We start from the raw sequence: 72,089 nt of genomic DNA on the forward strand, positions 1-72,089 counted from the left end.
ACTCGACTACGTGTTTAGCGAGGGCGTTGGTTAATTTCTGTTTCTTAATGGCGTACTGATGCTCATAAATACGCTCCCTCAATTTACGTTCAGTCTTCCCCACGTAGTAGGCTGGGCAATTCTGACATACAGCTAAATATACTACCATTTTAGAGTTACAGTTGTTTCTGTATTTCAATTTAAACTCAAAGTTGTTCACATTAAATTTGCTAGATTCCATGATCAAATTACAAAATTTACAGGCATGACATTTGAACATACCTGGAGATCTAGTGGTAGGCGGTTTCATCTCGAACCATGACTTTAGGTTCCTATCCTTCCTATAAGTAACCTTGGGGCAAAAACCAAGTTTAGAAAACACTCCAGGGTCCGCCCTAAATAATTGCCAGTTCTTCCTAACAATATTCCACAAGATGTCACTATCAATTGCAAAAGTGGTAATGAATCTAGGTAAATCCACCTCGAATGTTCCGTCAGCAGTACTTGGACTAGCTGGACTAACCACGGTTAATGGTAAAGTAGAAAATACACTAACCTTGCTAGATAGCAGTGGGACGTAAACTTTGGACCTCCTTTTACGAGTAACTTCCTCAATTAGATCCTTAACAAGTTTGAAGGGGTAACCCCGACTCAGAAACATCTCCTGAAGAGTGGTACATTCAACTTCAAACATATCGTCCCTACTAATGATCCTTGCTGCCCTAACAAGCTGCCCCTTAACAACAGCACGCTTCTGTGTAAAAGGATGACAACTGGAGAAATGTAGCATGGTGTTGGAATACGTAGGCTTCCTATGAATTCTAGAAGTATAACACAAGGAAATGTTGTCTTTCTCTAACCAAATGTCCAAATACGCTATCTGTTTGACATCGAAGGTGGAAGTGAATTCCAAAAATTCCGTAGTGACGTTAAAATAGTCAACAAATTCTACAGCTTGTACCTCGTTACCTTTGAACAAGATAAAAATTTCATCAAGGTAACGTGTGTAAAAAGCGGAATGTTTACTGTACAAAGGGTGATTGAAAAGGAATTGATGTTCCCATTGCGCCATTACCAAGTTCGCAACACTAGCCCCATAGGGCGAGCCCATACCCACTCCCACTTTCTGAAGGTAATAATTGTTTCCAAACATGAAGTAATTCCTTGGTAAAGTTAAATCCAACAATTCACAAACTAAAGAGATGTCATAACTGCTAGCCGCCCTAGCTTTCAGTCTGTCACCCACCCACTCAATCGCTATTTCGTGGGGAATACAGGTGTATAAGTCTTTAACGTCCACTGTAAGGAAGTTGTGACAGTCTTCATATTCAATCTCGTTCATGCTGGACAAGAAAGTCCATGAATCCTTACACACCTGCGTTTCCATGACCACATACTTACTAAGTAGGTGGTCAACAACTTTAGCGCAGGCGTAGGAAGGTGACCCTCGGCTGTCAATAAGAGGACGCATAGGTGGGTCGGTTAGGTTTTTGTGAATCTTGGGTATACCGAAGAAGTAGTGAGTCCTAGGATGGGAAGTAGTCATGTAATGGTATAAATCCAAATTGGTAACAGCTTTAAAACTCGAAGAGGGTTTACTCCTACCAACTTCGAAACTGACCTTATACAGGTGTTGCGTTCGAATTTACGCATATGTAAACCTGATAAAGGTGGAGGGGTGGTGATTTTCGATAATAACGATTACTTTGATCGTATGTCAGTTTTATTGGACACCCCTTCTTATGCGTTGAGTTCCCTGAATGAAATTAATGGCGCTTACCGGATTATTAAAGAACAAATTGAGGAAATGTTTTTGGAATCAAGGATTAACTTGGATTTATACCATTACATGACTACTTCCCATCCCAGGACTCCCTGGGAGTGGGTATGGGCTCGCCCTATGGGGCTAGTGTTGCGAACTTGGTAATGGCGCAATGGGAACATCAATTCCTTTTCAATCACCCTTTGTACAGTAAACATTCCGCTTTTTACACACGTTACCTTGATGACATTTTTATCTTGTTCAAAGGTAACGAGGTACAAGCTGTAGAATTTGTTGACTATTTTAACGTCACTACGGAATTTTTGGAATTCACTTCCACCTTCGATGTCAAACAGATAGCGTATTTGGACATTTGGTTAGAGAAAGACAACATTTCCTTGTGTTATACTTCTAGAATTCATAGGAAGCCTACGTATTCCAACACCATGCTACATTTCTCCAGTTGTCATCCTTTTACACAGAAGCGTGCTGTTGTTAAGGGGCAGATTGTTAGGGCAGCAAGGATCATTAGTAGGGACGATATGTTTGAAGTTGAATGTACCACTCTTCAGGAGATGTTTCTGAGTCGGGGTTACCCCTTCAAACTTGTTAAGGATCTAATTGAGGAAGTTACTCGTAAAAGGAGGTCCAAAGTTTACGCCCCACTGCTATCTAGCAAGGTTAGTGTATTTTCTACTTTACCATTAACCGTGGTTAGTCCAGCTAGTCCAAGTACTGCTGACGGAACATTCGAGGTGGATTTACCTAGATTCATTACCACTTTTGCAATTGATAGTGACATCTTGTGGAATATTGTTAGGAAGAACTGGCAATTTAGGGCGGACCCTGGAGTGTTTTCTAAACTTGGTTTTTGCCCCAAGGTTACTTATAGGAAGGATAGGAACCTAAAGTCATGGTTCGAGATGAAACCGCCTACCACTAGATCTCCAGGTATGTTCAAATGTCATGCCTGTAAATTTTGTAATTTGATCATGGAATCTAGCAGATTTAATGTGAACAACTTTGAGTTTAAATTGAAATACAGAAACAACTGTAACTCTAAAATGGTAGTATATTTAGCTGTATGTCAGAATTGCCCAGCCTACTACGTGGGGAAGACTGAACGTAAATTGAGGGAGCGTATTTATGAGCATCAGTACGCCATTAAGAAACAGAAATTAACCAACGCCCTCGCTAAACACGTAGTCGAGTTTCCATCCCACCAATTTAAATTCATTGCCATTGACCAGTTAGCTGTGGACAGTAGAGGTGGCCCTGCTTCTCTGAAGTTGTTGGCAATTGAACTACATTGGCAGATAAGGTTGGAAGCTTATCATTCTCCTGGTCTCAACGAAGCATGTTCTATTTCTTGCTTGTTGAGCCTTAACAGTCTTAAAAGGTAGACGTGGGCAGCTGTCTCTCTTTTTTAGATATTACAACTGGAGTATGTTATGAATGTCAACCTTTTAGGTTCCATAGCTACACTTGTCATAATTGTGTTATTTTCCATTATGTTTTGGGATGTTACATCTGTGGTATGCCCAGTGTGAACTGGTGTTATGCCTAGTGTGAACAGGTTGTATTTAACATACTAGTTGGGATCTGTGTATGCTTTCCCACAGGGTCTGTTTTTATGTTTGCCATACGTTTCGTTTGGCTAATATGCATTTCAGTACAGAACACAGTTTTGTATTTTTATTAAATATATTTTTTATTTTTAACCCTATTTCATGATCATATGCAATGCAAGTTAGTCAACTTGTGATTAATTATATGTTAATTTTCAATTTTTGGTTCAGTATATGTGCATTTAATGCCTTAAGACTGATTTTTTTGAATTCAAAGGTCTTTGCCTTTAAGATTTTTTTCAATTTAACAATTAACTATACAGCTGTGGACTATTTGTCTGTTTTAAAAGAAGGAGGTTGGTTTACTAATTGTATTCTGAAGAAGTCTGCTTAAGAAGCAGACGAAAAGCGCTTCAAGGAATATTTAATAAACCTGTGGTTCTATTTTAGTTACTTGTTTCAGCCTGGTGTTTTTTGAATGGTCACCGACCTGTCTGTACAGTGATTTTATCCTTTGCTGGATTCTCACAACCGTTTCAGTGGTTTGTTTTTAATTATAATAAGGTGTCTAAGAGTGGTCTAAAAAGTGACAATGTGAAATGTGAAAAGAAGACACTAGTAAAGTGCTTGTTAAATAGATAGTTTATTTATGAATATAACTATCCATTATTTCATTATAAATATTAAAATTGCTAGGTTATTGAATTAACCTTTCCATGTATAAATACAACTGTGAATGTATAAATTAAAAATTAAAAAATGTAAATTTAAGAATAATATATAATATATGTTATGAATGTGTAAATGTTTAAATATATATAAATATGTATCAATTAAATAAATGATTAATTATTATATATATATATAATTAAATATTGATATGTTGTTATTAAAATATTGTTAAAAGTTGTAAAAATGTAAAAGATGTTTATGAATTTGAACTAAGCGTCTAGTAAAAGAAAAGGTTTAATACTAATGAAATCATTCAGCCCGGGACAAGTTGTGGCATCACATATTTGCCACTTACTTTCCAACAAGGCAAGATGCGTTTTCCAGTTACCCCCTAGTGCTGTGTTACTTATGTGATCGATAATACTGAAAAGGAAACTGTGCTCAGGACCTCTATCTAAAACATGCTTACTTAAAGCATTTTTAGGGTCTTGTTTTTTGATTTTGTATAAATGTTCATATATTCTTGTTTTAAGTTTCCTTTCAGTCTTACCAATGTAGTATGCATCACATAAAATACATTTCGCAACATAAACCACTCTCGGGGTATTACAATTCCCTGCCATACTATGCAAACATGTGTGAACTATATTATTTAGCCTAATAACCTTGGCATTATTGATTTCTCTACATTGTTTGCAAGCACCACACTTTGTTGTTGATGTAAATCTTTTCCCCCCATTTTCCTTGTCCTTGGTACTTTCTAACATATTTATAATGTTAGCAGAAGTCTTAAACACAAACATAGGTAGTGGTCCTGCTATTTCACTAACTTCATCAGATGTAGTAATAAGGTTCCAATGTTTCATAAGTATATCTTTAATAAAATCCGTGTAGGGACTAAACATGAGTACACAAATATTCCTATTGTGTTCATCTTTTTTGATTTGCAAAAGTGGTTTCCCTAATAAGGGCGAGAATTTGTGACCCCATTCTTTTTTAACACAAGTAATTATAGGGGTAAGCATGGCCTCTGGGTATCCTCTATTTATAAACATGTTGTATATGACGTTCAATTCATGTTCCATGATTTCTTTTTTGGATGACATGCGTGCCGCTCGGATACATTGACCCTTGAATACACTTTTGAAAATATGTGGGGGATGACAACTACCATAGAATAAATAGTAGTTAGAAAAAGTCTCTTTTCTGTAAATTCTAGACTCAAATTCCTTGTCATTAGTACTAATAAAAGTGTCTAAATAAGACATACCTTTTGTTTCAAACTTGTAAGTGTATTTCAAAAAACTTGTAGTGTTATTCAAGTAGTCTATAAAGACCCTAATCAGTTTGACAGGTCCATTCCGAAGTATAAATAAATCGTCAAGGTATCTTGTATAGTATACAATGTGTTTGTAGTACTCACTGGAAAAAACAAACTGGGATTCCCATTCTAGCATGACGAGATTGGCAAACACTGGGGCGCAAGAGGCCCCCATGGCAACCCCACTGCTCTGTCTGAACAGTTCCCCTTGGAACTCTAGGAAGTTGTAGTCCAAAACCAATCCCATCATGTCCATTATGAGATTTTGTCCCAACTCAGACCAGAGTACTTCCTTAAACTATTGCAGAAATATTCTAGACCAGTCTCTTTAGGGATACTAGAAAAGAGGTCGACCACATCTACTGTTAAAAAAATCAAGTCCTTTTGCCATAATAAAGGGGTCAAATTCCCCAAGAAATTCCAAGAGTCCTTGGTCAGATGGTTCACATTATTGTAAATGTGCTTTGTCCAGGTGTCAATAGTGAGCCCTATATTAAAGGTTTTAGACTTTGAACCGGAGATAATCGGCCTGAAAGGGGGCTTCTCAAGGTTCTTCTGTAACTTGGGGATCCCAAACATAGTGGCCATCCTGGGAAATTCTTCCCTAATAAATTCATATGTATCGTTGGTGATCCTGTTGTCCAGTAAATATTCTTCAATTACTAACTCTATACGTTTGTAACCTATATTTACTTCATTAAGGGATACTTCCTCATAATTACCAGTGTTGTGAAGGATGTTGTGGATCTCTTGATTGTAATCAATGGTGTTAAAAATTACAATCCCACCTCCTTTATCTGGCTTCATAATCCTAATGTCACGGTTATTTATTATATTGTTCAAACATTCCCTCTCTTTAAAAGAGAGGTTGTCTTGGTGTGAATATACATAGTCTTTTTTCACCTTGATGTGATGGTTTAACCAATATAAATCTTGAATTACAATTTTTATAAACTGAGCAACCGTGGGGTGGTAACTAGGAATAAATGCACTTTTTTCTTTAGTTTGTAATTTCCAATGTGCTCATCTTGGTCCCTATTCTTGTCTTTAAACTGAAGAGCCAAGTTTAATCTACGACAAAAAAATTTGATTTCTTTTATGGTGTCTACAATATTGAATCGGGCCGTTGGAATAAATTTCATCCCCTTGCTAAATAACAAACAAAAATCTTCATTGATGTTCAACTCAGTATAATTATAAACATTTACCTTGAAAGGTGTGTATCTTCGGAAGTGTTTGCTCTCCTGTAGCCAATTCAAAACGTTCTTGTGGGTTGTCATTAGTAACTTTGTTACCTCCTGAACATAAAAAAATCACACTTAGAGTCACCTAAATCTACTGCCACATTTTTGTCTAGTGTTAAATTCTCCTTTTGTAAGATTTGGGGGCGGGGTGAAAATGTCCCCCTTGAAAATTCTCACCATCTTCTATTCCCCAGGAGCCTGTACGGCCTCTATCTATTCTATCAAATTCCATATGTGGGTGGGTACGAGTCTTCCTGTTGTGTGGCCATACATAAGCTCTCAGAGTTTTATAAGAACCCAAATCTCTGTCAATTTTCCTATTCTTTCTACTGAATGTAGCAGTTGCCTTATGTTCAGCCATTTGAAATTGTTTGTGGTATAATTCATACCATTTGTCAAAATTAATGTCTTGAACTATCTCCTCATTTAAAATCTCTATTTCGTTAGTAATAAACCCCATTTTTTCTTCATTGTACTTCATTAATCTTTTCATAAATAAAAAACCAAATTCATCAAACATACTGTTAAAATCATTAATGACATTGTCACTGTATTCTAACCCTAAGGGTAACTTGAAAAACCGTAACCCTTTAGGTACAATTTCTAAGTTGATACATTGTTGTAAATATACATTACCAATCTTGATACATTTTGCATGTAATGTTTTCTTTCCCAATGCGTATATTTTTTGTTTAATTGAAACATCACCTGAAGTATAATTAGTCTTTTTATAAACATAATGAGTGTCATTTTGTTTAAAAACAACATCACAGTTGATGAAATTATCAATGTCACCAGATTTATAGCACTTTTCTGTAACAAGCCCTGCTTGGCTTTTGTTACACTGCCAATTGAATTTATTAAATGGGCTAGAGATAACTTTCTTATTGACAGTACCTTTGTGGGAGTCCTGACGTTTAGTCATGGTGGAATATGTTTTCACCACCTCACGATGTTTTGGTCTGGCTCCCTGTCTGTGTATCTTGTCGTCCAAGTGAAATAGACTAAAGTCAAAGGTACAGTCCGCATCCAGAGAAATGTTTAAATTGTGGTCTGAAGTTGTTTATTTATGTTCCGTTTGTCTTGACGCTGCAAAACCCCTCCTGAAACTAGTATCTGAACATTAGGAGGTTGTGCATTTGGAATCTCGTCTAAACTGTTAAGAGAACCGGCATCATCAGTAGCAGCTGGGTTAACATTCATGACCGTTGGGTTGACGTTGATGCCCGTTAAGTTAACCGGTTTTGTAGAATCCGAAGGACATGGCTCTGTCCGCTGTATGATGTTCAAAGAAAGTTTACTCACTAAATCCAATAGCTTGCTGACGTCAGCTTGAAGGGAGTTGACATCAGCCCTTAAAGAGACAAGCTCCTCATTCTCCAATGAAGCGGGTGGTAGTCCGGAAATATCAGCCATCGGGCAGAAGAAAAACCAAATACAAAAATGAAACACTAATCACGACTGCGAACCAAGTAATTCCCAATGCTGTTAGTCCAAAGAAACCTCCGCTTGGGTAATGAGGATAGCACCAAAGTTTTATTAACAGTTCACAGTAAAACACAAAATTCAAGTCTGGTTAATCCGGTTAAGCGCTTTCATCCGCAGTACAAGCAGATTTCATCAGAACCAGTAACAATAACTACATATTCATAAACAACTCTTACATTTTTACAACTTTTAACAATATTTTAATAACATATCAATATTTAATTATATATATATATATAATAATTAATTATTTATTTAATTGATACATATTTATATATATATTTAAACATTTACACATTCATAACATATATTATATATTATTCTTAAATTTACATTTTTTAATTTTTAATTTATACATTCACAGTTGTATTTATACATGGAAAGGTTAATTCAATAACCTAGCAATTTTAATATTTATAATGAAATAATGGATAGTTATATTCATAAATAAACTATTTAACAAGCACTTTACTAGTGTCTTCTTTTCACATTTCACATTGTCACTTTTTAGACCACTCTTAGACACCTTATTATAGTTGGTCAAACATTTAGGCATGCCCTTATGCATTACACGAGTTTTGTTTAACTTCAGGGAAAGTACTTAAATATTCTAAACATTTTAAACATGTCAAGCATGTTAAATCTGCTACACTAGATCTTTACATTTGTTAAAAAACTGAACTTTAACATCAATTGTGTTAAATGTTTTTGCTTTATTTTAACAATCATTCAATTATCTAACTTTTTGGCGCCCAAAACGCCTTAAAAGGAATGCATGTAGTTATTGTTACTGGTTCTGATGAAATCTGCTTGTACTGCTGATGAAAGCGCTTAACCGGATTAAGCGGACTTGAATTTTGTGTTTTACTGTGAACTGTTAATAAAACTTTGGTGCTATCCTCATTACCCGAGCGGAGGTTTCTTTTGACCTCAGACGGAGTTTGCCCTGTGAATACCAATATAACAGAATCCTGGGTAAACCAGGACTACTAGCCTTGAAAGGTCAGGGGGATGGAGGGGGGGATGGTTGCATCCAAATGAAGTCACCTACTCAGATGGAACGTTATGGTGAGTACATAACTTCTTAATCTGAAGTAGGAAGACTTAATTTGTCTGCAACCTGTGGGACAGAGTCCCCAGCTACCTGGATCTTGGGCAGCCGTCATGGAAGGATGTTCCGGAGCACCGCAGAGCCAAAGGATGCTCTCCCTCTGGAAACAACGTCCACTTTGTAATGTGAAATGAAAGTATGAGATGAGGTCCAAGTGGCTGCTGCACAAATATCATCTAATGGTACTCTAGATTTAAAGGCAGCAGAAGTAGAAACTGCTCTTGTAGAACGTGCTGTAATTCTCCGAGGAGCTGGCCTTCCTGAGGTGTCATAAGCCTGCAAGATACAATTAGAAGTCCACTTTGACAAGGTGACCTTAGACTGCCTTACCCAGTGCGAATTTTGCAAAGGAGACGAACAGTTGATCGGATTGTCTAGTTCCAGCTGTTCTGTGAATGTAGAAACGCAGTTGTCTATGAACATCTAAGGAATGCAGTTTATATTCTCCTTTGTTTTTATATTTGGGAAAGAAAACTGGCAAATTAATAGACTGGTTAATATTGGATTCTGAAGCAATCTTTGGAAGAAAGGAAGGATTGGTCCTGAGGGAGACCCTATCAGGAAAAAAGAAGAGATAAGGTGGTTTGACGCACAGAGCTTGGAGTTCTGAAACTCTTCTAGCTGACGTAATGGCCACTAAGAAAGCAGTTTTCCAGGAAAGATGCTTCAAGTCCACAGAGGCTGCAGGTTCAAAAGGAGGAGCGGTTAGGGACTGCAGCACTAAAGATAAGTCCCAAGGTGGTACGGCTTCCTTAACAGGAGGTCTTAAGAGGAAAGCACCCTTAAAGGTTTTACAAATTTTTGCAGCCATGAGAGGTGTCGAGTCATGACCCACATGGTAATGAGAAATGGCTGCTATCTGTACCTTTACCGAAGAGCTTGCTCCTTGTTGGAAAAGGTCTGTCAAGAAGTCTAGTACCGCAGAGAGCGGCGCAGAAAAGGGATCAAGATTTTTATGTTCCGCCCAAATAGAGAACCGCTTCGATAAACCTTCCTAGTAGAAAGGTTTATGGGCAGCCACTATGATGGCTTTCACCGGGAGTCCTGATTAGGGATGGAACTGGATTAGCCAAGCTGTCAATTTCAGAGTGTGAAGTTTCGGGATTGGAAGCCCCTGAGGATGGGAAATGAGATCAGGAATTGGATCTAGAATCCAGGGCGGATTCACTCGGTGAGACCATACATAAGGGAACCATGGCTGACGAGGCCAGAATGGGACAATGAGAATCATTCTGCTCCCCAAACTGCTGGCTTTCTGTAATAGTTTTTGCATTAGAGGAAGAGGAGGATAAGCGTATAGGAGACCGGGAGGCCAAGCATGCACCAGGGCGTCTCTCGGGGATTCCCCAAATGGGGGAAGTAGAGCGAAGAAACTGTCGCATTTGGCGTTTGAGGGAGAAGCAAAAAGATCGCAACAGGGTTGCCCCCAGGTGGCAAAAATCTGCTTCGCTACTAGAGAATTGAGAGACCATTTGTGAGGGGAAAGAATGGTGCGACTGAGCTTGTCTGCTAGAATGTTGGACCTTCCCGGAATGTGCGTTGCCACAAGAAAGTGGTTGGTGGAGATTGCCCATTCCCATACCCTCATGGCCTCTCGACAAAGGGGGTAGGACCTGGTTCCCCCCTGTTTGTTGATGTACCAGACTACCGACATGTTGTCTGTCTGGATAGCAATGGTTCCTACAGGAAGAAGGCTGTGTAGTGCTTGCAACGCTAATAGCACTGCCCTCATTTCCAGAACATTTATATGCAGGGAGGTCTCTGAACTGTTCCACGTGCCTTGGACAATCCTGCCCGCTGAATGCCCCCCCCCACCCGAGGCGAGAAGCGTCCGTGGTCACTGTGGCTAGGAGGGAATGCAGTACAGAAGGGTCTCCCTGTCAGGAGGTCCGTCGACTGGAGCCACCAGAACAGGGAGCTCCTGCATGCTCTGCTGATGGCTATCGGGCTGTTGAGAGGAAGGTAAAGCAGGGACCATTGGACCTGGAGGGTCCATTGAAGGATCCTCATGTGTAGTCGAGCGTGGAGGAGGAGTGGGATGGCTACCGCCATTTAACCTAGGGCCCTCAGGACCATAGCTGCAGTCAGAGAAGGTTCTAAGATGGCCGTGATATGACACCTCAGGTTGGACAGTCGATCTAGAGTGAAGAATGCCCACATGTTTCTTGTGTCCAATCTTCCTCCTATAAAATCTATAAGCTGTGTGGGGGCCAGGGAAGATTTTTCTCGGTTTATGGTGATGCCCAGCAGAGGGGCTGTATGAAGGAAATAGTCCCTGGCTGAGCACAGTAGATGCCTTGATGACGCTGTAAGGAGCCAGTCGTCCAGGTATGGAAACACCTGCATTCCCTGGAGTCTCAGGTGGGCCGCTACCACTGCAAGTACTTTGGTAAACACCCTGGGGGCAGAGGTGAGACCAAAGGGAAGGACCCTGAACTGGTAGTGACTGGCTCCCAGCCGGAAGCAAAGGAACCTCCTGGACTGTCTGTCCATTAGAATGTGGTAGTACGCGTCCTTGAGGTCTATAGAGCACATCGAATCATTCTCCCGCAAAAGGGGGAGGACAGATTGTAAGGTGACCATCCGGAATTTTTGTTTGGTTACAGACAGGTTCAGTTGCGACAGGTCTAGGATCGGTCTTAAGTCCCCCGTCTTTTTTGGCACCAAGAAGAACCTGGAGTAAAACCCTGATCCGGTCTGATCTCGGGGGACGTGTTGGATGGCTCTTTGTTAGCAGCTGTGCGATTTCCACAGCTGCTACCTCCCGTTGATCGGGTGGTACATCGGGGAGGTTTTTGGATCTGGGAATACTGTGAAGGGGGATTGAATAGCCTCTGGATATCACTCGAAGCACCCAACGGTCTGACGTGATCGACTCCCATGATGTCAGGTGCCTCGAAAAATGCCCCCCCCCCCCCGACTGCCTCCAGAGAGGAGCAGCCGGGTAACCCCTCAGGGGTGCTGCGTGGGTCTGTCAGAGAAAGGTTCTCTGGACCCAAAGTTCCTAGGAGCCCCTCTGCCCCTAGGACGGCGACCTCCCTGTCCTCCTCTGCCACGGAAGGACTGGTTGTCCGGAGCAGGTTGGGATTGCTGTGATTTCCGGAACCACATCTTCTTCTGTCCCTTTTGGTTCTTCGAGAAGGACCTCTGGGGAGCTGAGAACCGGACTCCGACGGCAGACAGCGTCTTCCCGTCCTTTTCGCTCTGGACAAGTGTTTCGCGAAACGTTTTGCCAAAAAGGGCAGAACCATCGAAGGGTGCATTCGCGAAGGTCGCTTTGAATGGCTCCGCAAAGTCACAGTGCCGGAGCCAGGCCTGGTGTCTCATAACAAGGCCCGATCCGCTAGCTCTAGCGGCTCCCTCTGTTGCGTGAGATAAGAGCCGCATAGAAGTATTAGACACCGCTCTGAGAGTGGCCATACGGGTGGAGTACACTTGGTTGTCCTCCACCAACATGGACTCTGGGGGAGATGCAGCGTATTTCTTAATCAGGTCTCACTGCATCCTGATCACGTGTGCCATATAGTTCAGCGCCCTCAGGGAAAAGGTTGCTGAACTAAAGACTCGCTTCCCAATGCGATCCATCGAGCGGTATTCCTTGCTCGGGGGATGCATAGAAGGACTCTCCTGAGCCAATTCCCTCTTTGTGGCTGCAGCAATCAGCATGGCATCTACTGGGGGTCCCTTACTCCAATGTGTACGGTCCGATGGGGGACTAAGAATCCGGTCCGGACGTTTGGGAATGGGCTCTATGGTGTCCGGGTCCTTCCACGCTAAGGTGGCAATAAGGTTCACCAGAGGGTCGGCAGGAGGGGACACCCAAGAGGTAGACAGGCCCGCCTCAAATGCTTCCAAGAACACAGACTCGCCCGAGGAGGCCTTGGGGGCAGACCACCCCTCCTGATCCTTAACATTTCCATAAGGTCTCCAAAGGAGACATCTTCTGGGGGTGATCTTGGGGAGCCCTCCCCTTCCTCCAAGTCAGTGTCTTCAGTAATAGACTCAGGGGAGTCCACGTGCCTCCTCTTACACTTATGCTTACGAGGCACTTCCTCGGGGGGACTGTCCAAGGAGTCCGCCAGCAACCAGTTGTTCCAAAGGAACCACTTGGGACATTGAGGCAGGCTGTCCCTGAGACCGGCTGATGGGAGCCTGGCCCGGCTGTGAGGGAGTGCGGGATGGAGCAGAGACAGGGACCGGGGGTCCGGATGTCCTCGACAGAACCCTCTCCACAATGTCGAAGGCCGAGGGGGAGCCGACTTCTCTAAGACCCGAGAGCCGACCCCCACTCAGATCCGACGAAGGGATCAGAACCGGAGCACAGACAGTCGGATCCGAGAGACCGGTGCGCTCCGACCTAGATGGAGTCGAAGAGACACCGGCTCCCTCGGATCCGAGGCTAGGCCCACGGCTCCGAGAGGTCGGGTCCGAAGTACCCGAAGCACTCAAGGGAGGGATCGGATCAGAGGTGTGCCGACCAGTCGGATCCGACCCACCCCTGGGTCCAACACTGCCCGGCTCCGAAAGCTCCGAACCTGGGAGTCGGGTCGGAGAAGGAGCTTTGGGGGTGAAAAAAAGGGGTCGAGGCCCCTCCTGGATGGGGGGGGGGGGCAGGAGCACTCCCATCTGCATCTGGGCCTGGATGAATCGCCTCATCATCTGGTCCATATCAGCGTCAGACATAGAAAAATTTGACCTCGACGAGGCCACCGAGGCGGATCTAGAGTGTCGCCTCGATGACCTCGACGAAGGTCTAGTCTCCACCTCCTCAGGTCCGGGAGAGAACAGAGGGGATCGGAGCAGAGGAGGAGGAGATTTAGAAGCCAGAGGGGAAGCACGCTTAGGCGGCGGGGCCGAGACAGAGGCCTCGGCCCGCCGCTTATGGTGCCCCTCTCTGTGCCTCTCCTTTTCCCTCCTGGTCTCCCTATCCTCCGGTTTCTTAGCGGGAGATCGAGTCCCTGCCGTTGGAAGGGAGACCGAAGTTGCCACTGGCGATTTCTGAGTAGGGAGGATAGCGGGGGCTGAGGCCGAAGCCGATTCCAGAGGGAGAAGTCCCGCCAGAACCAACTTCGACCTCCGCTCCCTTAAAACCAGGGGGTTGAACCCTGCACAAATGGTACAACCAGATGACAGGTGTTCAACCCCCAGGCATCTAACGCACAGAGTGTGGCCATCAGCCGGGGAAAGCTTATGGCCACACTTTTTCTCTACATATTACTGCTGTTTGCATTCTTACCAAGTAGGATCTTTGGGCATATTTTCTATTCTATCTTCGCCCTTATGGCCACACTCTGTACATTTAGAAAATATAGCCTTGGGGTCTTCAGACATAGCTACGCCCTAACAGGCCCTAAAAAAAAACACACACACACACAACAAACACACACTAAACGAACACCTGAGAAGGTTAACTAAGGAAGGGAGGAAAGCCTAAACAAACGCACTTTAACTTTTGCCAAATTATAAGAAAAAATATAGGCAAAAAAGATGTCACCAATTTCCTTTCGCTATGGAGCTCGAAATTCCTGTCAGCTATTGAACGCGGCAAACTAAATCTGAGGTCAGTCAGGGCTTAGCAGGGGATTATGGGTAAAGGGAGGAGCTAGGAGCTCGGATCCTAAAGCTTATGAACTGCCGGCTCGGATCCGATGTCGGATCCGAATCCCACAGGTTGCAGACAAATGAAGTCTTCCTACTTCAGATCGTTGGATTTCCCAGGAATGTGCATTGCTATCAGAAAACGCTGAGAAGAGATCGCCCATTGCCAAAGTCTGAGTGCCTCTCGACATAAAGGGTATGATCTGGTTCCGCCTTGTTTGTTGATGTACCACACTACGGACATGTTGTCCGTTTGAATTGCAATAGTCCCAGTTGGAAGAGAGTCGTGAAGGGCTTGCAACGCTAAAAGCACTGCTCTCATCTATAAGACGTTTATGTGCAAGCGGCACTCGAAAGGTTGCCACGTGCCCTGGACTGTCCTGCCCTGATAATGCCCCCCCCACCCGATCAGGGAGGCATCTGTTGTCAACGTGGCGACTGGGGGGGGGGGGGAGTGAAGGGTCTTCCTCGGAGAAGTTGAGGTGATGTGATCCACCAAGACAGCTGATTCTTGCATGATTGAGTTATCAATATGGTATGGGACATTGGGAGCTGTTGAAAGGACCATCGAGTAAACAGCATCCATTGGAGCATCCTCATGTGAAAGCGAGCTAAGGGGAGAAGGGGAATAGCTGCTGCCATGAGTCCTAACACCTTCAAAACTAGTCTGGCTTTGACTTTGTTGCATTGTAAGAGAAGAGAAACTTGGTTCCGAATGTCTGACACACACTGCTCCGTGAGTCTGGCTGAAAGATTGAGTGTGTCTAAGATGGCACCTATAAAGGTAATAGATTGACAAGGCGACAAGGCAGATTTTTCGAAATTTATCAAAATGCCTAGAGCTTGGCAAGATTGGATGGTGAAGTCCCTGGATAGAAGAAGCTGATGTCTGGTAGTGGCGGTAAGGAGCCAGTCGTCTAAATATGGAAACACCTGGAATCCTTGATGTCTCAAGTGAGCCGCGACCACTGCCATGCATTTGGTAAACACACGGGGGGCTGTAGTGAGACCAAAGGGCAGGGCCCTGAACTGGTAGTGACTGGCTCCCAGCCTGAAGCGGAGATATCTCCTGGAGCGTCTGTTCATCTTGATGTGGTAGTACGCGTCCTGAAGATCTATCGAGCACATCAAATTGTCCTGACCCAAGAAGGGTAGAATGGACTGTAGCGTGACCATCCGGAATTTTGTTTTCCTGACATACTTGTTTAAGTAGCTGAGATCCAGTATGGGTCTCCAGTCCCCTGTTTTTTTGGTACCAAAAAGAATTTGGAGTAGATTCCGGATCCTTGCTGGTCTCCTGGGACTGATTGGATAGCTCTTTTTGATAGCAGCTTTGAAATTTCTAATGCTGCTTGTTCCCTTACACCGGGTGGAACGTCTGGAAGGGATCTTTTGGGTTGGGATGGGATGTGAACAAAGGGAATGTTGTAACCCTCGGATATGATAGACTGTACCCATTTGTCTTGAGTAAGGGAAAGCCAGGCTTTTGGGTACAGGGATAATTTTCCCCCCGACTGCCTCCGAAGGTGGACAGCCGGGCAGCCCCTTAGGGATGCTGAAAGGGTTTGTCAGAGAACCAGACCTCCTCTGCCTCTAGGGCGGAATCTATTATTATTCCTCCCTCTGCCTCAAGAGGGGAATCGGCCTTGTGCGTCAGATGAGACTTCCTGGGATTGTTTGCGGAACCACATCTTTCCTCTCCTCTGACCTTTGGGATAGGGTCTAGAAGGGGTAGAAAAACGGACTCCTACGGCAGAGAGAGTCTTATCTTCTACCTCGCACCTGGTCAATGTATCCTTCACCTGTGGACCAGACAAGGATGATCCATCAAAGGGAGAATTGGTGAAGGACATCTTGAAAGGGTCCGCAAAGTTACATAGCCGCATCCAGGCGTGACGTCGTAAGGCAACACCTGTGCGCCTGCGGCTCTACTCGCCCCATCTGCAGCATATACCAGCCGCATTTAGGAGTTAATGATGGAATTCAGGGTTGCCAACTGGGAGTTCATTGTGTCTTTGAACCCCTCAGCTGTAGGATCCTTTATCAGTTCACCCATATCCTTGAGTAAATCTCTCTGGAGACGAGTGAAGTGGCATAAGTAATTCAGCGAACGCATCAAAAAGGTCGCTGATGAGAACATCCGCTTGCCGTACCTGTCCATGGTCCTAGATTCCTTATTAGAAGGATGGACAGGAACCGAAGGATCAGCTAACTCTTTCTTAGTGGCCGCAGCCACCACCATGGCATCAACAGGGACACCTTTGGATAAAAAATCTTTTATCTCTAGGGGCAGTAATAAATTCAGATGGTCTCCTCGGGGTGGGTTCCACTGAATCAGGAGCCATCCAAGCCTTCCTTGCCACCACTTCCATAAGGGGGTCAAAGGGAGGGGACACCCAAGAGGTAGAAGGGCGAGAGCCAAACGTCTCAAGATACACTGACGCATCCTCCAAAGGGTTAAGGGCTGGCCAGTTCCCCCTCTGTTTCAGGATCTCAAGGATGTCAGCAAAGGAGACATCCTCAGAGGGGGATCGAGGGGGATCGAGGGGAACCTTCGGATTCCTCTAAGTCAGTGTCAGAGGCGATAGACTCAGGGGAGTCAATGTGCTTCCTCTTGCACTGCCTCTTCCTTGGGGGATCTCCTGCCGGGTCAGGAGAGGCCTCGGAAGAGGAGGAAATTCCCAATGGGGAAACTTGAGGAGTTGGCTCTCTGCGGTCTAAGACAAGGGGGGGAGTAGAAATCACCGCAGGCACTGTAGATGGGGGGGGAGCTGAAGGAGCCGACTGTGGGGCAGAACCTGGTTCTAGCACGCTCCACATGACCTCGAAGGCACCCCCGTCAGGCAAGGCCAGAGGCCCCCGTTCCGAAGAGACAAGGACCTCCCCTGGCACAGACAGGGACGGCTCCGAAGCCGATGTCTGAGCCAAACTCACCAACGCCGAAGCCTCGAGAGGGAGAGCGGGGTCGGACAAGGGTCCGATGCCACTCGCCCCCTCGGAGCCGACGAGGGAAGCTCGGCGCAGAGATCCCTCCAAGGAGGTGATCGGAGCAGACGGAGCCGAAAGGGAAGGTATCGGATCAGACGCACTGACAGCCATGGCTCCGACAAGCCCTGGCTCCGAACTCAAAGGAGTCGGAGGAGGAATGTACTGGGGAACGGAAATAGCCACTGACTGGTGAGTCTGGCTATGCAGCATTTGGGCCAGTGCCTCGGACTTGAGAAGACTACTCACTACCCTTTGCAAATCATGGTCAGATAACCTGGAAGACCGTGAGGAATGAGTTTTATGGCTCCATTCAGAAAGGAGAGGGGATCCTGGCGCCGAATGCACGGAGCCGATAGAGGGGGATCTGGACCTCTTCCTAGACTGTGGCTCCGATAAAAGTATCGGAGCCAACAGAGTTTTATCAGCCTCGGCTCCAGCCGGAGCCGAGGTAACAGTATGAGGCTTGGAAACATCGGCTCCAGCCGGAGCCGATGTCGAAGCCGACAGTCTTTCCAGCAGTCGACTCTGGAACCGGAGCAGACTGTTTGGAAGTTTTGGAAGGCTTCCCCGACACAGACTGAGTCGGGGGGCCTTCAGGCTTTAATAAGCCCCGCAAGATTAGCTTGTTCTTGCGTTCCTGCAGGACTCTAGGGCTAAAACCATGACAAACAGCACAAGAGTCCTGCAGGTGCACAGGTCCCAGGCAATACACACAAGAAGTGTGACAGTCTGTCAGAGACATTTTCTGACAGCACGAGTCACACTTCTTGAAGCATGAGACCTTGTCTTTTGACATTGTAAAAAGGAGTGCCTGACACAACACAAACACATGACAGATGCACCCTTTACAGAAAAAAAATATTAAATTAAATTATTAAGGCTAAAAAGCCACAAACACACACACACACAAGCCCTTAACAGAAAAAAAGGACAACTAATTTAGTCACTAATGGACTGGGGGGGAAGGGTAGGGGCCGAAGGCCTACAAGAGAAGGGAAAAGAACGACTCGACAAACAGGGGTCGATTTATCTAAAATACTTAAACTAAAAGGTTATGGTATGACAACAAAAAAGGGGGTTTAAGAAGTACCTAATAAGGTAAAAGTCTAACTCACCTGCCTGAGCCGGTAGAAAAGCACCTCGTCAGCTATAGCGGCAAACGAGATCTGAGTAGTTACCGCCTAGCATTGTGGGATATAGGGGAGCCTCGAGCCGGTGGAATTAGCTCTCAAGCTTTAGTATGGCTCCGAACCCATCCAGGAAGAATGACAGCAAGATTGACAACTTAACATTGTATATCAATACAATTTTTTTTTTTTAAATAGTAAAAGTAGCAACAATGGTAACTATAAATACCCTCTAAAAGGTAGAAAGTGAAGAAATAAGGTTAAAAAAAAGTACCAGTGATGGTATTAAAAGAACACCCAACAGTAAACATGTAGGAAAAAAATACAGCCTGATGGACAGAACTCGAAAACTTAACTGGAACAAGTGAGAGAGTAAAAAATATAGATTTACAATTTATTTAGTTTAACAAACTTGCAAATATAAAATATGTAAAAGGCACACACTGGCTCAAGAGAAGATCCATACCAGAGCAATATGACAGCATATGAGCTCCAAGGTACATTAGGCTGGTGGGGCAATTAAGGTTAAGGGAGTAGCTTAAGACTTGGATCAATGAAATCTAGTGAAAGCGGCAGAGCCAGATCAAAGGTCAGATCAGAGACCCATGAGTTGAGAAACTAATGAAAATGCCATCAGATCACAGGATTAGCAAGGTAGAAGGGACACAAACAGAAGCTGAAGTTCTGAACACCTGCAAAGGGAAAGATTTTGTGTAGAAAGTCTTAATGGGTTACATCACAGCATGATGGAACAATGAGTCCCCAAACTAAGGGGAAACAAGTGGAGCAGCAGACATCTGAAGAAATATGGACACGGGAAAGAAAAATAATTTGGTGCAATATTTATGCCAAGGAGAAAGCAAAACTAAGATATTTGGAGAGAAATATAGGCAAAGGCATCCGGATATGGAAAATTCCGCAATACAAAAAAAATAAGAGAATAAAGGGGAAAAGTAGAAGAAAGAATTAGTAATGAAGTTAAAGAAACAAAAACTGAAGTTATGGATTACCTGTGACATGAAGGATTTAGTGCAGAAAATCCAACTCTGGAAACGTCACAGCATGATGGAACAATGAGTCCTCAAATTAAGGAGAAACATATGAAATGGGAAGCATCTGATCACTTGCCACATGATGATACACTGGGGCCTTCAGTAAGGAAACCAGTACAAAAGTTCATTTGGAACTGCACAGCCAGTGAAGGAGCACTGGTAACTCTGATGCAGTCAATGTTGTGGAGTGACAGGCTAGTGAGCTTGTATATGAAAGAGCAACACATGACGCAGGATGCAGCTGAAGAGAATAAGTCAAAGGAAGATGTTCTGGAACTTTCTGTAGAAAGTCCGCAGGAATTCGAGAGCAAAGGATGTGCCATCAGTTTAGAACTGCTTGATTTAATGCAGCTGGACAGACGTATTAAGAATGATGTACGAAATGGATTACATGTTAGAATTTACAAAGCAAATAAACACACAGACCATTAAAACAAATTCATGTGATAATACAAGTAAATAGTCAAATGGCAGTGCTCTAAACTGATGACAGACTCACACATGGAAGCGTGGGTGCCTTCTGGATGGTCTGCCCATCTTTATGTGGTAGTACGCATCCCGAAATCTAGAGAGCACATGGTCATCTTTTTCCAAGAACGGAAGGATGGAATGAAATGTGACCATTGGGAACTTGCTGCATTTAGCAGATTGGTTTAATTTGCCGAGATCCATAATCGGTCTCCTGTTCACTGCCTTTTCTGGTACTAAGAACCTCGAGTAAGTTCTAGATTCTCTCTGATCTGGGAGGACCTCTTAGATGACCTTTTTTCTAGCAGCCTTTGAACTTGAATAGCTGCCTGATGCCTCTGACTGGGTGGAACAGGGGGGATGTTTTTATTTTGGTGAGGAGGAAAGGAAAAGGGTATAAAGTATCCTCTGCAAATGATCCCCTGCACCCAAGTATCAGATGTTATTTCTAGCCAGGCTCTCTCGTGCAGGACAGTTGAACCCTAACTGCCTCCAGAGTAGGGCAAGTGGGCCTCCTTTCAGGAGCGCTGGAAGGGCCTACCAAAGAATGTGGCTCTAGATCCTTGATTTTGCGGGCCTCCTCTGCCACAAGGGCAGTGTCTTCCATTAGAGTTCTCCCCTCTGCCTCTAGGGGAAGTAATTTCCATGCATGTTCTGAAAAAGCCCTTGTGATTTCTTGAGCCACATATTACTTCTCTGGTTCCTGGAGTAAGGTCTAGAGTGGAAAAATGTACACCCATGGCAGATGGGGTCTTTCCATCTTTCTTTCACCTGGACAAGGTATCTTTTACTTTTGGGCTGAACATGGAAGTGTTGCCAAAAGGAGCACTGAAAAGTCACATAAGTGCATCCAGGCATGTCTTTATGGATATACCTGAACCTGCTACTCAACTCGTTCCTTTGGCGACATATTAAATGAGCCTCATGGAAGAGTTAGACACAGATTGTAGGGTGGAAAGCTGAAAAGCAACTGAGTCTTGTACTTCAGACAACTCCTGAAATGGGTATTTGATAAGCTCATTTATCAAATCTCTTTGCAATCTCGAAAAATGTCAAAGATGATTTAGGGATCTTAGAGTGATGATCGGTGAAGTATAAACACGCTTCCCAAATCTATCCATTATCCTGGACTCTGTTAGAGGATGGATAAAGAACTTTAATCAGCAGTTCTTTCTTGGTAGCTGCTGCCACGACCACGGCATCTACTGGTACACTTAGTCCAGAACCGTTTTTCCTCTGGGGCAGTAATTTTATCTGGTCTCTGGGGATAGGTTTGATGGTGTCTGGGGCATTCCATTCCCAAGTGATCAACTCCATGAGCTCATCAACAGGTGGGGTCATGCAGGAGATAGATGGACGGGCAAACGCCACCAGATACACAGACTCCTCAGACGAAGAGTTACTTGACTTCCAGCAACCTCTCTACTTCAGGATTTGCAAGACATCTCTAAAGGAGGAGATGACCTTGGGAATCCTTTGTCCTCAAAGTCAGCGTCTTTGTTGATAGATTCCTCAGTGGAGTCTAGGTGTTTCCTCTTATACTTCCTCTTAGGGACCTCATCCATGGATTGTTGTGGAAAGATGTCAGAAAAGGTGGGGGAACCCTGTTGGGAAGTCTGGGGTTTTGGTGCCCATTGTTTCTGTGGGAAATCCAACTGAAGCTGTGTGCAGAGTTGTCAAAGGTGATGGCTGCAGAACAGAGGGGGGTAGGCAGCGTCTGACCTGCACAGGCAGACATGGCTCTCTCCAGAGCCTCAAAGGCTGACTGTTACCCGAGAAGGAACACACCCCGGATCCAAGAGGGCATGCCTCTCAGTCATAGTCCTTTCCCGTTTTGAAGACAATTTTCCTGAGGTCAAAGCCACAGCTGAGCTGATCTGAGCTGAGAATCAGAGACAGATGGCTCCAAAAATCCCGGGGCAGAATCAGTCACCTCAATGCAGACAAGGCCACTATGGTTCAAATTGGTCTCAGGCTCCAACTGAGCCAAAGAACTCACAGCAAACATCAGATACAAGGAAAAAGAGATCCTCAGATCAGATACAAATGCAGCCGGGTGGTTCAGATATAATAGGTTCATAGGTTCATCCTAGGCTATCTGCCCTAGGGCATTTATAAGCCTAGCCACAGTGTGTTTGGCTTTCGCCACCCATTTTAAATTAATTTTGCTATGCCCTTTTTCGAGGTTAGTATACTGTGCCTCTGTCTAGCAGTGACACAGAAGTGATACCCGGGGTAAACCTACGATCTCCCATCCACTCATCAAGAATTCTCTTGAAGAGAGTCAATGAGGGACACTGCCTAACCTGGACTGGGATTTTATTCCAGAGTGAAGGGAGCCTCTGGGTTATGAATCTGTCCCTCCAGCATGTCCTATTTATTTCAGTGCTGAGGTTCAAGTCTCTCGAGCGCGTAGCTTGATGGGATTTGGATTTTCTGAGGTGCAGCATGTCCATTAATTCCGGGTTGGACATGGCTTTATATGTCAGGCACAGATCGCCTCTGAGCAGGCGGTATGCCACTGAGTAGAGCTGGAGTTTCTTTAACCGGGCAGCATATGGCACCTGTCTGAGCCCTTTGATCCTCTTGGTGAGGTACTTTTGGGGTCTTTCCAGTTGCTGCAGGTGTCTGGTAAGGTACATCCCAAAAGGGGCATTGTACTCAATTATGGGCCTAATGAGGGATGAGTAAAGAGGCACGATGACCTCCCCTGATCTAGATGTGAATCTCTTCATGATTAGGTGGGCTATATAAAATGTTTTTCTAACCACTTTGGCAACGTGGTTATCAAATGAGAGATTGCTATCAACTTGGGTCCCCAGGTCCCTAATTACTTCTTCTGTACTTAATGGATTACCACCTATGTGGTAATTTGTGGGCACTTTGTTTTTGCCAAAGGGGATGACTATACACTTTTTGGCGTTTAGCTTGAGGCCATGGCTCTGGCACCAGTTGTCTGTTTCTATGAGGCCCTTTTGGAGGATGCTTGCGTCGGCTGGAGAGTCGATTATGGCGCCCAGTTTGCAGTCATCTGCGAACTTGGTCAGCCACAGTCCTTCCGTGTTGGCCTGTACCTCCGAGAAACATATACCAAACAAGAGAGGTCCCAGGACTGAGCCTTGTGGGATGCCACTTGTAACTGGTTTGGAGTCCGACATGGCTCCAGCAATTCTAACCATGTGGGTCCTGTCCTTGAGCCAGTTTGCAACCCATCTAGTGACATAGGGGTTTATATTTAAGCTGGTGAGCTTATCTATAATGCCCGAGTGGGGTATTGTATCGAAGGCTTTTGCGAGGTCCAGGTAGGCTGTGTGGACCACCTTCCCCTCGTCAATGGCCTTGGTGACTGTTTCAAAGAAATCAACCAGGTTTAAGAGGCAGGATCTGCCCTTAAAGCCAAACTGGGTAGGATACAGTTGTCTGTCTGTCCCCAATATCTTTATTTATGAGGTCCATGATGATCCTTTCCATAGCTTTGCAGACCAAGCTAGTCAGGCATATGGGGCGATAGTTTCCAGGATCTGTTGAGGCACCACCTTTGTGGAGAGGGACCACTGTTGCTGTACGTCACTCTTTGGGTACATATCCTGTAGTAAGACTGAGATTGAACAGTAGTTTTAGGTTTGGGTTTAGCTCTTCTTGGAATTCATGTAGGACGCAGCCCGGGACACCGTCTGGTCCCATTGATGCTGTGTTTTTTTGCTTTGGAGAGGGCAGCTCTTACCTGAGCATCTGAGATGTCAGGGGGGAAGCACTCTGCTGGGATAGATATTTGCCCTTTTGGTGGGTAAGGGGGGGGTTGCACTGAACCTGTCAGCTAGGATGTTGGCAATGTCTGTGGGTTCGGTGTACTTTTTGTCATTGTGGACTCATTCTGAGCATATCTGGGAATTCCCACCCAGGTTCCTAACATAACTAAAAAAAAGCCTTGTGATTATCCTTAGTGTCCTGTGCAATTTTTCTCTCGAAGCTGGCCTTAGACGATTTTCTGAGTGCCCGTAGTTTTTTGCTAATACTGATCAGAGATGCCTTCCTTTTTTGGGATTTTGCTCTATCATGTAGTAGCTTCCTCCTCCTATTGTATAGTTTGTTTATGGCTGGGGTCCACCAGACAGGACGTCTGCCTTTGGAGGATTGGGTCTTGGTTTTATTTGGGATTGCATGATCCATGCATTCCTGAAGGTGTTCATAGAATGCGTCTGGGCCGTATTTTCCACAGGCCCGGGAGCTTTGAAGGATTCCACCTCGGTTTGAAGAGTGTGAAATTTGCTTTAGAAAAGTTTTTCACTGTGGTTTTCAGGGCAGGGGGTGGAGTCGGGATGTGAATATCCAGTGAGATTAGTTTATGGTCTGATCTTACCAGTGAGGGATACACTTCTGGTCTGGAGCATAGAGTCCCCATGTTGGTGATGATCAGGTCCAGTATGTTTTCCCCTCTTGTGGGAGTGGTAAACAAGTTGTTCCATAGCATTTGAGTTTATAAATTCTAGGAACCTTTGGGCTAGGGTGTTGGAGCTAGAGTAATGCTCCCAGTCTATGTTTGGGTAGTTGAAGTCACCCAATATAATGGTGTTTGGAGAGACCTTCATATTTTCCAATGTTCTCAGGAAAGCCGAGTGGGGTTCCTGGGTTTGGGAGGGTGGTCTATAGCAGGCTATAAACTGGAAGGCAGTTTTACCCACTGTTAGTTGCACATGGATAGTCTCTGATGCTTCGTGTTGTGCCACCAACCTAGAGGTGTGGGTATCTTTGACGAATATTGATACTCCCCCTCCTTTTGTGGTTCATTCCAAGTTTTGGGGCCGAAAAGCATGGTATGAGGTATAACCTGGTAGTGCTGGGGTGCTCTCGGGAGCCTTGAACCAGGTTTCTGTTACTGCACAGATATCTATGTTCTCCATGCTAAGGAGAGTTTCAAGTGTGTGCATCTTGAGGTTTAGACTTCTGGCGTTGAGTAGCATTACTCTTAGTTTCTTATCCCTTGTGATACCTATGGAGGGTTTGTCTTTTGAGCCTTGCCTAAAAAAGGCACTATGGGGGTAGCAAGAGCCTTTGCCAATATCCGAAAGCCCAGGGGTGACAGGTGCAAGCCGTCCCTAGCGAAGCATCGTGGCTTGTCGAGCATGTCATCCCAGGCTAACAGGCATTGGATCCCCTTTGAATGCCACCAACACTTAAACCAATTGTTGAAATTGATCATCTTGTCTTCATATTGTGGCATCATTCTTGGTGAGGGTAAGATGCTACTGAAGGTCAGGGTCATACAGACCTGGGCTACATGCTCAGAGAGCTCCTCTATGTCTTTTTTCATGTAGTCCAGGGAGGAACGTCTCAGGTCATTCACACCAGCATGGACAATGACAGGGTCATATTTGTACTTGCCTTGGGAGCGACCTGAGTGCTTGTGTTATGTGGTGGATCCTAGCGCCTGACAGGCAGCTCACAGTGACCTTCTTGTTCAGCCTGGTGAGCGGGACGTCAGTGTGCCTGATGATAAAGTCACCTATTACAGGTGTATCAGGTGTGTTGTTTAGCCTTAAAGGCTGTGACTGTTCGGCACACTGGCTTTGTGAGCTGTGTGTTGCACGTGTTTTGTTTTGGGGTAGCGGTTGCTTGTGTGTCTGTTTAGGCATATTTAGAGCCTCCGAGTATGTTTTTGTGTGTTTATGTGATTGGTTTGCTGTCATGGTAGGTCTATGTGAGACTGGAATTGTAGTGAGTGTGGTTTCCTTCTCCTCCTGACTGGTTTTGCCAGTACTCAGTTGAGAGAGCTTAGCCTCCTGTATGGCTGCATCTCTCATGTGTTGGAATTTGTTGGGGGGGAGGAGAGGGTTGTCCGTGTACATGAGGCAGTTGTAACATTGCCTCAAGAGTCCCAGATTCACCAGCTGGACCGGAGAGGAGACTGACAACTGACCTTTGGACATGCTAGAATAGTATTGGGAATTCCTTTATAATTGAAAAAAAAGGGCCAATGGGGAACTAGGTACTCAAGGGGAGTTTGTGAGGGTGTAGTGCTTTTAATATTTTGTGCTGACTTGTATAATTGCTTTAGTGAGCAAGTGCCAGGTAACTTAAATGCAATGTGTTACAGATAACTTAAATGCAAAAACGACAAACAGTAACTTTCTTTCAAGTGAAACAAGGAAATAAGTACAGTAAGCAATGCAGATATCACTAGAGATTCACAGAAGCACTGAAAAGCCGCGTTTTAGGTGGAATAATAGCTCTGATACTTTGAAAGTAGTCAGAAGAGGAAAAAGTGGAGGGGTAGCTGATGCATGAACTGAAGGGTTAGGAGCCGAAGGAGCCCCTGACATATACTGCACCCAGAGAATCTTCTTCACTAGTCTCTCTGTGTTGTCTTCAGAGAGACTCCTGGAACAGCGAGTTGACATGACTGATGGAGATTTAGGTCTCTCCAGGAATGGAAACAGGACCCGGGAAGGGACCAGGTCACGAGAAGGTGAACAACAAGTCCTAGGAAGCTATATCTGATCCAAAGAGTCGTCCTTACTGGGTTGGGATGGATCCGTAAGGTACTTTAATATGAAAAATAAAGAAAATGTAGTTAAACTATTAATTTAAACTAGTCACTAAGATAAGGGAAATAAGAGTTAAGAGAGGCTACTTAAAGGAGAAAGTACAGTTTTGTACCCACCATAAATGTAGATGTCCGATAGGTATGCATCTGCAGTCATAACATATGGGTTGTCCTGCCTCAGGCAGCCTTTCGGTCGGCCGGATTCCAAAGTCTGGGTCTGGCCTCGGCTGATGTCGCACTTCACCCGACGTCATAGCTCCTGGGGTATAAAGGCATCAGCCGACGCCATTTTCCTCAGTGTTTCTTGCCCCAGATGCCAGGTGCCCTCTAGGAAGGCTAAATTTGTATAAAAGTAGAAAATTCCAAACAGTAGAAATCAAAAAGTATATATACATATATACATACAAACAAATACACCATAATAGATTCCCCCAGCTAGCTAAGAGAGGGGTAAGTACCCTAGGAATACCACAGAGGGAAGGAGGGTGGGTAATCCTGACTGCAGATGCATACCTATCGGACATCTACATTTATGGTAGGTACAAAACTGTACTATGTCCTTCAAGGATGCATCTGCAGTCATAACATATGGGTAGAATACCATAGCCAAACTGGGGGAGGAGGCACTAAGATAATGATGGTGTAGTTAAGATCCCTTGTAAAACTGCAGTTGCAAAACCTGCTCGGGATCTGGAGTATAAAGGAAGATTGTAATGCTTGGCAAATGTATGCACGGAGCTCCAAGTAGCAGCTTCTAAAATGTCTTTGGTAGCCACTCCTCGTAGGAAAGCTGTAGTGGTGCCTGTAGCTCTTGTGGTGTGAGGCCTGATATTTTCAGGAGTTGTCTTTCCATGAAATGAGTAGCAGAATCAAATGCAATTTCCTACCCATTTTGAGATTGTCTGTTTTGAAATTGCTTTTCCTTGCACTCCTGTTGCATATGCTACCAGAAGCTGGTCAGTTTTTCTGCTGGCTTTAGTTCTGTCCAGATAGTAGCGCAGTTGTCTATGCACATCCAAGGTGTGTAGTAGATTTTCCCCCCTGTTCTGTGGGTTAGGGAAGAATGTAGGTAAATGAATAGCTTGGTTCAAGGATACCCTGGATACCACCTTTGGCATAAAAGTAGGATTGGTTCTCAGAGACACTCTATCATGGTGAAAGATAAGGAAAGGCTGCACTGCCATTAATGCCTGTAACTCTGATACCCTTCTTGCTGAAGTGATTGCTAGCAGGAAGGCAGTTTTCCAAGATAAGAACTGTAAGTCTGCTGTTGCTGCTGGTTCAAAAGGGGGAAGTGTTGATTTTTCTAGCACAAAATTGAGATCCCATGCAGGCAGAGGTGGTTTCCTTGGAGGTTTTACATTTTTGATCCCTCTCAAAAATTGTCTGAGGAGAGGATGAGAGAAGACAGGAGGATCCATGTTGTACTCTGCTGAAATTGCTGATGCATGAATCTTAATGGAAGAATAGGACAGGCCATTGTGGAACAGTTCTGCTAAGTATTCTAGGATGTGTGCTAAGTTTGCCAGTGTGACTTGTTCCCTTTGCTGCACTCCAAATGAGGAATCTCTTCCATTTGGCTGAATATGTTTTCCTTGTGGAGGGTCTGTGAGCCTCCAGGATAATGTCCTTAACCCTCTGAGATAAAACAGGTTGGTTTTGTTTTATGCAATTTTCCAAGCAGTTAGCTGCAGGGTTTTTAAGTTTGGATGCAGGGTCTTGTAGCTGTTCTGCGTTAGAAGTAAAGGACATAGAGATAGAGGCCATGAGTTCGTCCGAGACATGCTTCTCAGTAGTGGGTACCAATGCTGCCTTGGCCAGTCTGGAGCTATCAGAATTACCTTTGGCTGTTCCTCTCTGATCTTCAGTAGAACTTTGTACATCAATGGGAGAGGTGGAAAGGCATATACTGTCAGGGCCTTCCAGCTGAAAGAAAGGGAGTCCACCCTCCAGGCTTGTGGGTGGTATACTCTTGAGCAGAATTTCTTCAGTTGGTGGTTGAGTGGGGAGGCAAACAGGTCTATCTCTGGCATTCCCCATTTCTTTGTTATGGTTTTGAAGATGTCTGGATGCAGCATCCATTCGTGAGCATCCGTGGTAGTTCTGCTTAAGCTGTCTGCTAGTGAATTCTCTTTTCCTGGTACGAATCTGGCCTGCAGTTGGATGTTGAGATTCAGGCCTAAGTTCCACAGGTCCATTGCCATCCGGCATAGAGGGTATGAATGTGTGCCTCCCTGTTTGTTGATGTACCACATGACTGTGGTATTGTCCGTCCTTATCAGCAGGTGTCCTTGCTGGAGGAATGATTTGAATGCCTCGATTGCATGCTTCACTGCCAGCATCTCCTTTAGATTTGTGTGTAGATTCAGCTGGTCTTGGGACCATAGGCCTTGGATACACTTGTCTTCCATGTGTGCCCCCAGCCTAGGTCTGAGGCGTCCGTGGTGATGGTCTGCCTTGGATGTGGTTTGTGGAAAGGCAATCCTCTGTTGATCTGGCAGGCCTGAGCCCACCACAGGAATTCTTTTTCAGGCATGGAATGATTGGTATCAGGGCTTCTAGACTGTGTCTGTGTTGAGACCATACATTCCTTAGGTACCATTGTAATTTTCTCATATGCAGCCTGGCATGTGGGATCAAGATTATGCAGGATGCCATGTAACCCAGGGCCTGCAGGACTTTCCTTGCAGTAAGCTGAGTTTGTCTTGTTAATGCCATGAAGTAGACTGGTAGTTGCTTTTGTTTTTCTTCTGTGAGAAAAGCCATCCGAGTTGTGTCCAGTTCTGCACCCAAAAAAGTTATCCTTTGGGATGGCACTAGTCTTGACTTTTGTGTGTTGACTGTGTATTCCAAGGCTTGCAGCAGTTGTATGACATAGGCCAAATCCTTTATTATTTTTGTCTTGTTGTCCACTTGTATTAGGCAGTTGTCCAGGTATGGGTAGATTTGAATTCCCTGAAGCCTGCAATGTGCAATTACTGATGCCAGGCATTTCGTGAATACTCTGGGCGCAGTAGATAAGCCAAAGGGCAATGCTGAGAATTGATAATGCTCTGATCCTGCAAGAAATCTGAGGTGTCTTCTGCAATCTGGTCATATAGGGACGTGCAGGTATGCCTCCTTGAGATTTAGAGTCACCAGCCAAGACTCCTTGCCCAACATGGGAAGAAGTTGCTGTATGGTCAGCATCTTGAATTTTGGAACAATGAGGTATGTGTTCAGTGCGGACAAGTCGAGAATAGGCCTCCATTGATTTTCTTTTCTTGGTACAAGGAATAGTCTGGAGTAAAATCCTTGGCCTTGTTCCATAGATGGTACCTTTTCTATTGCTCTCATCCTTAGTAAGCTGATGATTTGTTTTAGAGCCTCTGATTTCTGGCTTGGTGGAAGGTTTGGCATTCCTCTCTTTTTTTGGTAGAGTGTGGAAGTGAAAACTGTAGCCTTTGTCTATTGTTTGCAAAGTCCATTTGTCTCCTGTAATGCAATGCCAGTTTTTTGAAAATAAAGCTAGCTTTCCGCCCAAGGGTGCTTCCAGTTGTTCCCTGGTAGGCGGAATCAGAGCCAAGTCATTGTGTCTGTCCTGTGGAAGTGGTTGCAGTCGCAGCTGTGGCGGCACTTCTCTGGTTGGCAGGTTGCCACTGACGACCCCTGTAGGCACCCCTTGATTGACCTCTGCCTCTTGGGCCTATTTCTGCCTCTCTGTGCTCTGGAGGTGTCTGGAAAGGACCAATTCTTTGAAGGCCAATTTCTGCTGAACCTCGGAGGTTGGACCTGCAGAAAATCCTTGACTGTTTGGACAGATTTTGCTTTTTCTTCCACTTTCTTTAGAACATCCTGTGCAGGGGAGCCAAATAAACTTTGTTTCTCCATAGGGGCATCTAGGAGTTTAGACTTAACATGGTCTGGCAAGGATTGTTCTTTTAGCCAGGCATGCCTTCGAATCACTGCTCCAGTCATAGCTGATCTAAATGAAGCCTCCAGTGCATCATAGCCACATTTTAAGAAATTATTACTGACCTGCTGAGAGTTGTGTACCAAATCCTGAAGGGACTTACGGTCTAAAGGTTCAGGGGAGGACAGCTTTTTATTCAGCTGATCTAACAAAAATTCCTGGTACTGTATCATGTGAAATTGACAGTTTAAGGCCCTGGCAGAAAGAGTAGCAGATGTATAAACCTTTTACCCCATCTCTCTAATGCTCTTGATTCTCTTTCAGAGGGTAGGGGGTTTTTGGCAGTGGCAGCTGCAACACCTTTAGGGCCCTGAGAAATGGTTTCTGGGTCTGCAGCATGGGCCTTATACAAGTGGAAGTGAGAATCCGGGACCCTGTAGTATCTGTCAGGTTTGGCAGGGGCCGGGGGAAGAGAATCAGGGGCAGTACTGGCATCATTGTATGCATCAACAACTGATAGTACAGGTGGTATGGCTAAAGGCCTATGCTGTGGTAAGTGTAAAAAAGTCCTTAGCCTTTTCCTAGAATCAGAGAAATCCTGACCCTGCCATTGGAAGTGTTCCCTCTGAGTGTAGGGTTTCCCCAAACGAAAATTCTTCTGGAGGGGAGGCAGAAGGAATGGAGTCTTCTGCATCAGAAGCCTCATAAGGTGTGTATGGTCCTTCCTGATGGTCAGATAAATCTGAACCATCCGAGGAATAGTCAGAGGATAGAGGTTCAGGGGGTTCAGACCTAGGCCTCTTTTTAGGAGGGGGTTGTGAGGCCCTGTCTGGGTGAGGTTGGGATCCCCTGATCAGAGAAATAAGGTCCTCAGCAAGGCTGAGAATCTGAGAACTTGAGGTAGGTCTGTGAGAGGGAGCTTTTGTAGGTAAGGTCTTGGAAAGTTTAGCTGCTTTAGCCCTGGAGAAGGCCTTGATAGACATAGAAGCAGGGGGTCTAGCTGCCCCACGTGCAGGAGTAGAGATGTCCAACGGAATGGTGTCGGACAAATCTTGTGTGCCTGCTTCTTCAGTAGGAATTTCTGTAGCCGACTCAGCCGGGGCCTGTGTGGCCTCGGTTGTTGGAGGCATGCTTTCGGCCGAAGGGAGAATCGAGGTCTCCGTTTCAGCCGAAACAGAGACACTCGCGGTAGGCCTAACCGTGGTTTCAGCCGAAACCGCTGGCCGCGAGTGTCGGTCCTTTTCCTTGCGTTTTTTAGCTAAATGTGTAGTCTGAATCTCCGACGGCATTTTATATGCAAAAGCGGAGCCAAAAAACTCTTCAGCAAACTCCGACCGACGTCTAAGTGTCCGTCGGTTGAAGGAAGCACAGGCTAAACAAGCTGATACGTCGTGGTCTGGGCCTAAGCAAGGAAGGCAGTAAGAGTGGAAATCCTTATGAGGTATTTGTTTCCCACAAGTTAAACAATTATTTACTTTGTCTGACATCGGCTGAGGCAAGAAAGAGTCCCCAACGGGGTACTTAGCTTTTTTAGAAGTCTTCGGTAGCTGAAATCTCTGGATCTGACCGACCGGCACTTGCGAACAGCTTCTGCTTCGGGCACAGCGCGGCAAGAAAGACTGAGGGAAATGGCATCGGCTGATGCCTTTATACCCCAGGAGCTATGACGTCAGGTGAAGTGCGACATCAGCAGAGGCCAGATCCAGACTTTGGAATCCGGCCGACCGAAGGGCTGCCTGAGGCAGGACAACCCATATGTTATGACTGCAGATGCATACTTGAAGGACATCCACATCTTCGCAAAGCGGCTAATGAGATCTGAGGTAACCTGGAAGGGTGCATTATGGTTAAGGGAAGAGCCTGAGAACTTTTTTGGTTGCCACAAGCTATTGCAACAGCTGAGTTGGATATGAGGATCTGATCCAAACCCAGAGGTTTGAGGACAGAATGAAAATTGACATCAGATTTAGAAGTTATGTACTTACCATAACTTGGCATCTGTATTATCCATTTTCATTTTTCCTCACTACTGGGTTACGGATCTAATCTTTGGATCAGACTCTGCTGCATTTTCCAGACTTGGATCCTAGTCTTGAGCTCCTCCCTTTACACATAAATGCTCTACACCATCCCTAGCTTCCTCAGATCAAGTTTGCTGCCTTACTATCTATAGGATATAGACACAGTATTGACAGAAAGGAAACAGAGGCTCAAACAGGAACATAAAGGTTCCTATCAAGACCGAAGACACTCAAGGAACTAGGTTGGGGGATGGCTAGGAGGGAAGATGAGGAAGAATGAAAATGGACAACACAGATGCCAAGTTATGCCAAGTACATAACTTGCAAATTTGATGTCCTTTTCATTCTTCCTCACTGTCACTGGGTCAGAGTCCCCAGTTACGCAACTCTTGGGTGGCCCCACGGAAGGATATGCTGGAGCACTGTTGAGCCAAAAGTTCTACTTTTGAAAATAATGTCCAATTTATGTGTCACAAACGTATGGGCCTTTGACCATGTGGCTGCAGCACATATCTCATTGAAGCCCTTGAGGAGAAGGCAGACAAAGTGGCCACAGACCTAGTAGAATGGGCTTTAGGAGGGTGAGGCTATTCCAAACCATGATTAGAGTACATCAGAGAAATGCAGTTAGTAATCCATTTGGCTAGGGTAACTTTGGAAACTGTTTGGCCTAAACGGCTAGGGGGGAAAATTACAAATAGCTGCTCAGACTTCCTGAAGTGCTTTATTCTATGAAAGTAGAAAAAAAGAAGTTATGTACTAACCATAATGTTCCATGTTTGTAGTCCATCTCGCCTACATTCTTGCTGGATGGGTTTGGATCAGATACTCAGCTCCAACTCTGCTGATACTAAAGCTCAAGAGCTTTTACTGGCTTGAGGCTAGCCCCTATTCCATGGTGCCTCAAGGCAAATCCCCAGATCTAGTTTGCAAGACAGCAATAAAATACCCATCAGGTAAGACCAGTATAAGAGCTGCATAAATGCAGACAAAGGATTTAGAAAATAATACCCATGCCAGGTGGACAACCAAAGAAAACCATGTCAAGCAGCACCAATATAGTCCACCAGATCCCCCAGGAAACAGGAAGGGGGTCGGAGGAAGGGAGTTAGGGAAGAAAGAATGTAGGCGAGATGGACTACAAACATGGAATGTTATGGTAAGTACATAACTTCTTTATGTTATGTAGTCCTATCTCATCGTAATTCTTGCTGGATGGGACAGTGTCCCTAGCATCTATATCCCGGGTGGCCCATGCGAAAAGACTCTTCAGCACAGTAGACCCAAAGGAAGACCTGTCCTGGGAGGCCAAATCCAATTTGTAATGAGTGACAAAAGTATGTGGTCTTGCCCAAGTAGCTACTGCACAAATGGTATCAATTGGGAGCCTAGATCTAAAGGCACATGAAGTAGCTACAGCTCTAGTAGAGTGACTTTTAACTTCGGCCGGTAATTGTTTGCCAGCTTGTTAAGGAAAAGATATGCAATCCGAAAGCCATTTTGAAAGAGTAATCTTAGAAACAGGCAAGCCTTTCTTTTTGTCAGAAAAGGAAAAAAAAAGTTGATCTGATTTTCTCAATTCTTTAGTCTTGTGTAGATAAAACTGGAGTATTCTGTGAACATCTAGCTATTCTATACTCTGACTTATTAGAGTGGTTTGGAAAAAATACAGGTAGCTCAATAGTAGTATTGAGATTGTGCTCTGAGCAAACTTTGGGAAGAAAGGGTTTGTCCTGAGAGACTCTATCCTTGTGAAAAATAATGTAAGGAGGTTGAACAGTTAGAGCTTGCAGTTTTGAGACTCTCCTAGCAGATGTTATGGCTACTAAGAATAATGTTTTCCATGACAACAATTTTAGGTCTGACGAGAATGGCTCAAAGGGTGCAGACATCAAAGATGAGAGGACTAAGTTTAAGTTCCAGGGTTCTAATGGTTGTTTGACTGGAGGCCTGAGAACTCCTTTTAAGAAAGTTTTACACAAGGAATGCTGCATGACGGCATTTCCCATGAAGCCAAAGTGCTAACTGAACTAGTGGCTGCCTCTCCTTCATGAAAAACTGTTGTTAGGAAGGATAAAATGGATTCTATAGGAGCCGTATATAGATCTAGGCCCCGGTTCGTAGCCCAAAAAGAAAACCTTTTCCATTTGCTGGAATATAGTTTGAGTGGAAGGTTTATGAGATTAAATTAGAATGTGTTTGACTGCAGGGGATAGAGGAATACAACTGGCTATTCATGGAACTAGAGCAACCATGCTGTCAATTTGAGGGTGTCAATGGAGGGGTGGAACTTTCCCGATTGATGAAATCAGGAGATCTGGAGATAGGTCCAGAATCCATGGTTCCTCCAAAAGGTAGGGCCACAGGAAGGGAAACCAAACTTGTTGAGGCCAGTAAGGAGCAATGAGGATCAAGGAACTCCTCAACTGTCTTGCTTTCTATATTATTTTGGGGAGGAGTGGAAAAGGAGAAACAAAGAAGCCCCGGGGGCCAATCGTGAACTAGAGCATCCCTGGGTGACATCCCCGGATGGGGAATGAGGGCAAAGTACTGCTGCATTTGGTGTTCAGGTGAGTGGCAAATAGATCATAGCAAGGCTGGCCCCATCTGTGAAAGATCTCTTTCGCAACCACTGGATTCAGGGATCACTCATGAGGCATCAGAAATGCTTGACTTAAGTTTGTCTGCTATTACGCTGGATTTCCCCGGGATATGCATTGCTATCAGGAAGCGTCGAGTATCCATCGCCCATTTCCAAACTCTTAAGGCCTCTCAGCAAAGTAGGTAAGACTTGGTTCCCCCTTGCTTGTTTATGTACCAGACAACAGACATGTTGTCTGACTGAATCGCAATCGTCCCGATGGGAAGGGAGCTATGAAGTGCTTGCAATCCATATAGCACCGTTCTCATCTCCAGAACATTGATTTGCAAGTGGTTCTGCCAAGTACCTCGGGACTGTCATTCCCAGATAATGCCCCCCCCCCCCTTACTGGGGAAGCGTCCGTGGTCACAACTGCTTTCTCTTGTGGAGGAACAAGAGGACGACCTAGGATAAGTTGTTTTGTGTGCAACCACCATGTCAGATCCTTTGTGCATGTATTTGCTATCAAAATCTGGTGAGACAATGGAAGGTCTTGCATCGACCACTGGGTAAATAGCAACTGAAGTATCCTCATGTATAGGTGAACAAGAAACACCAATAGGATAACAGAAGTCATAGTCCCTAGGACTTGAACTACTCTGGCCTGAACTTTGTTTAGCAAGGATCTGACTTGACTGTGTAGAGACTCCACTCTTTCCTGCATTAGTCTTACTGACATGGTGGTTGTGTCTATTTCTGAGCCTAAATATACAATGTGCAGCGAGGGAGATATAAATAAAATGTAAAACACAATATCCCTCCAAACAAACGCAAATACACCAAAAAGGCTTTTAGGTGTAGTAAAAGAAAGTAGAGGCATAGTAAGAGAAAAAACAGGGGGCTGGAGGGAGGGTAACCAGGACTGCAACGGTGAATACACTCTAACATCTACATTTATGGTAAGTGTACACAACTGTACTATGTTCTTCATGTTTCAATGTTGCAGTCCTTACATTTGGGTAGATTCCCAAAGCTATGGTTGGGAGGATGGATTTATACAGCATTAGGACTGGCTATAAGGCCCTGCAAAACAGCAGTGGCAAAGCCAGCTCTGGATTTAGAGAAAATTGGTACATGATAGCACTTAGTGAAAGTATGAACTAAACTCCAGGTAGCAGCTTCTAGAATATCCCTGGTAGGAACACCTCTGACAAAGGCTGTAGAAGTAAATGCAGCCCTGGTGGAATGGGATCTGATCCCCTGGGGGATAGGTTTTCCATGGTACTTATAGCAGAAATGAATACAATGACTTATCCATTTGGAAATGGTTTGCTTTGAAATAGCCTTTCCATCTGCCCCTGCAGCAAATGCTACCAACAGTTCAGATTTTCTTTGAGATTTAGTACCGTCAAGTAAAATCTAAGTTGTCTTTGCAGATCCAATGAATGCAGAATCCACTCCCCCTTATTCTGTGGATTGGGAAAGAAATTTGGCAAATGAATGGACCGATTAAGAACCACACTGGATACCACCTTGGACATGAAGGATGGGTTGGTCCCGAGTGACACCCTGTCCACATGAAAGATGATGAAATGCTCCACTGCCATAAGGGCCTGTAATTCCAAAATCCTTCTAGCCGAAATGATTGCTAAAAGGAAGGCTGTTTTCCAGGAAAGGAATTTTAAGTCTGCAGTAGCAGCTGGCTTGAAAGGAGGTACATTGAGTTTCTCCAATACAAAGTTAAAGTCCCAGGCAGGGGCTGGAGCTCTCCTGGGTGGCCTCAAGTTTTTGGCCCCTCTGAGATACTGCTTTAGCAGAGGATGAGAGAAGAGGGGAGGGGCTATGTGTTGTAATGAGCTGAAATGGCTGAGACATAGATTTTTATGGAAGAAAGAGACAGGCCCTTGTGAAGCATCTCAGTTAAGTATTGCAAAATCTGAGATAAATTGGGCACTGCTGTGCTCATCCCTTGAGATTGATTCCAGGCACAGAATCTTTTCCATTTGTCAGCATAAGATTTTCTAGTACTAGGCCTTCTTGCCTCCAAAATGACATACATCACAGGTTTGCTGAGGGATGCTAAGGGGGAATTTAAGTGATTACCAGGCTGCAAGATTCAAAGTTTGTAGTTGAGGGTGCAGAATTTGATTGTTCTGCTGAGACAGTAAGGAAGGTGTCTGAGGCAGGTGCCATGGAGGAATTAGTGACAGACTGCATAGGAGTGGGTACCAGTGTTGGTGAGGCCAGTCTGGAGCAATCAAAATCATTTTTGGTTTGTCCTGTTTGAGATTTAGTAGAACTTTGGAGAGCAGAGGCAGAGGGGGAAAGGCATAGACTGTTAGGTTTTCCCAACTGAAGGACAGTGCATCCACTTTCCAAGCTTTTTTGTGAGTTCTTGTGCAAAATTTGTCCAACTGGTAGTTCTGGGGTGAGGCAAAAAGATCCATGTCTGGGCTCTCCCATTTGCGTGTCAACATGTTGAAAATCCGTGGTTCCAGTTTCCATTCGTGTGGGTCCATGAGATTTCTGCTTAGTTCGTCTGCCAAAATATTCAGCTTTCCTGGCAGGAATTGAGCTTGTAGTTGTACTTGATAGCTCAAGGCCATGTTCCACAATGCCATCGCTAGTCTGCAGAGGGGGTAGGAATGTGTACCCCCCCTGCTTGTTTATGTACCACATAACTGTGGCATTGTCAGTCTTTACCATTAGTTGCCCTGGATGATTAAGGTAGTCTTTGAAGGCAGTCAGTGCATTCTGTACAGCCAGCATTTCTTTTCGACTGATATGAAGGTGTATTTGATTTGGGGTCCATTTGCCCTGAGTGCACTTCCCTGCCAGATGAGCCCCCCCATGCATAGTCTGATGCGTCTGTAGTCAGGGTTTCGGCAGCAGGGGGTGGTGCGAATGGCAGTCGCTTGTTTTGGTGGCACGCCTCTACCCACCATAGGAACTCTAGTTGCAAGCAAGGTATGATAGGAATTGTTTCCAGGCTGTGACAATGTTGACTCCATAAAATTTTAAAGTACCACTGAAGTTTCCTCGTATGCAATTAGAAGACTGCAGGAGGTCATGGACCCCAAGGCTTGCAGTATTTGTCTTGCAGATAGCAGGGTTTTTTTGCGGCCACCTGTTTAAAGCAAGTCACCAAATGAATTTGCTTTTCTGGCGTAAGAAAATCCATCTTCAAGCTTGCACCCAGGAATGTAATTTTTTGAGAGGGTACCAGTTGTGATTTATTTTCGTTTATGATGTACCTAGACAAGTTAGAACCCTTTTTACAAATGCCAGATGTTTTGGAAGAATGGCCTTGTTTTCTGCATGAATTAGACAATCGTCCAGGTATGGATATATTTGAATATTTCGTTGCCTGCAAAATGCAATTACTGGAGCCAGGCACTTTGTAAATACCCTGGGCACAGTAGATAAGCCAAAGGGCAGTGCAGAGAACTGATAATGCAAATAAGCTGCTTTGAAGCAGAGGTATCTTCCGCAAGATTCCCCGATTGGGATATGCAGGTAAGCCTCTCTTAAATTTAGCGTTGCCAACCAGGCATCTTTGCCTAGCATAAGAAGTAACTGGTGAAGAGTCAGCATCTTGAATTTTGGAATGCCCAGAAAGGTGTTTAGAGTAGACAGGTCCAGAATTGGATGCCATTATTTGTCTTTTCTGGGAACCAGGAAAAGTCTGGAATAGAAACCTTGTCCCTTTTCCTCTTCTGGTACTGGTTGAATAGCCCCCATGTTTAGGAAGAAATTAGAAGTTATGTTCTTACCATAGCATTCCATGTGGAGTGTTCATCTCGCCTTTGTTCTTACACATGGGTTCGGAGCCGATCCTCGGCTCTGTGTCGGCCGCTTGCAAGCTCTGCATCGAGAAGAAGCTCGAGACCAACCTAACTCCCACAATCCCCCTCTGCCTTTACCTCAGATCTAGTTTGCAAGCAAACCAGCAGTCAGAGAGAGAACACACTCATGCAAAAAACTACATAACTACAAGAACACTTATAGCTATATATAAGTATGTACATACATATATACACAACAACTGCGAATACAGAAGCAGAATAACCCAGACCAGGCACCAAACTGTACATTCTTCCTGAGGGTGGGAGGGTGGGAATGTAAGAACAAAGGCGAGATGAACACTCCACATGGAACGTTATGGTAAGAACATAACTTCTAAATGTGAGAGTGTTCGATCTCGCCGTTTGTTCTTACACATGGGTAGCGTCCCTAGCTCCATGTTCCTGAGGAACTCATGGGAGAACGTTCTTGAGCACAGTGGAACCAAAGGATGCCCTGTCCCTAGAAACCCTGTCCACTTTGTAATGAGAAATGAATGTATGTGGTTTAGACCAAGTGGCAGCTGCACAAATAGTGTCTAATGGTAAGCGAGCTGCATGAGCCAGGGATGTAGATACTGATCTTGTAGAGTGCCCCTTGGGTTTGGCAGGTAAAGTTTGTTCTGAAGTAGCATAAACAAACACAATGCAATCAGTTAGCCATTTGGAAAGGGTTCGTTTAGTAACTGCTACACCTTTCCTGCTGTCTGCAAAGGCTATAAAAAGTTGATCTGATTTCCTGTGATCCCTTTGTTCTATCCAAGTAAAATCTAAGTTGTCTATGAACATCTAACTTGTGTAACATATACTCCAACTTATTGGAGTGATTTTTGAAAAAGGTAGGGAGTTCAATGGATTGATTAATGTTAATAGAGCAGACTTTGGGGAGGAAGGATGGATTAGTGCGAAGAGATACTCTGTCAGAGTGAAAGATCAGATAAGGGTGTTTAACAGAAAGAGCCTGAAGCTCTGACACCCGCCTAGCCGATGTAATGGCCACCAAAAAGAGGGTCTTCCACAACAAATACCTCAATGGACAAGAGGAAGCCGGTTCAAATGGAAGCAACATCAATTTAGACAACAAAAGGTTCAGATTCCACGGAGATGTAGGAGTCCTAACTGGTGGTCTAATATGGAACGATCCTTTTAAAAAGGCCTTACAAAGTCTGTGAGCCATAATAGGTGCCCCACATTCTTCCTCATGAAATTTGGAAATGGCAGCCAATTGCACTCTTAAAGTGGCAGGAGAAGCTCCTTGGTGGAACAACTCTGTTAAAAATTCCAAAATCTTGTTTAAAGGAGCTATAACAGGATCCAAATGTTATGAATGTGCCCAGAAAACAAAGCGCTTCCATTTACTAGTGTAGGTCTTTGTAGTGGAAGCTTTGTGAGAAGCCACTAGTATATTCTGAACTGCAGGTGAAAGAAGATCAGACCTGGCTAAGTAGGGAAGCGGAGCAACCAAGCTGCTAGATGGAGTGACAAGAGCGAAGGGTGGGGAGCCCCTGACGAGTGGGTCAGTAGATCCGGCCACGGGCCCAGGAACCAGGGATCCCGAATGCGGTGTGCCAGAAGAAAGGGAAACCAGATTTGACGAGGCCAGAATGGGGCAATGAGGATAATCGCCCTTTGCAGGTTGTTGGCTTTCTGCAGAAACTTTGCAATCAGGGGAAAGGGAGGAAAAGCGTACAGGAGACCCGGGGGCCAATCGTGAACCAGTGCGTCCCTGGGGACTTCCCCTGGAGGGGGTAATATGGCAAAGTAGCTCCTGCATTTGGCGTTCATTGGAGACGCAAAAAGATCGCAGGAAGGCTGGCCCCACTTGCGAAAAATCTTCTTCGCAACTGACTGTTTTAGGGACCACTCGTGAGGCAATAGGATTGCTCTGCGCAGCCTGTCGGCTATGACGTTGGATGACCCCGGGATGTGCGTTGCTATCAGAAAGCGACCCGTGGACTCCGCCCATTGCCAGATTCTCATGGCCTCTCTGCATAGCTGATAGGACTTGGTTCCCCTTGTTTGTTTATGTACCAGACTACGGACATGTTGTCCGTCTGAACTGCAATAGTCCCTAGAGGAAGAAGGGGAGCAAAGTGTTGCAACGCTAGAAACACTGCCCTCAACTCTAGAACATTGATGTGCAGATTGTACTCTAAATTGGTCCATTCGCCTTGGACTGTCTGTCCCTGAAAGATGCCCACCCACCCTATCAGGGAAGTGTCCGTAGTCACCGTAGCTGTCGGCGAGGGTAGCACAAATGGTCTTCCGCTGGAAAGGTTGCAAGTCTGAAGCCACCAAGTTAGGTGCGATTTGCATGTGTTTGTGATCAGAATTTCGTGTGTTAGAGGTAGCTGTTGGAATGACCATTGTGCAAACAGTAGCCATTGTAGAACTCTCATGTGCAGTCTTCCCAGGGGTATCACAATGAGAGAAGCTGCCATGAGACCCAAAACTTTTAGAACCAGTCTTGCTGGGGATTTCTTGGATGACAGAAGAAGAGATATGTTGCTTTGTAGTGAGGCTATCCTTACTGGAGGAAGCCTTAGAATTAAATGATGCGTATCCAATTCCGCTCCTATGAATGAGATATGCTGTGATGGCTGTAATAAAGATTTTTCGAAATTTACGGAAATTCCGAGGTGAACACAAATCTGTAGAGTGTAATCCCTGGCCTGTATCAGTTGATGCTGGGTGGTGGCAGAGAGGAGCCAGTCGTCCAGATACGGAAACACCTGGAATCTTAGGCGTCTCAGGTGAGACGCTACCACTGCCATGCATTTGGTGAAAGCCCTGGGGGCTGAGGTCAGACCAAAGGGCAGGGCTCGAAATTGAAAATGACTGGCTCCCAGCCGGAAGCGCAAGTGATCCCTGGACGCCCTGGCCATTTTGATGTGGTAGTATGCGTCCTTCAGATCTATTGAGCACATCCAGTCATCCTTCTGTAAGAATGGAAGGATCGATTGAAGCGTGACCATTCGGAACTTCTTTCTTGAAGTAGGAATTGAGGTTGTTTAGGTCCAGAATCGGCCTCCAGTCCCCTGTCTTCTTTGGAACTAAAAAGAACCTTGAGTAAGTTCAGAATCCTCTTTGGTCCGCTGGGACTGGTTGGATGACTTTTTTTCTAGCAGCTTTGAAATTTCCATAGCTGCAGGTTCTCGCAGATGGGGCAGCACATCTGGGAGTCTTCTCTTTGGAATGGGGGGAGATAGGAAGGGTATTCTGTAACCTCTGGTAACAACGCTTTTTACCCAGTTGTCTGTTGTAAGATTTTGCCAGGCCTGAGGGTATAAAGCTAAGCGACCCCCGACTGCCTCCAGAGCAGGACAGTCGGGCCTCCTCTCCTTTACTTTGGGGCCAAAGAGAGTGGCACCGTCAAATGGGGCGTTAGTAAAGGAAGACTTGAAGGCTTCCGGAAATGAACATAAGCGCATCCAGGATTGTCTACGAAGAGCAATCGCTGAAGCCGCTGCCCTACTCGATCCTTCGGCTGCATATGAAATCAGCCTCATGGACGAGTTTACAATGGATGTAAGGGTATTGAGTTGTGCTGTAACTTTTTCTGAGACAGCAGCATCTGTAGTACCCTGGAGGGTATCTCCCAACTCTGATTAGATCCCTCTGTAGTCGTGTGAAGTGGGTCAAATAGTTCAGGGATCGCATAGAAAAAGCCGCTGAACTAAAAATGCGCTTCCCGTACCGGTCCATAGTCCTAGAATCTCTGTTAGGGGGATGGACAGATGAGGAAGATTCCGACATCTCCTTTTTCGTGGCCGCTGCCACCACCATAGCGTCCACTGGAACTCCCTTTGTTAGAAAAGCCTTGTCTTGGGGTGCAGTAATATACTTATTAGGCTTTCTAGGGACTGCCTCCACCGTGTCAGCATCCGAAGAAGCCTCCGAGGAAGAGGGGGCACCCTCCAGGGGTGGCTGAGACAGGTGCTCGACGCTTAGATGTAGCCGTGGGTGCAGAGGAGGATAACGGTCCTTTATGGGGAGGAGAAGCTGTTTCTGCTGATGTGGTTGTCTGGGTAGACAACACCTTCCTCATGAGATTGAAGGCCCCCGGATCCCGAGTCGAGGTATCGCCCGGTTCCGAAGAAATGGGAAGAATCCCCGAAACAGGCACCGAAGGCATCGACCCCGAGGATGGAACCGAGTCGATCCGAGCCGAGGCCCCGAGAGGGAGTGTTGGAACCGAAACATCGGTCCGACTCTCAGTCCCGGAACCAAGGATGGATCTTCGGCTCCGAGACTCCGGTACCGGATCCGACTGAGTCGAGGTGAACGGAGCCGACCGAGAAAAGGACGGTTCTGGCACGGAGGGCTCCACAATCAGGAGATCAGCTTCTTCCGGCTCCAAAGACTGGACAGGTCTCGGAGAAGGAACAGATGGAGATAGGGGAAGGCCTTCGAGTCTCGACACCAACTGAGAGGAGACCGAGATGAGTTTGGATAAGGCCGTATTCTCCATTAACTTCTGCACCACGCGGTCTACATCGGTGTCGGAGAGGGGTCTGGAAGAACGCGTCGAAGGAATCGAAGACGGAGCCGACCTCAACAGTGTCGGGGGAGGGAGCTCCGTCACCGGTTCCAAGACTCGAGGCTCAGAAACTGACAACAGTTGAACACTCGGTCCCGAAGTCTGTGGAACCGGTGATCAAACCTTAACTGAAGAGCTCGGAGCCGATTACCTGGGCTCAGACGTCTTCGATTCCTTCGAGGATTTGGATGCCTGGTCTGAAGCATCCAGAGCCTCTTGAAAGGTAGGTTTTAACAAACCCCTATCCATGAGTTTCCTGCGCCTATCTGTCATGACCCTCCCACTGAAAGAATGACAAATAGAACAGTCTTCTTGCAGATGGAGAGGGCCAAGACAGTAGACGCAGGAACTATGATTGTCAGTAACCGACATCTTTTGGCCACACTGGCAACGCTTGAACCCAGACCTAGCCTTTTCAGACATCTTAAAAAGCTAAAATAGGTATAGCAAACAATAACAGTAAAGTCCAGTAATAATGTCCAATCCGGTAAAAATGTCAAATCCAGTAGTAGTGTCTATCCGGTAGTCAAATCCTGAAAGGGAGGGATAGGCCCGAGGGAACTCTAATAAAGTTAAAATAACTTTAACTGGAACCGAGAAAAACCTCGAGACAATATCACTCACACACAGTCAATATACAAAGATTTAGAGAAAATCTAACTTCAAAAAATACAAGAAAAAAGTTTAAACCTTAGCTTTAGGTGCTCGAGCTCGATCAAGTGATGCGAACGCTGCAGCGGCAAACTAGATCTGAGGTAAAGGCAGAGGGGGATTGAGGGAGTTAGGTTGGTCTCGAGCTTCTTCTCGATGCAGAGCTTGCAAGCGGCCGACACGTAGCCGAGGATCAGCTCCGAACCCATGTGTAAGAACAAACGGCGAGATCGAACACTCTCACATGTACTCGTTTCCGAGCCTCTGCCCACTGATTTGGGGGCAGGTCTGGCCACCCGTTTGGTGTTGGTAACGTGTGGAAATGAAATCTGTATCCCTGGGACACTATTTTAAACCCATGTGTCCTGGATTACAAGTTTCCAGTTTTTTGCATGAAGAGCCAGTTGTCCCCCCAAAGGGGCAGCTAAGAGGCAAGTGCTTGGTAATTTTAAAGGAAAGTCATAAAGACTGTTTACCATAGGGGAGGTGTTTTGTTGTTTCTAGATTTGGAAACTGAGGCACCTCATTGCTTAGTTCTGAAAGTCCCTTGGGACTGAAACCTGGTGCTTTTGGCATGCCTGGGTTTGGCTTGAGTGGCTCTGGAAGGAACTGGAAAAGACCAGTTTCTAGTAGGCCAGTGCCTACTAAATCTTGGAGATTGTACTTGGAAGAAATCTTTACTTTATCTTCCATCTTTTTTAGAACTTGTTCAGCCTTATTGCCAAACAGACTGTCCTGCTGAAAGGAGCATCCAACAATTTTGCTTTAACATGATCAGGCAGAGATTGCTCCTTAAGCCAAGCATGCCTTCTAAGCACAGACCCAGTAACAGCAGCACTGCAAGAGGCCTCCAAAGAATCAAAACCACATTGCAAAGCACATTTTCCAACTTGTTCAGCTGAATGCAATAAATCCTGTAAATGCTCATTTTCCACACAGTCAGAAATCAACATAATTTTCTGTTTAAGCAATCCCATGATATGCTGTTGATATTTTAACATATGGAATTGACAGTTTAACGCCCCGATTGCCAAAGTTGCAGAAGTATAAACCTTTTTACCCCATCTATCCAGCACCCTGGAATCTCTATCAGGAGGAGTAGGATTTTTAGCAGTAGAAGCCTTAATGCCCTTGGGCCCCTAAGAAATGGTTTCGGGGTCTGCAACAGGATCTTTGAAAAGGAATTTGTGGGAGTCAGGAAACCTGTAGTATGTCTGGCTTACAAGGGGCCAGAGGGCAGGGAATCAGAAGCCATACTGTATTCTGAAAACACATCATAGGTAGGCACTAGGCTATCTACCCGAAGGCATTTATAAGCCTATCCGGAATATGTCTGCTTTCGCTGCCCCCTTAAATTAGTTCCCTGTGCCTCTGTCCAGCAGAACCACTGAAGTGATCCCTGGGGTAAACTTGGTTTCCCATCCACTTGTCAAGGTTTCTCTTGAAGAGGGTTAGCGAGGAGCTCTGCCTAATGTAGATTGGAATCTTGTTCCAGAGCATGGGAAGTCTCTAGGACAGGAGTCTATCCCTCTAGCATGTCCTATTTATTGTTGTGGTGAGGTTTAGATCACTGGAGCGTGTGACTCAAGGTGATATGGTTTTCTTTAGGTGGAGCATGTCCATCAATTTTGGGTTCTAGTACAGGAGGTATAGCCAAAGGCCTATGCTGAGTAAGAAGAAATCCCCAAGCCTCTTTTTGGATTCAGAAAAATCCTGACTTTCCCAGTGGAAATGCTCCCTTAAGGTATGTAAAGTTTCCCCAAAAGAAACATCCTCAGGGGGAGAAGCAGAAGGAATGGAATCCTCTGCATCAGAATCCTCATAAGTAGGCATGGACAAATCCTGTTCATTAGAAGAGTCAGAAGAAACAGATTCCTGCTCAGAAGATTCATAGTCAAGTTCAGCCCTAGGCCTCTTAGAAGGGGGGGGGGGTTGACTACCCCCGATTAGAGTAATTAAATCTTCAGCCATTTCGATAATTTGTTTTTTAGGCATAGTGGCCTGAACATGTGGCCTGGGCATCGTTTCTTTAAGACATAGACCGAGATTTTGGCCTTCATATTGAAGGAGGTGTCTGTAATATACAAATCTGTAGGCCTGAAAACACCCTCAGAAGCTGGTGCCTGCACAGCGGCTCCGGACTCATCCAAGGTAGAGACATCCGCGGGTTACATAGGTGAAGCATCTCATGGCATACCGGACTCCAAATGGGTCTCAGTAGAGGCCTGTGAATCAGAAGTAGTGGGTATCAGGGGCTGCAAAAGCACCTCACTGAGTACCGGCGAACTGGCGACGGGCTTAGCAGAAGAGTCATCGGCAGTTTTGGACTTCAACTGCCTCTTTCTTTGGGTTTTTTCAGTATTCCGGCAGTCGGATGGCTAACTGATGTCATTTCTGGATAATTAAACAGAGAACTGAAATATTTAGAAGTAAAAATGTAAGGCGACAGATAGTGCAGATTAAATAAAGCACAAAACCGACAGCAAGGTACGTCGTGGTCAGGGCCTAGGCAAGGAATACACTACAAATGGAAATCCTTATGAGGTATTTGCTTCCCACAAGTAATACAATTATTATTAACTTTTATTGACATCGGTAAGGAGCAAGAAAAAGTTTCCCCAACGGGGTACTTGGCTTTTTAGTTGAAGACTTCGATTCTTAAATTCGAAAATGAAAATTTCAGGAGTCGGCCAACCGGCACTTGCGAACTGCTTCTGCTTTGGGCACCGCGCAGCAAGAAAGACTAATATAATGGCATCGGCTGCATGTTATACAGCCCTGACGACCTGAAGTCATGGAAGAAGGGACAGCATCCGAAGCAGGACCCAAGACTTTGTTAATCAGGCTGACTGAGGGCAACCTGCCAGCAGATTACCCAAATGTAATGACTGCAACAGTGAAACACAAAGAACATCCCCCAACTGCCTCCAGAGATGGACAGTCAGGCGACCATTCAGGGGCTATGGAAGGGATGATCAGAGAAAGTTCCTCAGTCTCCCTGATGCTGCGAATCCCCTCTGGCACGAGGGCAGCGCCTTCCATTATATCCTCCCTCTCTGCCTCTGGGGGAGGGTTGACCTTGTGCCAGAGGGAAACCTTTTTGGGATTTATGGAACCACATTTTCCCTCCTGTATTACCCTTGGGATAGGGTCTGGACATGAGAAAAACAGACCCCACTGGCAGATAAGGTTTTCCCTTCCTGCTCGCACCTAGTCAAAGTCTCTTTCACTTGGGGTCCAAAAAGAGATGACCCATCAAAGGGAACGTTAGTGAAGGAAGACTTGAAGGATTCCGTAAAATTACAAAGCCGCATCCACGAATGTCTCCCGAGGGCTATTCCTGCTGCGGCTGCACTACTCGCTCCACTCGCCGCATAAGAGATCAGCCTCATGGAGGAGTTAGGTATGGAAGTAAGGGTGGGGAGCTGCACAGAAACCTTATCCATGGAACCCGGAGCTACTGAACCCTAGAGGGCGTTTCCTAACTCTTTCAGGAGATCCCTCTGAAGATGAGGGAAAGGAGTCAGATAATTCAGCGATCTTAGTGTAAATGCCGCTGAAGACAAAGTACGCTTCCCGTACCTATAACATCATCCTAGACTCCTTGTAGAAGGATGGATATTAGAAGTTGTCTCAAATAATTCCTTCTTGGTGGCCACTGCTATCACCATAGCATCAACTGGAACTCCCTAAGGAAAGACTTGTCCTCAGGTGCTGTCAAACTTATATGGCCTCCTCGGGACGGGCTTCACTGAATCTGGAGAGGTCCATGCTTTCCATGATATGACCCCCAAAAGTTGGTCATAAGGTGATGTCACCCAGAAGGTGGAAGGTTGGGAACCAAAGGCCTCAAGATACACAGATTCATCCTCAGTAGGGTTAGAGGTCTTCCAATTATCCCTCTGTCTAAGGATTTCTAGGATGTCAGAAAAAGAGACATCCTCAGAGGGGGATCTAGGGGACCCTTCTGATTCCTGTAAATCAGTGTCTGACATGACAGACTCCGGCGAGTCGACATGTTTCCTCTTACACAACCTCTTCTGAGGGAGCTCTCCAATGGGAAAATCTGGGGAGGTCTCGGAAGAGAGTGCAATTTCAATGGGGGCTACGTGGGCCTCCGGTTCCCTATGCTGTGGGGGTGGCAGGGGGTGTGGGGGGGAGGTTGCTGCCTGCTGCTGGTGGGAGACCGGTTCCAATGGAATGGCTTTAGCAGAGGATAAAGCCTTCTCTATAGCTTCGAAAGCCCCCCCCACACTCCGAAGAAAACCTCTGCTCCGAGAAGGTGGATGGTTGACTCCTAGCAAGAGGGAATGGCTCCAAAGCAGTAGTGGCAGCTGAGCTGAGTAGAGCCAAGGCTCCGAGAGGGAGGGTTGGTTCTGATGAGAACCCAGGGTGACTCGTCCCCCTCGGAGTAGACACAAGAGCGCCTGCTCCCAGATCCCTCGGCTCCAGACTGAGCCATCGAGGATAGAGTAATTAGCTTCGAGGAAGCAGGTTAAATCCCTGGAGCAGACTGGTCCAAAATAGAGGAACCTGAAGTAATAGGCTCCGAGAGCGAAGCAGTCTGAGGACGAACAGTTGTCAGTATGAGGTCTGCTCCAAAACCTTTGGGTCCGGAGGGGCCAATTTTCTTGCTAGAGCTGGATCCTAAAGCAACTTCTTCACCACCTGCTCGATGTCCTCATCATATAGAGTCCTGGAGGATCTGGTGGAGACAAGAGACCTCCTCTCCAAAATAGAAGATCTCAAGATGGGAGACACTACCTCAATGTCAGGTACAATTTTCGGTACCGAAGGTTGTCTCTGAGCCGATGAAACCGACAGCACCAAAATAGATTAAGCTGAATCAGAACCAGAACTTCTTAGCTCAGACTCTTCAGTCTTTTTTGTCAGCTCCAAAGCCGGGGCCGATGATTTTCTCTTAGAGGATTTTGGAGCTGCCTGACCAAGTTCCAGCTGTTCCTGGAGGGAACTGGTCATGAGATCCCCATCAAGGAGTTTCCTCTTTCTCTCATTTTAAACTCTAGTGCTAAATGTGTGACAAAATGTGCAGGGTTCCTGCAAATGGGCTTCAGCAAGGCAATACACGTAACTGGTGTGGCTGTCTGTAAGAGACCTTTTCTGCGCACACCTGTCACACTTTTTAAACCCCGAAGGGCGATGATCCATATGCTCCCTATCCTTACCTTTTCACATTCCAAGAATCAAAAAGACAAGTTAGACAACAATACTAAAGGTATTAACTACAACAATAAAGTGAGGAAAGGAGATGATAAAACAAAAAATGTTTTTTAAAACAATCTCACACACACACACACACACACACACACACACACACACACACACACACACACACACACACACACACACACACACACACACACACACAGGGAGGAAAGGCCCTCTAACTTAAACAGGCCGTGCAGCCCTAAGGGGGGAATAGGGGAAGAGACTATATTTAGCAAAAAATAGTTTCTTAGCCAACGAGCCAGTAAGACACAATCTCGAAGCTTTTGCGGCAAATGAGATCTGGGGATTTGCCATGAGGCACCATGGGATAGGGACTAGCCTCGAGCCAGTAAAAGTTCTCGCGCTTTAGTATCGGGCCCAGTCGGAGCACAATATTAGCTCCGAACCCAACCAGCAAGAATTATGGTGAGATAGGACTACATAACATTAGTTGTCTACATATGTCAAGAAGGTGCAAAATATTCACCCTCAGAGAAATTTGGGAAAGACAGGCAAATGAGTGGACTAGTTAAGTATCTGTAGCTACTTTAGATAAAAGGAGGAATGTGCATGGAGACGCCCTCTATCTTTATGAAAATAAGGTAATGTGTTTTGGATGACAAGACCTGTAACTCAGAAATTCTCTCTGCTGATGTAATAGCTACCAAATGGATAGTTTTCCCAGAGAAATTTCATATCACAATTAGTTGGTTCACAAGATTTTTGAGTCAGGCTTTGAAGAACAGAGAGACCCCAAGGAGAAAGATCTTTTACTGGGGGTCTAAGTAGAAAATTTCCTTTCATGAATGCCTTTCATAATCTGGAAGTACACAGGAGATGAGAAACACTTCCAGAATGATAGCTGGATACAACTGCCAGTTTATTTTTTCTACTGTAAAACTTCATCATGAACTAGAACATCTTTTTGCTTCTCCCCCGGAGGAGGGGTCACAGCAAAATACTTGATGCACTTGCTTAGGAGAGAAGCAAAGAGGTCACAGCAAGGTTGGCCCCAATGGCTGAAAAACAGATTCCCCAGTGACTAATTGAGGGACCACTTGTGAGGTACCACTTGTGAGGTATCAGTAAGGACCTACTGAATCGGTCTCCGAAAATGCTGGATTTCCCCACTGCGTGCATTGCAACTAGAAAGCAGTCTGAAAAAAATGCCCATTCCCAGACCCTCATGGCCTCTCTGCTATCAGGTTACTCCTGGTTTGTTGATATGCCAGACTATAGACATGTCGGTGTGCATTGCAATAGTCCCAAAGGGGAGAATGTCCTGAAAGACTAGCAACATTAGGATTGTTCTCATCTCTAGAACGCTGATATGCAATCTGGACTCCATGTAGGTCCACGTACCTTGGACCATCTTTCCCTTGTAATGTTCCCACCCCAGCTGGAAAGCGTCCGTGGGTATTGTGGCTGTGTAGGAAGGGAGAACGAAGGGACTGCCTGGGTCCAGGTCAACTGAAGGAGACCACCACAGCAGATATTTGCAGATCGCAGTTAGAGGCTGGTAAAGAATAGACCACTGAACTGCCAAGGTCTGCTGGAGGAACCTTGCAAAAGGGACTAAGAAGATGGCAGGCTGACACAGCCTAAAGCTTTCAGTATCAATACTTTTTTTGGTGAAAACAGAAGAGACAGAATGTGCCACATCTGTTTTCTTACAGTTACTGCACAATGTGAAGGTAATGATGCCACTGCGTGTGTAGTGCTCAGGACAGTATCAATGAATTCCAAACTCTGAACTGGAGACAGGTTTGGTTTGGCAAGATTTGTGATATTGTCCACGGAACTGAGATCTGCAACAAAATCTCTGGCCTGAAGAAGTTAATGTCTAGTTTGGGCAGTTATGAGTCAGTATCTAGATACACAACCACCTGGAACCCTTTCAGTCTCAATTGAGCTGCCACTACTGCCATGAATTTAAATAACCTGGTGGCTATAGTCATTCCAAAGGCACAGCCCTGAATTGGTAATGACTGGCTCCCAGCCCGAAGCGCAGATGATTTCCAGAGCATCTGTCTATTCGGACATGATTGCACTCTGTAGACCTTCAGGACAAGTACTTCCAATTGTCCTTTCACAACAGTTGTATGATGGACTGAACAGTAACCATCCAGAAGTTTGACTTCTTTACCTACAGATTCAGACTGCTTAGATCCAAAATGGTTCTCGGGTCTCCTGTTTTCTTTGGAACTAAAACAAAGCAGGAGTAACTTTCAAATCTTATTTGTTCAGTTGGGACCTCTTGGATTTGTGATTTGTCCATTCATCCAGATGCAGTAAAAACAGACCTCATACTGCCTCCAGAGATGGACAGTCTGGCAGCGCTTCAGGAGCAGTCACAGGTTTTGTCAAAGAATAGTTGTCAGAAACCATGATTGTGTGGACCGCCCTCTGCCTCTGGGGTGGTGTCTACCACTAAAAAACCTGCCTCTGTAGAAAAAGCTCCTGCACTGATCCTGGAAAAAAAAAAGAAGAGCTTTTCAGAACCATGCCTTCTTACCACCCGGCTGATTTCTAGAAAAGGTCCATTGGGGAGTAGAAAACTTGATCCCCACGGCAGATCGTGACTTTTCTTCCTGTTCACTGCGGGTAAGAATATTTGTCAGATGGCCCAAACAAGGAAGAGCCATCAAAAAAGTCAGACAAAAGACACGTTGAAGGGTTCTGCAAGTCACAAAGCCTCATCCAGAGATATCTTGTAACAGCAAATCCCTGAGCCGGCTGCCCACGAGGTGCCTTCCGCTGAGTGGGAGAGGAGCCTCATGGAAAAATTAGCTATGGAAACAAGAGTAGCCAGCTGGGGAGACTTTTTTTTTTTTTTAAAGGTCCTTGAGCAACAGTTTCTGCAAGAGAGATGGCAATTGCAATTCCCTTGACCAAATGCCTCTGCAAGTTGATGAGATGAGCTAAACAATTCAAGGACCTCAGCTCCAAGGTAACAAGGGTGTCGATTCACTTGCCAAACCGGTCCATCACTCGGGTCTCCCTGTTATGCAGATGGACAGAGAAGTGCTACTCGGCTAACTCCTTTTTGGTGGCTGCTGCCACAATGATAGTATCAAGAGGAATACCTTACAACAAATATAGCGTATCCTTCAGGGGTACTTTGACTCTGGGGGGGGGGGGGTAATATCCTTCAGAAATTAACAAGTCTGGAAGATGGTCATCCCAGGAAAAGGCAAGTCCTCTCATCAAAGCAGGGCGATCGACTAGGAGAAGCAAAGGCTACGAGCCACAACCTCCAGGAAGGAAGGCATCGGTCAACCTCTAAATCCAGTGACAGAAAGAAAGGAGGGCTCCGTAAAGGTGAACTCCATAGACTCTGGATAGATCTTGGCAGAATTGGGGGGACAAAGATTGAAAAATGGGGATAGATGTTAAATATTGCTCTTATAAAGCATGTGTTTCTTGCATAAGAGGAACTGTCTTAGCATGCATTTCTTTAAAGAACATGAAGTCTGCAAATAAACAAATACGTCATTTAGAGACTTCAATCCTTAGATCACCCTAGTGATTTACCAGAAAAAAAAATCAGTTTTATGAGGAACGTACCAAAAATATTCCGCGAAAATCTAGACACTTCAAGAGTATGGGGAGCAGGGCTTTAAACATTAAAACAACCCATCAAATCCAAAGTGTGCCTATGTTTCGAAGAGAAGTACTGTACTAAAGTAGCTCCAGATATGAAAGTGTCTGATCCCAGAAGGACCCAGTTCTCCTTGAATACCTGTTACCCATCAGATCTTAGTCTCAGGATCCGCAGAAGAGGAATGATGTAACAGATAGGATCAGCGGGTGAGGGAACGTAGGGAATTTTATGGTATGTCTGTGACTCCAAGAGATGGCCTGATCTTTGTAACAAGCAGTCAGATCTGAAGGGTTAATATCAGACTAAGATTATTCAACAAGTGGAAAAAATCATCAAAGGCGTCCCAGATCCTGAGAGAAGAACCGTAGTACAGTAGTTCTGGATCTGAGAAATGCCCAGTTCATTTTGGTTTTCTATTACCTGCCGGGTCAGAGTATTAAGATAAGAGGAGGAGGAATGAAGTAACCAATCGGATCCATAGGTGAGAGAATGTGGGATCTGACTGCTTCTGGATATGTCGGACCTATAGGAGCCTGTAGATCTTGGTATCCCACAGCAAGCTCAAACAATTGGATCTGAAGGCTTAGGATCAGACTAGGACAAGCAGAGAAGAGAAGATTCTGGGTTTGAGCCAGTCAGATCCGAGGAAGTTTTGGAATCTGCTGGAGATCCTAGTAGCTTCAGATCCAAGGCAGTGAATCCAAGCTACTCTATGTAAAGTTTAGTTTCCCTTTTCACAGGGAATTGAGACCCGGCAGAAACCAGTATGAAAAATTAGTACACAATTTCACTGTCCTTCATCCTGGTAATATAGGTGTATAGTAGAGAAACAGACATCAAGTCCATGCACAACTCCTGACCTCTTCTCTTCCTTCATACTGTTCTTTTTAAACTTCGATCCTGATAACCAGACACTACTATAATAAAGAACAGTAAAGGTATCAAAGGAAAAAGCTATTTCTGGACATTGTTTTACTCTTTTGGCAGAAAGATAGAAAGGCAGGTTACACAGCAGCATGAGAAAGCGAAGTTTATTAGTAAAACAATTTCACTTCTGTAGCTTAAAAACAGCCCTACCAGAAGAAAAACAGCATACGAGAGAGATCCTGACACCCTGTAAAAGTAATGCAGCAGGTTATTTGCTCACTCAAGACACTGGCAGTCTCTGTGAACATGCAAAAAATCAGTTTGTACACACTCAGCTAAGTGACTGTGGTTCAATATGTTTGACAGGCTTAATTCAAATCTGAAAAGTGCACCAAAAAGGAGAAACCCAAGTCCTATTAACCTCAACAAACCTGACATAACTATGATATTTAGCAAACATTTTAAAAGGATGAAACAGCAGAAGAAACAAATCAAATTCTTTCCTCTCAGTGACTGAAATTTTGATTTCTTTCTTCTGCTGTTTCACCCTTTTAAAATGTGTGCTAAATATCAGAGTGACTACAAAAAAAGTGGCAAGCCACTTTGCAATCAAGTCATGACCAGACAAATTACCACCCCAGAAAATTCTAAGGGGGACATGGATATTCCAGGGTGACTACCACTGCTGTTTTATCTTGCCCTTAACACATTAAGCTGTCTACCCCAATTAGGTCATGGTTATAACTTGGCTTCTAGAAACTTGGTTAAAGACTTCTCATCTAGTTTTTGTGGAGGACTTAAAACCATACGATGAGGTGAAAGCACAACTATAAAGGATGCAAACTTTCCCAGAAGATACAAGAATATCATTTGATCTTGACAAATGTGTAAAAGGCAAGTTTTAAAGCAGGAATGTTGCAGTACCATCAAAATATTAGTTTAGGACTGGAAAAACAGCCCTGACATCTACCAATAAAGTTAAAGCTATAAACCAATTTGCTCTTCCTGTTTTAACTTACAGTTTTGGTGTGGTTGACTGGTGCCAAAAGCTATTGGATTCGCTGGACAGAAAAACAAGAAAAATGTTTCACTCTTATGAAATGATGCATAAAATTTGTTGTATATCAAAATGAAATATCCCTTGCTTTGAAGCAGGTATGGGCCTCCTTGAAATATATATGTATACATCTGATCGTGGGGCTACATACATACCTGCTGGCCTCATCAAATCCAAACAGTGAAAGTTTAAAACATGAGAAGTCATCTAAGCTGACCTTTCTGCTCAAGTTTAGGAGAATCATTCAGGTGACAAGCAGGAATGGAAATCAAACCAGAAGTAGCAGGCAAAAAACAGCAAATGAGTGTGCCAAAATACAACAAATCACATGAGATGGAAAGAAATGTGGAAAAGCCATAAATATTGTGCTAAATATAGAACACTCCTGAAACAACCTCATGTTGATCAGGATTTAATGCAGGAATGGTTAAGGAGAGGTGAATTCTGGCACCACAGGATAGTGGCCTATGTACACAGTGGTTTGCAAAGTCCATTGAACATGTGGGAGAAAGAAAAATACAGATTTTGTAAAACAGAACTGGAAATAATTGCATGTCTTTTTGAGTGTGACTACAGTATACAGGCTTTCTGCCATTAAATCATAATAATGTGCCAAAACAGTTGTATTTGGCATTGTGCAAACACTACAATACTAAAGGAGTGTCGAAGCATTGGAAACAAACATCATTATATAGAATGGTGAAGTTTATATCACATGGGATCACCAATTAACACGGTTGTTCAGAAAATAAAGGAGAAATCCAACTACAATACTCCTTGAAAAGATGACAAAATAAGCACTGATAATTGAATCTGCTACACCCAGTGATTAGTGTCTTCTGTACGGAGAAGCAGAGTCATAAAAGCGATATTTGCAAAGAACAGCAATGTGAAAGAAAAATACCCACACATTTACAAAAGTAGGAGCAATGAGCCCCAGAGAATGTACAGTCGTATTTACATATGCTACCAACACATGTACCTCCATATGAACTGCAGGACTCCTCGATTCTGGGCACATCGCGGGTGCTGCGGAGAGCACTTCTGGTAAACAGACTGAACTAATACTAACTTCATGAGCTTTAATCATATCCTGGCGTAAGAATGGGATCCATTCCTGTCATGTATTAAAACCCCACAAGACTTGGAGAAATTAAACCAGGAAAAATAATTGATCAAGCTTGTTAAATGCTGACTGGTTTGCTCCATCCTCTTGTTCATGGATAACAGTATTACATAAAGAACTGTTAAGTTTGTCCATCATATAATGGAACACACTGAATTAAAACGAATGTTCAGGCCGGTTGCCCCCAGGGCTCCTTTTTATCAATTTTCCTCTTACCAGAAACCACAAGATAAGAAGGGTTAATAGCTATACAAGATCCTAAGCCAGACGTGCTCCTGTCCAATGAAACTGAAGGAACACGCTTCGGGCTTAGCAAATCCATCAGCCTGCTGTGGTGGCAAACACTGTTTAGTTAACTTTTTCATTTTATGGCTGGAAACGGGACAGACAGTAGGATCAGTAAATTTCTTCCGTGGTTAAGCAGAAAATAGTGCATGCTTCCCAGGGAAACTAGGCAGCACAAATTGGTCAAAATGTTAACAATATACAGACACTTCCACATAAAAACAGTAAAAAGTACTGCAATACACTTTTCCAAGACTCAAAGTAATTTAAACATTTTTTCCACAGACAAAAGTTTTCAAATATTTTGAATCAACTTTAAACTGCCAAATACAAAAGTGGTTTCCAGTTATAAAATACAGGAAAGTCGCATGATAATCAATAAAAACACAGTAACTTAAAAATGCTTTCCCACACAGGAAAGTAAATTTAACCTTAATGCATGGAAAGTTTTTCCCCAAATGGTTACTTGTCTTCCCAGCACAAGCTAGCAAACAATCCTCTACAGCCTGGACAGGAGCACACTCTTAAGCGGCAGGAAAGCTCTGAAGGGCTAGAGTCCAAACTGGTCATTTTAGTCAGTTCAGCTCCAGATGACCAACTGTTTGGAAGATGACTGGCTGCTGTATACTATACAGGACATACGCTTAGGTTTCTGCAGCAGTGATCAATATGAAGAACATCTATCACGCTGCAATAAGTGGAGGAAAAGATTGGAAGTCTCAGGATTTTAAACTGGATGGACTATAATTTTCCACTTTGCCTTTAATGTTTAGGATAATGAAGGGAGTGAAGAAGAAACTAAAAAAAAATTTCCCCCTTTTTTCTTAGTAACAGATGTATGAAGTTTAAGTAAAAAGCTTTCCTCTAATACAGAATACATTTCTTGTACCAACTGCACGCTACATTGTAAAACATGTATGTAATGTATGAATAGGTAGGTACTCTAAATATGAGGCGGGGGGAGTTATCAGCAAGTGACAGTGACGTTAAAGTAGGACTGTAATTTCCCCTTATCTGTCAGGAGAGCTCTGCAAATGGTAGATGTAGGTAATTGTTGTTTTGTGTCTTTCGGCTTTTCCCGGTCAGGGATCGCCACTGCAGATCTCTGGTCCGCTAATGTTCTGCAGTAGATTTTTACATACCGAGTTGCCAGCCCTGACACACACCCTTCAACGAAGGTACGCCCATTCACGCATGTCTCCACACAGAAGACGCTCAAGCTGAGAATCGAACCAGACAATGTCTTACTGTGAGGCGACAACGCTACCGGAGCACCACCACTGCAGGCATGGTAGATGTAGGTAATACATCCAAAAATGACTAAAGTATGGAACTGAGGTATGTGTATGAAGGAACACTAAAATTAGTACTTAAAATATTTATTTGCTTATCGGAAAGTCCACTGGTCTAGTCAAACCCATTTTCAGTGAAGGCCCAGGGAGAAAAGCTCTATAGTACAGACCTTAACACTTAAAAAAAAAAAAAAAAAAAAAAATTACAGCTGAAAATTACAATGATATAGTTCTACAGAAAAAAATCTGAGTTAAAATTACAAAGAAAATTCTACAGAAAAATAAAGCAATCACAAACAAATGAAAAGCAATTACAAATGTATGCATGTACAGTTGTCAAGAAAAACATTACAGAAGTGTAGTATCTACAGGATCTATCAGCTGTCTCTACAGTGTTACTGTTTTACCAATAGTGATGACAAAATTTGGGAGTTACACAATTTTCTAAGGGGGCTTGGTACAGGTACACTTCCAGCTATATGAGAGATCATTATGAAAGGAAGTTTTGAAATGAGTGAACATTTGAATCGTTCTAATGGGTAGAGTATTCTAGCTCTCAGCTGTTCAGAATGAGTAAAGAAGCTGACCAGGTGGGAGATTAGGTTTGTAAATCTGTAAGTTTCTTATCCCCTGATCTAAACGGCCTGTTAGGGAGGTAGTAATTAAATATAGGGCTCAGAGCAGGACAGTCGAGGTATGAAGAGGAATTTGTGAGCTGTGGTTAGTTGTAGGTAGGAGAGCTAGTCAGGAAGCTCAAGCCATTTCAGTGATTTGAGGGCAGTGCTGCGATGAGTGGAGTATTTGGAGTTGGTTGCGAATTTGGCAATTTTATTGTAGCAAGTTTCAAGTTTGAGTTTAGCAGAGGTTTGGATGTTGGTAAGCAGGGGGGCACTGTGCAGGAGAGGGCTAGTATGTTATGGCAAGGGTTATTCTTGTGGATGGGCTTAGGAAGCGATTGTGTCTATACAGGGTTCCAAGTTTAAAATGTGTTTTACAAATATTTTACTGTACGTGAATATCGCATTTCACATGTTTGTCAATAGTGATTCTAAGGAGCGTTGTGTGGGTAACTACCTCTATTAACGATTTATTGAGAGAAAGGATAGTGAAGTCAGACTTGTTTGGGTTTTTTTAGGGGAGGAAAGTATAATTGTTTTTTTTTTTAGGGTTCAGGACTAGATAATTATTGTGCATTCAGGATTCAGTGACAGAGAAGGCATTTGAGTTAGTGCAAGTAAGTCAGAGACAGAGTTGGCAGAGCAGACAATGGTGAAGTTGTCTGCATAATGAATGACTTGACCCTTGAGATGGGGATGACTGGAAATTGTTTGACTATGCTAGAGAGGACGGGTCCAAGTATAGAACCTTGGGGAACACCAGTGGTATTGGAGAAAGGAGGAGATGGAGATTTGCCATCTGACTGCCTGTTGTCTTTCATTTAAATAACTAAAAGAATTTAGAGTATGGGAGAAGAGTGATATTGGAGAACTGGGAAATGAGTAAAGGATGGGAGACCGTGTCGCAGGCTTTGGACAGGTCAAGGAAGAGGGAAGAACTTTGGACAGGTCAAGGAAGAGGGAAGAACTATTTTGCCTATCACAGGCTCCCTTTACTGCATCTATAAGGGACAGAAGGGCGGTTATATAGTACTATGGCCAGGTCTAAAACCATGTGATGGTGACAGAATATGGTTGTCTAGAAGGTAGCTGAGAAGTTGTAAACTGACATTTTTCTAGGATTTTGGATAAAGGAGAAAGAATTGCAATGGGATGGAAGTTAGTGATGTCTATATTGTTGCCACCTTTTCCATGTTTTGGGGACTCTAGGATGGATCTCTTTATAAGAATGTTTATGGGATAAGAGATACTGTCTGCAGCTATTTTTAGGTATTTTAAAAGTAGATTCATCTGGGTGTTGGAGCAGGATTTTAGTTTTAGCAGTAGGCATTTTATGATTGAGGTGAGAGTGGGCTTTACGGTAAACAGAGGAGGGGTTGATACTGGTTTCTGATGAGAATTGGGGGTTGGGAAAGGAGGTGGAATGTGTGGGTGAACTAAGTACGGCAAGTAAAAAGGTTAGTTTGAGGGAATTTTGCATTAATGTCAGCAATAGAGCTAATATTAATAAAGAAGTTACTGAAAAGGGAGGCTACTTCTTCGGGATATTTTTCAGGGTGGGGGGGCAGGGATTTATTTATTTTTTTTAATCTGGGATAAAATAGGGACAAGTAGTTAAATAAATCAAAGTATTACACTGAAGAGAATACAAGCAAATTTCCTAACCACTACCTCAGTATGAATCGTAACAATACAAAACTTTCATTTAAATGACAGACAGGGCACATTCATTTACGTTTTTTTCATATCTAGGATGAAGAGAAGGATGGCGTGGCTGCAGAATCTGGAACACAGGCTCTATAACAGATTGTCAGCATGATTAAACTTATCTTTAGAATGGGTGAGCCTGTCAGTGCAGCTATCTATAGCATCTGCTTACATACGGAGGAATAACTTTCCTTTTTGAAAAATATTTAGACTTGCGAGCATTTGTGAATTAAAAAAGGGTTGTGGGGTTAAAAAAATAAATAAACTATATATGGGTTCATTTTATAATCTGGAAATACTGAAATATCGAATTTCAGTATTTCGAGACTATAAAGTCTAAAGTTCAGAATGGCAAAAGTGCAAAACTTTTAGTTATGTACTCACCATAACTTCAGATGTTTGGGATCCATCTCGCCTACATTCTGAACTGAAGGGTTCGGAGCCGATCCCTCGGCTCCGACTCGGCACGCTTATGCTATAGAGCGAGGCCTCTAATTGGCTGAGCTATCTTTATCCCAGGATGCACCACCACTAATCCCCCAGATCTTGTTTGTCCGCATTCATGCACACATGCACAACTTGATTATATAACATTGTTAGATGTTTCAAGATGAAACAGGATTCGGACCTTCTGATATCCTCTGATCTCCAAGGAAGGGGGAAGGAGGGTGGGTTATTAGGAATGTGGAGATGGATCCCAAACATCTGAAGTTATGGTGAGTACATAACTAAAAGATGTTATGTGATCCTATCTCGCCTACATTCTGAACTGATGGGACAGCGTCCCTAGCACCTAAATCCCGGGTGGCTCATTGGAAAACACTCCAGAGCACTGTGGAACCAAATGAAGCTCGTCCTCTAGATGCCACATCTAATTTGTAGTGGGAAATGAAGGTGTGTGGGGAAGACCATGTAGCCACAGCACAAATGTCACTAATAGCAAGCTTAGAATGAAATGCTACGGAAATAGCCATAGCCCTTGTAGAATGAGCCTTGACAGAGGTGGTAAGCTCTTTGTTAGAATAAATATAAGCTTGAGTAATACAGTCCCTGATCCATTTGGCAATAGTGACCTTTGTATCCTTTGCAGATAAATTGGGCAATGCTGTCACAAACAACTGATCTGTTTTCCTTGTTTGTTTGGTCCTGTCTAAATAAAAGCGTAACTGTCTGTGGACATCTAGTGTGTGGAATATGAACTCCGCTTTGAGTATTTTGGGAAAAAAACTGGAAGCTCTAACGATTGTTGTAAGCAGAAAGTAGAACAAACTTTAGGGACAAAGGAAGGATTTGGTCTGAGGGATACTCTTGTCTTTATGAAAAACCAAGTACGGGGGTTTCACTGACAAAGCTTGAAGCTCTGAAACTCTTCTGGCAGAAGTAATCGCCACCAGAAAAGCTGTCTTCCATGATAGAAACTTTAGATCACATGTAGCTGCCGGTTCAAAGGGGAAAGAAGTCAAGGCACGTAACACTATATAGAGATCCCATGGAGGTGCAGGATGAGAAATCGGAGGTCTTAATAGAGCAGCACCTTTCAAGAAGGTCTTACACAATCTGTTGCTCATTAAAGGTGGGTCTATGGATTCGTGAAAATTAGAAATTGCTGCCAATTGTACCTTGATGGTAGAAACTGAAGAGCCTTGATTGAAAAGAGAGGTCAGAAATTTTAGTACTTCTGCCACGGGAATAGAAATGGGGTCCAGGCCCCGGAGTTGAGCCCAAATAGCAAATCGTTTCTATTTGCTAGAATACAGTTTCTTTGTAGCAGACTTATGGGCCGAAGATAATATGTGCACAACATCTGGATCCAATGTATGACTCCTGACTATCGTCGGAAGAGGAGGAGCCAAGCCATCAATTTTAAGGTGTGTAGGGACTGGTGGAATAGTCCCGACTGATGAACCAGTAGGTCTGGGACCTGATCCAGGAACCATGGACCTTCCAGAGCATGTTTCCGAAGATAGGGGAACCACACTTGACGAGGCCAGTAAGGAGCAATTAAGATCATTTTGCTCCCCAAGAGAGATGCCTTTTGAATCACCCTGGGAAGGAGAGGAACTGGAGGGAAGGCATAAAGCAAGCCGGTGGGCCAAGGATGGACTAATGCGTCCATGGGGCTCTTCCCCGGAGCTGGGGTTAGGGAGAAGAATTCTTTGTACTTCGCATTCAGAGGAGTCGCGAAGAGGTCGCAACACGGAACTCCCCATTCACTGAAAATCTGACTTGCAACTGTCATATTCAGAGACCATTCGTGAGGAGAGAGGATGGTTCTGCTCAGTCTGTCGGCTATGACATTGGACTTGCCCGGTATGTGTGTAGCCACTAGGAAGCGTTTGGTCGAGACTGCCCATTCCCAAACTCTCATGGCTTCTCTGCAAAGAGGATAGGATCTGGTCCCTCCCTGTTTGTTCAGGTACCAGACAACTGACATGTTGTCTGAGTGAACAGCAATTACGCCCTGAGGGAGATAATCGTGAAGGGCTTGAAGGGACAGGAGTACTGCCCTCATTTCTAGGATGTTGATATGAAGAAGAGTCTCTTCCGGGTGCCATTTGCCTTGGACTGACCTGCCCAGGGAATGCCCCCTACCAACTGGGAGGCGTCCGTGGTCAAAGTGGCCGGAGGAGGTAGAACAAAGGGTCGTCCCTGATCCAAATTGGAGGGCACTAGCCACCAGCGAAGGTCCCGTTTGCAAGATTCCGTGATCCATATGAGGTGACTGAGAGGGAGTTCCTGAAAGGACCACTGAGCTGAAAGAAGCCACTGGAGGATTCTCATGTGCAACCTTGCCAAGGGGACTAGAAGAACCGTGGCAGACATGGATCCCAATAGCTGCAGGACCATTCTGGCTGGGGCTTTGGACCTGGGAAGTAAGGCTCGAACTTGAGTCTGTATGGTTTGAATTCTGTCTGTAGGTAGATAGACCCGCATTTGATTTGAGTCTATCTCTACCCCTATGAATCTTATTCGTTGAGATGGCAGCAACACAGACTTTGGCCAACTGAAGGTGATTCCAAGGGAATTGCCCAGTGATATAGTGGCTTGTAGGCTCCGCAGAAGTAGATGCTTGGAGGTGGCAGTTAGGAGCCAGTCGTCTAGATACGGAAACACCTGGAATCCTAGACTTCTCAGGTGAGCAGTCACGACTGCCTAGCACTTGGTGAACACCCTGGGGGCTGTGGTGAGACCAAAGGGCAGCGCAAGGAACTGAAAATGACTGCCCTCCTAGGCTGAAGCGCAGATGTCTCCTGGACGCTTGATGTACCATGATATGATAATAAGCGTCCTTGAGATCTATGGAGCACATCCAAACACCTTTCTCCAGCAATGGGAGAATGTTTTGTAGAGTGACCATTCGGAACTTGGACTTTCTGACTGAACGGTTTAGGATGCTGAGGTCCAAAATGGGCCTCAAGTCCCCGGTCTTTTTTGTCACCAAAAAGAATCTTGATTAAGTCCCTAATCCGATCTGGTCTGCGGGGACCGGTTGGATGACTCCTTTTTGCAGCAGCTTTGAAACTTCTGAGGCTGCGGTATCCCGTTGACTGGGTGGCGGGTCCGGGATTTTTTTGGACTGGGGGGGGGGTGAGAGAATGGGATGGAGTAACCTCCGGCGATAATCCGAAGCACCCATCGGTCCTGAGTGATACCTTCCCAGGCCTTTAGGTGCTTTGAGAAACGACCCCCGACTGGCTCCGGAGCAGCACAGCCGGGCAATCCCTCAGGGACTATGAAAGGCTGAAGAGCCACGAAAGGACTCGCGGTCTCCAGTGTTGCGAGGGCCTCTGCCGCCTCTGGGACGGCGTCTTCCGGATGAATTTCCCCCTCCTCTGCCTCTGGAAGGGGAACCCTCCTGCTGAGAGGGGTAAGGCTTCTGAGATCTACGGAACCACATTTTCCCTCCTCTTTTAGCCTTGGGATAAGGCCGAAAGGGAGTGGAAAATCGTGCCCCTACGGCAGTCAGAGTCTTACCCTCCTGTTCACAGCGGGTTAGTGTGTCCTTTACCTTGGGTCCAAACAGGGAGGACCCATCAAAGGGGGCGTCGGCAAATGAAGACTTAAAGGCCTCCGCGAAATGACACAGATGGAGCCAAGCTTGTCTCCGTAGAGCAATGCCTGTACCATGGCTCTACTGCCTTCGGCCGCATAAGAAATGAGCCTCATGGACGAGTTTGAAATGGACGACATTGTAGCCAGCTGAGAGCCAACCGTCTGGGCCAGCTCCTCAGGCAGGTTACCCAAGAGGGTATCGGATAGCTCCTTAATCAGATCCCTCTGAAATCTGGTAAAGTGTGTAAGGTAGTTCAGGGACCTCAGTGTAAAGGCCGCTGAACTGAGGGTGCGCTTTCTGTACCGATCCATGCTCCTAGACTCCTTATTAGGAGGATGGACGGACGTAGAAGCCTCTGCTACATCTTGCTGGGTAGCAGATGCCACCACCAAAGCATCTACAGCCACACCTTTAGTTAGGAACTCTCTATCAGGGGGCGCAGAGAGAAATTTGTTCGGACGAGCAGGCACCGGTTCCACAGAGTCTGGGTGTTCCCACGCCCTTCGACAGATCAAATCCAAGAGCTCGAAGGGCGGAGACACCCAGGAGGCGGAGGGCTGAGCCCCGAAGGCCTTCAGGAACACCGACTCATCAGCAGAGGGAGGTTTGGACTGCCAGCCGCCTCGTTGTTTTAGGGCTTCCAGGATGTCTGCAAAGGAGACATCATCCGAGGACTTAGGGGACCCCACTGCATCATCGAGATCAGTGTCGGATGTCAGAGACTCATCAGGGGAGTCAACGTGCTTCCTCTTGCACGATCTTTTCCTGAGGGGTTCTTCCGAAAAGGCTTCAGAAGGACCTCCAGGAGGGGGAGAAACCCCAGCGGGGGTAACCTGAGGCCCGGGGGCTCCGCTGTCTAAGGACAGGGGGACTGCCAACGACCCAGTTTCCGTATGCAGGGAAGGAACTGGGGAAACCGCGGAGGTAGCCAAGGAAGATTTGGCTAATGCACTCCTCACAGCCCTGAAGGCGGGACCACCAGAATCCTGGGAGGGTCCCACCTCCGTGGCCACGACAGTGGACGGCACTCCCGCCGACGCACCAAGAGGGAGACTTGGGACCGAAAGCATCAATCCCGAAGCCTCCCCCCCAGGGCCGAAGGAAGAAGTCCGTGTACTGAACTCCGACCCAAGAGCCGGAGTTGGAGCAAGGGTCAGGCCCGACCCTAACACCTCCACAGGTTCCACCAGCACCGGCTCCAACGGTGCCAAAGCTGTTGGAGGAGGAACCACAGTAGGGGAGTGGACCATCGGCTCCGAAGCCAAATGGGCTGGAGCCGAAACTAGCTTTTGGAACACCAGAGACTGGAAGAGTCGAAGGAGCACCCTGTCGATGTCCGAATCAGACATCTTGGATGATCTAGAGGATACCGATCGGGCCCGAACCGATTTCTCCATCGGCTCCGAAGGGCTCGGGGCCCGGCTCCGAATGGACTCAACAACTATCGGCTCCGAGGAAGGTTTCAAGGAAATTTCCCTCTGTGCCGATAAGGACTTCGGCTCCGAAGGGGAAGAGTCGGAGCCGATAACCCTTATCGGCTCCGATATCAGTGGAGCCGATGAGGGTGACCCGCCTCTCGATGCTCCAGACCTCGGCTCTGGAACCAGAGGGGTCGAGGCTGGAGGCATCGAGGCAGACCGTTCCGACCTCTGCTCCGAAGTCCGTGGAGCCGATGGAGAAGTCTGCTTAGATTTTTTAGCGATCGGTTCCGACTGACTGGTCGGAGCCGACACTTTCTTCTTTTTAGAAGGAGACTGAGAGGAAGATAAAGCCTCCTCGAAGGAAGGCTTGATTAATCCCTTGAGGATTAATTTGTTCTTCCTCTCCTGGAGGACTCTAGAAGAGAACGCGTGGCACACACTACATGACTCTTGTAGGTGCTTAGCACCTAAGCAATAGACGCACGAGGAGTGGTCATCCGTTATGGACATTTTAAAACCACACCTCGTGCATTTCTTAAACCCTGAGGGTTTGTGTTCTTTAGACATAACTGCTTTACCACAGAACCTAAGTGAAGAAACACTAAACTTAGTCAAAAGGTAAAGTTAAATTAAACAACTTCAACAAAATTATAATATATTTTTTTTTTTTTATAAATCACACTAAACAGTTAAACAGACAAAAAAGATAGAGAGTCAAGACCCTCTAACTTAAACGGGTGCTTGACCCAAGAAAGATATACAAGCAGCAAAGCAACAGGGGAAGGCCCCTCTAACTAAAACGGGAAACCTTCCCTGACTAAAAAAATCACGAATTTTTTAACAGAAATTCACCAATCACACTAATATGACAACAATAGCTGTTAAAACAGCTTTTGGGTTCAAAGTAAGGAAATTTGTGACAGGAAAAAGCCTAAATAAATAGTACTTAGCCCAGCCAATGTTGAGACCATGTCTAAGCTTGTTAGCGGCAAACTAGATCTGGGGGATTAGTGGTGGTGCATCCTGGGATAAAGATAGCTCAGCCAATTAGAGGCCTCGCTCTATAGCATAAGCGTGCCGAGTCGGAGCCGAGGGATCGGCTCCGAACCCATCAGTTCAGAATGTAGGCGAGATAGGATCACATAACATCCATGAATCCGAATATTTCGAATTTGCGCATATGCTTTAACGGTACATGACGTGGAATGTGTCACGTGGATGGTTTCCAGTTTAGTATGTGGATTTAGGTGTAATTTAAGGTAAGTGCCTAATTTATAAGGCTTTTGAGTTGAGCTTTTGTGAGTGAGTGCATGTGTGTGTTTAGAAGTTAGTATGTGTGGGTTAGGGTAGGAAGGTAAAAGTGTGCGTGTTTAAATGCTGAATATGGTGGTGTTTGTACATATGTGATGTGTGAGGGAGTGTAGAATGCCTGGTTGTGAGTTTGCTGTTTGGTGCGATCTTGAGTTACAATATTTAAGTAGGGGGGGGGTGTGGGGAGGCATGCCCCCCCTGTTTATTTGTAGTGTAGGTTTTTAGTTTGTATTATGCTTGTGGTTTTTTTTTTTTTTTGTAGTGTGGGTAGTTTGGTGTTTATGTAGTGTGGTATGTTGAACTTTGCAATTTTAAATTTCACGGTTTTGAAGTTTCGGTGGTGTTTAGATTCGACTTTATAGTCTCAAAATACTGAAATTCGATGTTTCAGTATTTCGAGATTAAAAAAGTGAATCCATATTTTATATATATATATATATATATATATATATATATATATATATATATATATATATACACATATATATATATATATATATACACACACACACACACACACACACATACATACATATACATACACACATTTTTTCGACTTACTGAAATAAAAAAAAGTCTTGTGTGACATGGTAACAGATTACAACTCCATGCAAGTCAAGCCTGCCAAACACTAATGCATGCAAATTAGAAAGATATTTTCAAAACCTGTCACATACAACATGTGAAAGTAATCGCATCTTATCAGAAAGACCGCCTCATCAGCATATCCGGAAATGTGAATGGCATCATAGGAATGAACAAAGTATTGAACTGTATTAAGAGTAGGGTATGAAATGTTACAGGAGACGCAGACAGAAATGAGCATGTGAATCTGGCAGAGAAAGAATTCCAGAATGGTTATTAATGTATCAGGGACAAGAGGGGCAATAACAGTGACAGAGAAGACAGATTCCAGGGTAGATGTGAGGTAATATGGTGTTATTAGCAAGGAACGTGGATTATACTGGCATGCATTTACATTCCAACTAAAATTACTATTAAGGACCTTCAGAATTATGGGAGAGGTAATTAGCTTCCTGCTGAAATATTCATGGTAGGTGACTAGAACCAGATGTACAAAAGTGAGTAAGGAGCAATTTCATAGTTCTTTAGAGACCTACATTCGCTAAGGTATAATAACCGGGCTATATTGGACAGAAATAATATTTTACGAGATGCACATCTGACAGTTCTGAAACTGCAACTATATGAAATGTCAGAACCCGCCACTGTGAATCCCAAAATACAGAAACTGAATAGCTTAAAGAATGGGGTTACGTATATTAAGTCAGAGATGCCATTTCTCAGAATATTCCCTTTTCAAGGTATGGCAATCTCTGAGCTGGAATATGCAGGGGGGCTTGATTCCAACCAAAAAAAGCTGAAAGGAGAAGAGAGATTTGAGATGCACTCTGTTTTTGGTCTTTTTTCCAGCTTGTTAGCACTAGGAAGCCTTCTGGAAAGCATCCAATAATTTTTCAGACTAGGCACAATAAAGCCCAAGATAAATATGCAGAGTAATGAAGTCGAAATTAGACTCCTTTTAATATACAAGTAGGGAAATGCCAGAGGATTTTAAGGAAGTGGGTAGTGAAATCAATTCAAGAGTTGCAATGAAAGCACAGATTTTTTCAGAAGGAATAGCAGTGGACTGAGATGAAATGAAAATGAAATTTAAATATACTGTAGAAAAGAGATATGGGAAAGTAGTATCAGTAATGTTTTAAAAGTACTGCAGATGAAGGGGAATGTTATGGAACAAGAGGAACTGGCACAGTTTGTGCCTAATGATTTGATGCACTTAATTCAGCAGAAGCTCTCTCCTGAATGGAAGAACATGCCCTGCACGTGTGTGTCCAGCGTGTATTCAGTTAACATCAGAGTGGACTTCACATGGACTGTGTAGCATTCGCCCTTAATCCACAAAGTCTGGAACATACTGAGAAGGTGCTCCCTGGTTACAATCAAACTGTCCATCAATTTCGCACCTATTCATCCAAATACAGAAATTCTTGTAGCCTTTGGTCCACAGCAAATATGGACATGTAGTTGTTAAAAACCCTGGGAGACTGACAATTATGAACAGAAGTGTCCAGAAAGGCCAATGCCTGGTTCCCCATAAGAAGCCTAGAAACTGAAATACTTGATTTTTGTCAAGGTAGGCATCCTGAAGGTCCACAAAGTACATCCAGTCTCCTCCTGACAGGCAAGGTAAAATGGAATGCACCATGAACATGTGAAAGGATTCCTTTGTTATAAAGGAATTCAGGCTGCTCAAACTGGGCATTGACTTGAGGATCTTTGTTTCACTTGAACTAGAAAACCTGGTATAAAAAGGAAAAAAAAATTCAGCCTTGGTCGGGGGATGCCTTCACACATTTGATGAAGTAGGAAGTGGAGCAGGTTGGGGAAAGACTTATCGCCCACCTTTCTACATGGGGTTGGGGCATCGCTTCAACTGTCTCTCGATTCAAAAACACTCTCCTACAATCTGCAAAAGTCATGCTCAACTGTTGCAGGTCTTCTATCACACAAATCCATCCATCTCTTTGCTGGTGCCCTCTTCCTCTTGCCTTCTTCCTGTCCCTCTCGTATCTTCTTACCCAGACTGCCCTCTGCTTTAGTGCATACATATGCAGAAAAATCCCAAATGAGGGAAACACGATCAAATAAAGGATGCAGTTAGGTGAAACACCAATCGGAGTTTTATCTAACTGCATCCTTTATTTAATCGTGTTTCCTTCATTTGGGATTTTTATGCACATCTACAAGGTAACATTCGTTTTTGGGTATTTGGTGTTTAGTGCATACATGCTGAATCACCATAATCAGTACTTTGACCTCCTCTACAAATAGGGCTACTTGGACTTCTGCTCTAATGTCCTCATTTCAATTGTCCCACACTGTGCATCCTAGCACCTGTCTCAGGCATTCATCTCCATCACCTCCACCTTCACTGACCATGCTTTTGTAGCATACAATGTTACTGATTGCACCACTGTTTTGTACATCTTTTCAGTTTCTTTGGCATTCTTCTGTTATACACTAAGCCCAATACTGCCAAGTTAGCTGCAGCCCTTCTGATCCCAGCTTTGACCTCATTTACACTTTTCAACAACTCCTGCCAGATACTTAAAAGCTGTTAGATGGGAAAATAAGAGAACAAGCCTTCAGCTTTGTAGTCCATTCTCCAATCATTTGCTGAAAGCTCTTGTTCAGTCAGCCTGTAATGCCACATTTGAGGGGGGTGATATTATGTACTCACCATTCTTCAACATTTGGGTTCTGATCAGACTCTGCTGCTGTTCTACAGCTCGTGGAAACCACAAACTCTCAAGTTCCTCCCTTACCCATAATGCTGTAGTTCCCCTCCTTCTCCAGATCTTGTTTGCAGATCTTGTTTCAACTGCATAATTGCATGCTATGGATAACCACTTCCTGGAGCTGAAAGAAAAAGGAACTAGTTTCCTGTGCACTCTCCCACTGTTCCAGAAGTCAAAGCAACATGGATGGGGTTGGAGGGAGGGGAAGTTGAGGAAGAATGAAAATGGACAACACAGACGGAACATTATGCTGAGTACACAACTTTATCTGATGTTGTCAATTTTCATTCATTCCTCAACATACAAAACAGAATTCCCCATCTACCTGAATCCTGGGTGGAATCAAAGGAAGGATATGTCCAAGAACTAGACAGCTGAAAGGAGCGCTTCCCCTTGAGGCCAGATCCGGTTTGTAATGAATAATAAAAGGTATTTGGGTTAGCCCAAGTTGCAGCCACACAGATACCATCCATGGAAGTAATGGAAAAGAAGGCTGATGAAGTTGCCATAGACCCAGATGAATGAGCCTTTAAGGGTTTAGGCAGGACCAAACTCCGCTCGTTACATGCAAAGGCAATACAATCAGTCAACCATTTTGGTAAAACTACAGACTGGTTGACCCAATTTGGTTTCAGAGAATGAGGCAAACTGGTCAGATCTCAAACTTCTCAGGATCTGTGCAGATGGATGTTCAACAGACTCCCTTCTCTTTTAAACCTATTTCAAACATCCTTTATACAAAATCTTCTAAGCAAGCTAAAACCTTGTAGCCTTGCTGCTGACCACTTGCCAAATGAGTTCCTAAAGACTGCAGCCCCAGCCATTGCCTACCCTCTCAATACTCATCATCGGTCTATCTCTGAACGATATGTGCCCAACCTCTGGAAAGTAGCCCACATCACCCCTCTCCACAAGGGTGGCCCCTCCAGAGATTGCAAATTTCTGCCCCATAGCAATATTCCCACCCATAGCCAAAATCCTTGAAAAAATGTATTCACCAACAACTCCTAGAGCACCTTACATCAAATAACCTTCTAGCTAATGCACAGCATGGTTTCCGCCCCAAGCACAGTACTAATACTGCCCTTATTGCTTTTTCAAACACTATTCACCATCTTATGAACGGTGAAATTGTCTCAGCTGTATTCCTAGACATGTCAAAAGCTTTTGACACCATATCCCACCAACTTCAACTAAACAAACTTGCCACTTTCAACCTCAAATCAACCCTTTCTTGGTTCCACAGTTACCTAACAAACTGACAGCAGGCCACCAAATGTGACCAAAACCTCTCTCCTTCACAGTCCGTCAACACAAAAGTTCCCAAGAGTTCATTCTGGACCCCTTCTGCTCATTTTCACAAATTACCTCATGTCAGCTACCAAATTAGCCACAATAATGCAGTACACGGATGACACTACGCTCATCGTATCTGCCCCATCCACAATAGAACTTCAGGAAGAGACAAAAAGCATTCCAGGAAACGGAATCACTTCTTACTAGCCAGCAACTCATTCTCAACCCTAAGACTAAGATAATAAACTTTACAAAGCTAAAAAGAACCCCTCTCACCCCCATCCCTATTCTATCCAAAAATGGCATAAAAATGTAACCTACTAACCAGGCAAACTACTAGTTATCATAGACAACCACCTAAAATTTGACATTCATATATCCCAAACAATCAAAAAGATCCATGAAAAACCCTGTGCTCTCTACAGAGCAAAACCATTCTTAACACCTCAAG

Source organism: Protopterus annectens, chromosome 12.part0, assembly GCF_019279795.1.
Source record: "Protopterus annectens isolate FY-2018-M chromosome 12.part0, PAN1.0, whole genome shotgun sequence".
In the NCBI taxonomy this organism is placed as follows: domain Eukaryota; kingdom Metazoa; phylum Chordata; order Ceratodontiformes; family Protopteridae; genus Protopterus; species Protopterus annectens.